At 51.4% G+C, this 71,479-nt stretch overlaps 1 non-coding gene across 1 annotated transcript; it reads left to right on the forward strand.

The window, feature by feature from the left end:
• Positions 1–26,946: 26,946 nt before the first annotated feature.
• Positions 26,947–27,053, forward strand: LOC113632206 (U6 spliceosomal RNA). Its single transcript, XR_003437726.1, has one exon. It is a non-coding gene; the product is annotated as a U6 spliceosomal RNA (small nuclear RNA).
• Positions 27,054–71,479: the final 44,426 nt, after the last annotated feature.

The raw sequence follows: 71,479 nt of genomic DNA on the forward strand, positions 1-71,479 counted from the left end.
CAGGCTGCCTGTCTGGAGGCATCTCCCAGAACCCGGAGCCGGGCCCTGAGTCATGAGGAGAGGCAGTCATGCGTCCTTTCTAAATAAAGACAAACTCTGCTGTGGGTGGGGAGAGAGCCTTCCAGGGAACTGAGCCCGCTTCCAACCTCTGCAAAAACAGTACATCCCTGGATTGAGAGAATATGCTCGGATGTTCACAGTACCCACGGAAAGGGGCACTCACTAGAGAGCGGTTCAGGAAGACAGCGCCCTCTGGGGTCCGGTCTGCCTGTGGCCAGCCAACAGCTTAAGGATAAAGAAGCTACACCTCAACTCCCGGCCATGATTCCTTCCCTAGATGAATTAGTTGGCCAGGCCTTTATGACAGTCCTAGCCACACAGGGACAGGATCCATCGACTTGATAGAAAGATGAAGAGGGAAGGGCAGGTCTTGGGTGGCCCAGGAATGAGGGGCCGGGTGTCAGGAAGGAAAGAAGCCGTGGCTAAGGAGGAGGAGATGCGACTGAAGACAAACTCCCAAGGTCCCTGTGCCACAGGTGACAGTGTTCCCTGTAACCTGGCACGGAGTGAAGGACTGCAGGGATTTAACGTCTACATAATTTGTTTGTTAATATTTCAATATTGTTGTTGGGACCTGGGAAATTCATGGCGTTTTAGGGTCGGCTTCCTGCCCCCGGTTTCAAGAAGAATCATCCACCTGCTTCTCACCTGCCTTCCAAGAGGTTCTTCCGAGGAAGCACAGCCCCAGGGGATGGATCTGGGAGGGCGTGGGTCACCTGGCCCAACCGTGATGATTTGCAGGAGTCGCACAGCTGCCAGTGGTAATAAGGCCAAGTAAAGGCATGATTAGAACAGCATCTGGGGACTTCCCTGGTGGTCCAGTGGTTGGGAATCCGTCTTGCAATGCAGGGGACACCGGTTCGGTCCCTGGTCGGGGACCTAGGATTTCCACGTGCCGTGGGGCAACTAGGCCCACGTGCCACAACTAGAGAGAGGCCCGCACACTGCAATGAAGGGTCCCTCGTGCCCCAACTGAGACCCAATGCAGCCAAAAAATAAACATTCAAAAAAAAAAAAAAAAAAGGACAGCAGCTGGCCATTCCCACCAGACCATCCTAGAAAATAGGATGGCACTGAACGAAATAGGTGTTCTGCCCTGAACCAGAGCGAGTCCGAGGAAAGGGGCCAGGAATCATGTGATGGCCTCTGCGCTCATGACCGCCAGGCCGGGCATTGCCGGGGCTGTGGCTGGGGGGACTCACACCTGAAACAAGAGATAACAGAGGGTGAAGACCCTGAAATAATGACAGCTTTGGGCGTGAGAACTTTCAAAGCAGCATTTTAGTTGAAAGGAAAGAATGTTAAAACATGATGGGCTGGTGTGGAAAATAACGTAACACCGCCACACCACCCCCAGACCGGGGCCGCAATTGCAGATATAATTGAAGTTCCTTTAGGCTGCCTGTTCTCCCTCCCCTCCTTCCCTCACTGGAGGTAAACAACTTAGGCACTGCTTTTCCTGACCATGTTTTCATATTTTTCCTATAGAAACTACCGTTTGGAGTAATTTTGAATGATTGATACTGATTTAAGTGATGTAATTTTGCAACTTGCCTTTTTCCATGAGCTTGGCGTTATATTTTTGGCACTCGCTCATGACGAAATATGTTCCATTAACTTTCCCTCCTGTAGAGAACACATCGTATTCCGCTATATAAATACACTACAGTCTACCCATTTCCTGTTGACAGAAGTTTAGATTTTTCCTTTCTTTTGCTGATACAGACACCATACGATGACCATCTTTACATACCTTCCGTCACGCATGGATGAGATTTTCTCCAGGTTAGAACTGTAACAGTAATGCTACTGGTTGGGAGAATACTCGTACATCTTCACCTGGACCGAATATCGCCCAGCTGCTCACCAAAATTGCTGAGCTGATTTATACTATACTTCTGCCAGGAGCTCAAGAATTCGCATTTCTCTGCATGGTCATCAATACTTGTTGACTATAAACTCATTCACTGTAATTTAATTATTTTCCTGATATTACTAGTGAATAACCATATATACTTATTAACTACTCAGCTTCCCTTGTCTGCGTTTTCCCCATTCATATCCTTTGCCTGTTTCTCTCTTGGTCTGTTGATATCTTATTGATTTGTAGAAATTTTGTTTCTATAGTAGATTCTAGTTTTTTTCTGGTTATATGGATTGCAAGTCTCTTTCTAACTTGTGGCTTGTCTTTTCACTTAGTTTATGTCTTTTCATGTAAAAATTTTCACTTACCTGTAGTGAAGTACATCAGTCTCTCGCTTTCAGTTTCGGGTGTATTTGGTCGCATTTTAAAATATCCTTTCCTGGGCTTCCCTGGTGGCGCAGTGGCTAAGAATCCACCTGCCGGTGCAGGGGACATGGGTTCGAGCCCTGGTCCGGGAAGATCTCACATGCCATGGAGCAACTAAGCTCGTGCACCACAAGTACTGAGCCTGCGCTCTAGAGCCCGTGAGCCACAACTACTGAGCCCGTGAGCCACAACTACTGAAGCCTGCGCACCTAGAGCCCGTGCTCTGCAACAAGAGAAGCCACCGCAATGAGAAGCCTGCACACTGCAACGAAGAGTAGCCCCTGCTCGCCGCAGCTAAAGTCCATGCACAGCAGTGAAGACCCAACACGGCCAAAAATAAAGTTAAATAAATTTATTTTTTTAAAAAAAGAATAGTCCATCCTTTATCCAGTGTGTAACGCTGTCTCTGTCATACCTCCAAGTTTCCATACGCTTGAGTCCTGGATTCTCTGTTCTATTCCATTGACCTTTTTGCGTAGACTTTGTAATATTTATTTTTTTTGTAGGGCAAGTCTCCCAACTTTTTTATCTTGAATTTTTATGTTCTTAGGTTTAGAAATGTTTACAAAATCTGGTCACATTTTTCTGTTTCCTTTAGGGCTATGGCAAAGCATCAGTTAGGGACCTTTCTCTTCTGTGGTACAAAAGGTGCCTCTATTTTAAGCAAAAAGAAGCAGGAAAAAGATTCTTTTGGAAAGATATGGGTCTCACAGAATTGGTAGGAAGGAAACTAAGACCCAGCTTAGAGGCAAGACAGTCCCAGGAGACCAAGCAGGAGGAAGCAGGGACCCAGAGTGGCCTGGAGGCTGGTGGGGGTGCCGCCTCCCTGCTCAGCGGCTGGGAAATGGACCCTCGGTGGGTATAGCTGAGTTGACCTCATAGGACCGGCCTTTTACACACAGGAGGTCGCCCTAAAACAGGGTGATTTTATTTGATATCGAAAGACTCCAATTTCCATTAGCCAATAGACAAAAAGACCCTGAGGGGCTTCCCTGGTGGCGCAGTGGTTGAGAGTCCGCCTGCCGATGCAGGAGACACGGGTTCGTGCCCCGGTCTGGGAGGATCCCACATGCCGCGGAGCGGCTGGGCCCGTGAGCCATGGCCGCTGAGCCTGCGCGTCCGGCGCCTGTGCTCCGCAACGGGAGAGGCCGCAGCAGTGAGAGGCCTGCGTACCGCAAAAAATAAATAAATAAAAAATTTAAAAAAAAAAAAAAAAGACCCAGAAATCATGTCATCGAAAAGGACAAGCATATTTGACTTGTCCCCCTATGTATCAGGTATAGACAAATAGCGAATTCACGTCAACCGGGTGAAATGATTTTTATATTGGTTCAAACGGGGGTTCTTAATCCTTGATGTGTATTAGAATCAGCTGGGAAGCTTTAAAAACTTATTCATCTCCACGGCTGTCCACAGGCCAATTAAATCAGAATCTCTGGGGATGTGGCCTCAACTTCGGGACTTCTTTAAGTGCCGCCCCCTTCAATCCAGGGATGCTGACAGGTAGCCCGGGCTGGGAGGACGCAGCTGTGCTAACAGCCAATTCCAGGTGAGAGCACCTCCGTCTTTGACCCGGGCAGGAGCCCCATCACACTAATTGAAGAGAGGCATTGGTAACTCGACTCTTTCATAACTGCATAGTCTATCAGTGGAAGCAAAGGCTGGTGAAAGACACATGCTTCAGACACACTTAAATAATCTTGAGGAGATGTACCAGGCTCTAATAGTGTTTGTAGTGAAATAATGGTGTCCGCAACCGGCTTCTCTCTCGAGGGCAATGTTAATTTTTATTGTCCTTCATATACTTGAGGGGGAAAAAATCATGTTTTGAAGAGAACTCATATTGAATAATAGACTTATAATTTAAGGGAGATAAAAGACTCCTTTCACAAAAGATGTAATATACCAATCTTTATTTTCATCGGGAGAAAACCATGCCGATAGACTTAATTACGGTAAACAGTTTGGCAATTAAATTCTCTCAGAACAAGATCTGAGTACTTCCGATGGCAAGAGAGCAGCTGCTCCTGAGGAATTTTTTTCTTCTTCAAATTTGAGTGATTTAGTTCTTTAGATTGGTTAGAGCTCCTGGCTTCCAGGAGGGAGTATCCTTGGAAACGTTTTATAGAGCTCTTTGGATGAATTTAAAGTGAATTACTTAGTTTAATCATATTCGTACAAAGATCTGGGTTTCCATAATCTTTTTCCAAAAGCCATACTTTGATGAACATCCTCAGATGTCTATGTGTTACTCATCCCAATACCTGAGCCCATACTGTACACGTTATGAGTGGTGTGCTGGAGACGTTTAATAACCAATTCTCCTGGGGAAGAAGTCCTGGTACATAGTGATTTCTGTTGTGTACGTACTCCCACCAGCCGATTTAATTTCAAGCTACCAAACTGAGGCCACTTATCACAGAGTTGGGAAGAGTGGCCTCCATCACATAATAATTCTACTGTACAGATACGATAGATGTGTCGATAGAGGTATGTATCTCAAGAGTAAAACTTGAGAACGTAGATAATAGCAAAATGTAATAAATAAGGAGAACGCGGTGAATTTTGAGTGTTTATTACCTCTGATTTTAATGCGCTTTATTAATTAAAATGGATACAGTTTCATTTTTAATAGATTTTATTTTTTAGAGCCCTTTTAGGTTCACAGCAAAATCGAGAGGAAGGTACAGGGATTTTCCCATATACCCTCTCCCCTGCCCCCACCCACCCCATTATCAGCATCTTCCGCCAGATGGTACATTTGTTACAACTGATGAACCTGCATGGACACATCATCACCCAGAGCCCATGGTTTACATTTGGGTTCACTCTTGGTGTTGTGTCATCTATAGGTTTGGACAAATACATGATGACATGTATCCACCACTGTAGTATCATACAGAGTAGCTCCACTGCCCTAAAAATCCTCTGCTCCGCCTCTTCATCCCTCCCTCCCCCCAGTCCCTGGCAATCCCTGACCTTTTTATTGTCTCCATAGTTTTGCCTTTTCCAGAATGTCACAGAGTTGGAATCATAGCGTGCGGACTTTTCAGATTGTCTTCTTTCATTTAATCAAATGCATTTAGGCCCCTCGTGTCTTTTCCTGGTTTGATGCCCATCTCATTTCGGCACTGAACGACATTCCATTGTCTGGTTGCTCCCCAGTTGATCTGATCACCACCTACTGGAGGACATCTTCGTGGCTTCCAAGTTTTGGCGATTATAAATAAAGCTGCTATAAACATCCGTGTGCAGGTTTTCAACTCATTCGGAGAAATACCAAGGGGTGTGATTGCTGGATACGTAGTTAATTTTTTTTAACATCTTTATTGGAGTATAATTGCTTTACAATATTGGTTAGTTTCTGCTGTATAACAAAGTGAATCGGCTATATGCATACATATGTCCCCATATCTCCTCCCTCTTGCGTCTCCCCCCTCCCCCCTCCCTATCCCACCCCTCTAGGTGGTCACAAAGCACCGAGCTGATCTCCCTGTGCTGTGCGGCTGCTTCCCACTGGCGTCTATTTTACGTTTGGTAGTGTATATATGTCCATGCCACTCTCTCACTTCGTCCCAGCTTACCCTTCCCCCTCCCCGTGTCCTCAAGTCCATGCTCTACGTCTGCGTCTTTATTCCTGTCCTGCCCCTAAGTTCATCAGAACCATTTGTTTTTAGGTTCCATATACATGTGTTAGCAGACGGTATTTGTTTTTCTCTTTCTGACTTATTGTCTTGGAAAGTTCCTGGAGGTTCAGCAGCTTCCGTTAGCCAGCGTAGGGCAGCCTTGGCACGTTGCTGCCCCGGCATCGAAGCCCCACCCTTCCTCCAAGTTGTACTTAATAAAAATTCAGACTTGAGCTCTCCAGTGCCTCTGAATGAAGTCCCTTTTGCAGTCTTTAAAATGTTGCTTTTGTTTCTGTGTATGTATGTTCTAGTGGGTTTCTTGCATCAAAAATAGACTGGTTTGTTCTCGGCTTTCCAGCTAAGAAGCGAATCAAGGTTGGTTGCCTTCTCTTTTGTTTCCCCCCAAAGCAGCATGGGTGGAATGTGTTAAGCTCCTCTGATCCCAGCATCCCAGGGCCTGCAGAAGTATCCCCAGGGGACCAGGGCACGAACCTTCTCCCACACCTGGCTGTTCTCCCCGAGGCTCCTTCAACCGGAGCTTCTCCACTTTTCTATCTGACGGACAAGCTTTCTGCATCAGATGGTGTTTGAAGAATTTTTCTGACTGAAAACATATTCAAGTCCCTGCCTTGGCCTTCACGATGTTACTGAAGGAATTGTATGCACCCACACCACTAGTCCCCGACTGGTCCACCACGCTGTTCAAACCGTGCTTGCCTTCCGGCTCAATGAGAATTGCTCTGAGGATCAGAATGTATTTAGAGAGGAGATGCCTCTGGCACTGTGGTCCAAGATGTCCATCTCCGTTGCGATGGTGAGAAACAGAGAACCATTTATTAAATAGTTACACTTAGGTGTGGAGCTATTTGTGATTCATCCCTGGGGCGACCAGTTAACACTGTAAAGTTGTGAAGAGAAATAAGTCTGTTCAGTTTTTATTTTCCTCTTTGACTCAACCGTTTCTTCCTGGAGGGGAGACCCATTAAGGCACAGCTCTGGTTATCAGGGCTTTGAAGAATCAAAGGCTTGGCACAAATATTTGCCAAACACATTAGGGCTCACGGGCCCAGCCGCTCTGCGGCACGTGGGATCTTCCCGGACCGGGGCACGAACCCTTGTCCCCTGCATCGGCAGGCGGACTCTCAACCACTGCGCCACCAGGGAAGCCCCGTAGTTACCTTTTATATGTAATTAATTGGTAAGTGCTGCATATCGTAAGTACACTCTGGAAGATGGAGAATGGCAGAAATGGATTTGTAAGGATTGGTACCCTGTCTGCTGGTTATGATCACACCGCCTGCCAACCTCTCTGTTCTCAGGACAGAGGCATAGGAGATGTGGGAAAACTTTTTACAGCTCTGCCTCGTGGGGGAAGAACCCACTGATTCAGGTCTGTTTTAGAGGTAAGTTAGAGGAAAATTCTCTCATGTACTTTTTTTTTTTCCCTTTGCAGGCAACCTTGTTAGAGAGGTTGACAAATTTCCTTGTTTAACTTTGTTCTCTTCCTTCATTTGTTCTCATGGAGGGGTTGCTGCCGGGTCTGCCCCTGGCAATGGCTTGATAACTACTGTATTCTTAGATTTCATATTGGACTGATTCAAAGAAGTGTAAAGATTACACAAATGGTATTCAGTGGAAGAAGAGATATCAGATGTCATCTCACAGATGGTGCGATCAGAACTGAAGGAGCGATACTGTTCCAAAAGTTCCTTTCAGTTCACTGGGAGACAGATCTAGTTGTGATCTGGAAGCGATCAGTGATCTGAAACTCTATTGTATTCCCCAAATCTTAGCATCAAAATTTTCAAAGCCTGAGACAAGTTTGGAGTACATCTGAGTGAGCCCTTTCATTTTACAAATGAGAAAACTGATACCCAGAGAGGCTTGGCCCGCTGGAAGGAGGCCACACAGCACAGAAGCGGCCCAGGCAGTCCCAGCCCGGCTAGTGTGGGCGGGATGGAGCTGGGCTCTGGCTGGGAAGCGGAAAGGGCCTTCGGGGAGAGCAATGTGGCCTCTTGTGTGCAGCCTGAGGTACTGACAGGATGCTTTATCCTATTCCCCCTTTAAGAAAAGATTAAATAAGAACGTAAGGCGATCAACTGGTAGAATTCCAATCGGTAAAGGGCTCTCTGAACCTATGCGAGTCCCGAGAGGTGGAAACTACGGCGGTCTCCATGTTTTCAGGAAAGTGCTGAATTGCTCAGATGGTCCAGATGATGGGACTGGGCAGAAATGGGCCTTCCTTGCCTTGAGCCAGAGGCTCTCAGCGCCCTGACAGTGGTTCCCACCGAAGCATGTTGCACCTGAGAGGGAGGGACTCTAGGGCCAGAGGTCAAGCCTCAACCACACCGGTGTTGGCAAAAACCCCAGCAAATGACAACCAGCCTGCCTGCTTGGCCAGCAGGATCATTTCAGGGAAAGCGAGACGCGGGGCTGGTCCAGGCGTCCTGTAAAGTCGGTGAGCCTGCTTCCCTCTTGGGCTGTCCCCCAGGGCAGCTGTGGCTCCAGGCCTGTCCTCCGCCCATCACCAGCGGTTTCCATCGCAGCCCTGTCGCCCTGGGCAGCCCTGTCCTCCCTGCCACGCCTGGCGAGCCTGCCACACAGCCTGGTGGCAGGCACTGGGGACCGCAGATGGATTGATTCTTCCCCTTCTTCCCAGGTAAGTGTTTTCACTGTAATGATGGCTGGCTGGGGACAATGTAATCGGATTATTCAGAGGGTAGAAATCTTCAGGGTGACAACACATCACAAAGTGGGGGAGCAGAGATGGGGAGAGGGGGAGGGCGTTGCCCGCCGAGGGACCCAAAAAAGGACAGACGACGTGGCATCTTGGAGGCTTTTCCCTGGCACCGGGTTCTAGGAAACACTCCACACAGATCTGCTTTTTTGACATTCCCCAAATCACAAAGTAAAGGCTGGCAATGACCTGGCCGTGTTGGGCCATTTTATAACAAGATGTGTACAGCACACGCGCTCTTTCAAGGGGTCGTTCTTACAGGCCCCGGGTGCTTTGGGGTGGTCCCGACTCTGGGGCACCCAGGTTAGGAATTAGACACTCTCCTTAACGCCCCCCTTCTCACACTTCCTTCTCGTCCTGGGGCAGACTTGCAGAGACTCAGAACTCTTTTTTGTACCATCACATTGCATGTTCAGTTCAAACAATCTTCACTGTGTTTCTGCGCTGTGGTTTAACATGAGCATGACGTCATGGGAAATGATTTTTAATTAACATCCTGGGAAGGAGGGACCTTGGTGCCGGTGTCCCCCGTCTGCCCATGTCCCTGCTCTGACAGCCCCTGAAGCATCAGCGTACAGTCATTTGCATCCTGGCACAGCCCAGAGGCCCTGGAAATGTGTTCCTTCCGATTTCCACTCCTACGTACCTGCTGACTTGAATCACCCACCCTCTCCCCTCCCAGGCGTTACCCCCTGGGACCAGTGGCCGCTCTGCCCGTGACCAGCTCCACCTGTCAGCTGACATCGGCGAGAAGTGACCTGAATAGGATGGGTCGTTACATCCTGCCTTTCCCTCCCCATTGGCTGAACCCGTGTGTGTCCCCTCAGGACAACACCAGCCGCAGCCCGGGAGGCTGATGACCGTGACCGGGGGCATAAGACGGCTCGGGAAGCACAGCAGTGATGCCAGGAGACAAGGCACCCACATCCCAGGGCTGGGGCGCTCTCTCCACTCCCGGGACGGTGACCTGGAGCCCGTGCCCCCAGGGGTCGGTGTGCAACGCGTGCACACCGCCCGAGACCGGCAGGCTCACGCGAGCACGGCCACTACCCCTCCTCCCCAAGGAGCCAGTGCACAGAGTGCTTGGCTTCTGTGGCGCTCCGTCACCTTCCTTAGGTAAACCAGCTCCGCAAGAAGAAGCTCGACATCCTTGCAGACCATCCCCACACGCCCCCACACACAAAATCGTCACAACGCTTCATTTTAGAAGCAGCAGCACCATAGCTGAGGCACCCAGGGACTGTCTGGAGGAGAGTCTGAGGACGGTCGCTAAGCATGAGCGCCTCCGCACCGACACAGCCTCCCCCGGCAGCGACAACTCAAAATGCAGCGTCCGCGACGCCACGGATGCCTTCCTCAACGCCAGCCAGGCCTGGGAACTCCTCAGAGCCTCGTGCCACGCACTTAACGGACTTTCCTCAAAGTGGTCATTTCTGCCAGGGCTGCTCACGGCTCAGGGAAGTGGTTTCCAGCGCCCAGGAAGAGGGAGCTTCTGCCACGCGCGGTGAGCGTGAGGTTCAGCGTTTCCAGCACGTCCAACCAACACATCACAATCTCTTTACGGGCTCCTTTCTGGAGGGCGTTGGTGCTGGACCTCAGTCTGCCTCCTAGTTCCCTTCACGACAACAAGCTGCTACGCTCCAGCGCGTGGCCAAGGGGGAGCGTGGCCCCTGTGGCTTCAGCCAGGGCCCCGGAGGCCGCTCCAGAGGCGTCCCGAGAACCTCCACGGCACGACCACCTACAGGCCGTCACTCCTCCCCTAGAGAGAGCCTTGGCTTCACCTCTGCTTCCTGCTGTTTCTCCAGCTCATCTGTCAGGCCCTGGACACACTGTGTGGTCCATCTAAGCCCTGCCCTTCCTTCGAGGCCAAGTCCAGATTCCACTTCCTCTATGCAATCCTTGTGGCCAGAGGTAGTAATTGCATCATGATGCCTTGCAGACACATAGGGTTTTATAGCTTCCGTGCACATCATCTCATTACAACTTCCTGGAACCTCGGAGCAGGAAAGCCTGAGCGCATCACGCTGTGGTTTTATGGATGAGGGAGCTGAGGTGTCGGGGGCTGAGCACACGGGGTGCCCCATGGTTGTCAGGGTGAGAAGGATCTGTGCTCGCTTGTCCACCGGGAAAGTAGTGCACCTATCGGGGGCTCCCTGTGGAGTCACCCCATCTGCCTATTGCAGAAGAAATAAGCCGAGACTCGCCCAGGACCACACGGCCAGTCCCACCGGCCTTTCTCGTGTGCAGGTGACGGCCCCCCATCCGGCGCTGTGCAGGAGGCCAAGCTGCCCTGGCACATCCGGGAGTTCTTAGGGCAGAGAGGCTCTGGGGACGAGGAGGGAGGTTCATTCCATCACTCAGGCGACCCTCTGCCTTGCTGCCTCGAGCTGCTACTGTTACATCTGTGACCCCTGTAAGGTCCCCAAGAGAGAACAGGGCGGGTGTTCAGTATTTCACATCCCACTAGACCCCCTGCTGCCCCATTTCACAGTTCCAGTCCCTTCTGCCAGGCCTTGCACGGGGTGGAGCTGGGTGGGTGGAGAGGGACGCTGGTCCAACCTCTGTTTTACCTGCTTCAGAAGCAAAGGTGGGCAGGAAGCAGTGAGAGCACAGCCCTCTGCCTTCGAAAAGTGTCGGCTTACTCCAGGGGGCAGGGCAGGGCAGGCAGGTGAGCACGGCCAAGGGGAGAGGCTGGCTGTCACCTCCTCCCAGACCTGCCTTCCCAGGAGGACTCTGTCCTGACAGACCAGCCAGCACTCGCCTGGCATCGCTCTACCGTCTCCACACACCAGGGCCGGAGCCATCACCTCCGGGGACCAGGCGCCTGACCTCCGACTCCTCCCGCTGGGCCGGCCTGCCCAGCAAAGCGGCCCAAGGCCTCGGGCCCTAAAGAATCCGGGGGTTGTGTTTCACCCAAGGTTCCCACAAGCAGCCTTTGTGTTCCCACAAGCAGCTTCCCGGTGCCCCCAGCTCCGGGCACTGCTCGGAGAGCAGGAGACCCCATGGGGACACTTCTGAGGTCTCCTTGCCCATCCTCTCACAAGGGCGCCAGACAGAGCCCTCGGCAGTGATGCCACCAAGGCCCAGCCAGAGCACCCCCTGCACAGGGGCACCAGGGGATTCTGGTCCCTCACCACAATCATTTCTCTTTCCCTATTATCTTTCCTGGAATTGATGACTTTGTTCAGATCCTAGGCTCCGGTTCCTTTCCGGGGTGCGTCACAGCAGGTGGACAGTGCGACCGCTCTGCTGGGGGAACCTGGGCGATCCCCAAGGTGTTGGGACTGCTGCTGCCCTCACAAAGCCAAGGAGCCCCTTGATGACCTGCTTGAGGTCCTGATGGGCTCCAGCTGTCTGCTGGGCTGGGACATTTCTCTAGAAGTTTCCCATTAAATGCATATTATATGGAAAACTTAAAACTCATTGGTTTGCGTAGTAAGTCATACTTATCCCTAAACAAGCACGATGTCCCACAGAAATGAGACTCAGCAGTTACTTTTGGCTTGTGGGTACAGGTTAGTTTTTTCACCTGAAACACAGAGGAGCTGGACTAATCTCTCAAGATGGCTTTTAACAACAGATATATGATTTTGGAGTCGAGAGAGGGATGTAGTGGAGGGTTTAAAGGGAAGAGCCCTGAGGGGCCCCATTTGTGGTACCAGATTTATGAAACCGTACAAGGAAGGCCCCGCCAGCTCTTCCGTTCCGGGAGCGTCTTCAGGATCCCACCAGTCAGCCAGGCTGCAGGGCTTCTCTCCTTTGGGATGCACCCAAACCCTGGGAAGGGTGCAGAGGAGCTTGACCTGGAGTGATAGTCCTGGTACTGTGGTGAGCACAGCCCGCGGGATCACTTGTCCCTGTGATTCCCCAGCTATGGGGGATGGGGGAGGAGAAGGGCCAGGTCTGCGCGTCTGCTCCGTCCTTGAATACAGGCAGGCAAGTGGTCCCCTCTCCTTTCTACACAAGGTCAGAAATCAGAGGCTCCAGCAACTGACACACTTGCCTGGAGTCACGCTACTTTCCCATGAGGCCGCCTTCTCCAGTCCAGGGGCCTCCACCAGCCGCTTGTCTGCTGTCTGCTGTGTCCCTCTGGGGACGTGGGATCTGCAGCAGGGCTGGACCTGGCCTGCGTCTGCCCTCGGCCTCCCAGCTGATGCCTCCGGGGAGTCTGCCCTTCCCCTCAGCCCATAACTGGCCACGTCAAGGATGGTGTGATACTGACCACCTGGAACTAAAGCAGCCTCTGCTGTTACACAGCATCCTACCATCCTTTCCGTTTTTCATGGAAATCGCCCCAAATTGAATAGACCAGAATCCCCGTGTCTGTCGAGCCCAGACCTGTCGCAGCAAGAGCGTCTGGGTGTGAGGCCACAGGCTTGAGGCATTTCAGTGCAACGATTGCTTCTTAGCGCGGCCGGGCTGATCGTGAGTTGTGAAAATGGAACTTCACTTGATTACCAACAGTGAAAGGCATTTTCAATCCACCACGCTGGGGGAAAGATGCATTCTCTTCTGTCCCCTTTATAGAAAATGCAATAGAGCCGGCGCCGTATCACAAGGCTCTCAAAGCGTAAGGCACAAAAGTTTGTCACATAGTTAATTAACAAAAGCATCATCTTGTTTTCCGGATATTCCAAGGCTTTTTAAATGTGTAACTTGTTTTAATTCTTAATTGCTGTAAATAAACATTCATGTTCATGTGGGATTTTTTCCATTAGAAGTTTTGTATTTATTTTCTTAAAGAAGCCCTCCCCTGCCCCAGTTGTGTAAGTTTCCAGCCCCATGAAAGCTGGATCTGCCCCTGCCTGATGGACCCCAAAGGTGGAGGAGACCATTTAGGATGGAGGTGTGGAAGGAGGGCTGGGAGGGCCAGAGGTGAGAGGTCCCGTGTGCCATGTGAGGAGGTTGAACCCTTGTTGGGAACCAAAGGGTTTTTTAAACAAGGAAATGACAGGATACGATTTGTGTCTTTGGATAACCCTGGTGGAAGGGGGTAGAAATGCAGCAGCATCAATTCCAGGTTAAGAAGACCCTCGTCTAGGGTGGAGGAAGGGTGTCAGAGGCGTTAGAAAGTGGGCTGGTCAGTCTCAGCGACAGAGAAGGAACGTGTATGGGCGTGCAGGGCTGGGGAGGGGAACCAGAGCAGAGAGAGGAAACTGGACGGCTGGGGTCGGGGGGAGGCCATTCACGAGGAGTCCAGGAGGGCAGCAGCTCAGCAGATAACGAATCCTGTCTCGGGCCAGAACAACCTCAAGTACTGACCCGCAAAGCAAAAAGAATGAAATGATTTGGGTCAACAAACTACATATCTAATGAGCCCAGTTCCATGCCAGGCGAGGATGAGGCACACGGTAGAAGATTGATCGGCGGCTCCGACACAGCCCGGATCCCCGGGAAGGGCTCCCAGAACGGACCCTCCCTGGGTTTCATTTGACCTGCACAGTATGTTAGTTAATTATTGAAAATAGGAAATGCATTCACGTGGTTCAAAAACCAAAGCATAACAAAAGGGTATTTGTCAAGAAGAATCTCTCTCAGGAGGCCATCAATGACCAGTTCCTTGCATATCCCATGAATATGCAGGCAAGTACGTACAGTTCTGCACAACTGCTTCCTTCACTTTGTTGTCTATCGTGGAGCTAGAGTCATATTAGTACATTTTAAAACTGTCATTTTCATTTAATTTAATTTTATTGTTTCATAATATTACAAAGTTACAGGTGTACAACATAGCGATTCCCAATTTATAAACATTATATTCCATTTACAGTTATCACAAAATATTGGCTATATTCCCAGTGCTGTGCAACATATTCTTAGAGCTTATTTATTTTATGCCTAATAGTTTGTATCTCTTAATCTCCTATTCCTATCTTGCCCTTCCCCCTTCCCTTTCCCAACTGGTAAACACTAGTTTGTTCTCTATGTCCTTGAGCCTGTTTCTTTTTTGTTGTATTTGCTAGTTTGTTTTATTTTTTAGATTCCACGTATAAGTGATATCATACAGTATTTGTATTTCTCTGGCTTATTTCACTAAGCATGATACCTTCCAAGTCCATCCATGTTGCTGCAAATGGCCTTATTTCGTTCTTTTTTAGGGCTGAGTAATATTCCATTGTGTATATGTACCACCTCTTCTTTATCTATTCCTCTGGCAATGGACACTAAGGCTGCCTCCCTGTCCTGGCTATTGTAAATAGTGCTGCTATGAACATAGGGGTGCATGTATCTTTTCAGATGTTTTCTCTGGATATAGGCCCAGGAATGGGATTGCTGGGTCATATGGTAGCTCTCTTTTTAGTTTGTTGAGGAACCTCCACTGTTCTCCATAGTGACTGTATCAATTTACATCCCACCAACAGTGTGTGAGGACTGTTTTCTCCACCTCCTTGCTAACATTTGTTATTTGTACTCTTTTTGATAATGTCTATTCTGACAGGTACGAGGTGATACCTCATTGTGGTTTTAATGTGCATTTCTCTAATAGTTAGTGATGTTGAGCATCTCTCCATGTGCCTGTTGGCCATCTGTATGTTTTCTTTGGAGAAATGTCTGTTTGGTTCTTCTGTCCATTTTTTAATCAGGTTGTTTTTATTTTAAAAAGAAAATCAACACTGTGTCTTTTTTTTGTTTGTTTGTTTTTTTGCGGTACATGGGCCTCTCACTGTTGTGGCCTCTCCCATTGTGGAGCACAGGCTCCGGACGCGCAGGCTCAGCAGCCATGGCTCACGGGCCCAGCCACTCCGCGGCATGTGGGATCCTCCCGGACCGGGGCACGAACCCGCATCCCCTGCATCGGCAGGCGGACTCCCAACCACTGCACCACCAGGGAAGCCCAACACTGATTCATTTTAAATAGCTGCATGCTAAGCCTTTATACACATATGCGAACATTTATTCAACCAGTCTCTGATTGATGACCACTGGGTGGTTTCCCCCATGTGCGAGCACATCCGTAGGACAAATTCCTACAAGTGGCATTGCTGAGTCAGAGGACACAAGCATTTATCATCTTAGCTACTTCCACAGAGCAGTTTTTAAAAGTCAGACTTGAGCCTGTATTTAATATCTGCGGTACCCGGTTCACCACATTCCCCGCGGTGCCCTGTTGTCCGAGGGTTATTTTGTACCTTTTCATTACCTGTCTGGCTGCAAAGACGTTGAGGAAAAAACCCCAAAGTTTTGGGAATGAGAGGATCTGTGTTCCATTCATTACTCTCTCTTTCCATCAGTAGGACACACACAGTGACACCACATCCAGGTATTTTAGAGAGAACTCCACGGGGTGATGCCCGAAGAGGGCGGTGTGACAGGTGAGGGGGCCATGGCTGCTCACAACGCTGACGATTGGCTCCCCGTGAGCCCGCGCGAGGGGTGAGGGTCCTTCGGGGACATCAGCTCCAGCCGCCTGCCCTGGGAGCCCCAGAGCGGGGAACAAAGCACAGAACAGGTAAGGAAGCGGGAGACAGGCCCCCTTCTGTGTGGTTCACTCTGTGTCCCAGGGCTCAGAGCCCCTGGCAGGTGCTCACCAGTGTCTGTTGAAAGAACGGGAAGCATGGACCCCCGTCCTTTGCCAGCTGCTCGCGCGCCAGCGGGCAGCTCCGGGCATGAAGTCGGACTCTTCCATCTGTCAGGGGCTCAGCCTCACCGCACCGGGTTGAACTGTGTCCCCCACATTCATGTCCACCCAGAACCTTAGAATGTGCTTTTGTTCAGAAACAGGGCCTTTGTAGATGTAATTAGTGTAGCTAAGATGGGTCACACAAGATTCGGGTGGGCCCTAAGTCTGGTGACTCGTGTCCTTCAAAGAGGTGAGGATGCTCAGAGAGGAGAAGGCCCTGTGAAGGTGGAGACCAGATTGCAGTGATGTGTCCACAAGCCAAGGGACCCCAAGGATGCTGGCAGTCACCCGATGCTGGGAAAAGGCCTGGAACAGATCCTTCCCTGGGAACCAACCCTGCCCAAGCCTGGATCCCAGACATCTGGTCTCCAGAACTAAGAGAGAACACATTTCTGCTGTTTACAACTCCAACTTCACGGTACTCTGTTACAGCAGCCGTAGCAAACTTACACATTCACCTTCTACCCTTCAACTCAGTTTTACAAGGGACTCAAAATTTCTTTGATGGGGCTTCCCTGGTGGCGCAGTGGTTAAGAATCTGCCTGCCAATGCAGGGGACACAGGTTCGAGCCCTGGTCCGGGAAGATGCCACATGGTGTGGAGCAACTAAGCCCGTGCACCACAACCAATGAGCCTGCGCTGTAGAGCCCACGAGCCACAACTGCTGAGCCCGCGTGCCACAAATACTGAAGCCTGCGTGCCTAGAGCCTGTGCTCCACAACAAGAGAAGCCACCGCAATGAGAAGCCCGCGCACCGCAACAAAGAGTAGTTGCTCGCTGCAGCTAGAGAAAGCCCACGAGAAGCAACAAAGACCCAGCACAGCCAAAAGTAAAATAAATTTATTTAAAAAAAAAAAGAAAATTTCTTTGATGAATGCCACACAGTCGTTGAACTGTCCACACTAGGGAGCAGAGGGAGGGGAGTGGTCAAAAACCGGGCATCAACTTGGTTTTGAATCTGGGCGCTACCACCAATGACCTGTGTAAGCTGTCCTGACTGTCGGCTCCCTCACTGCGCAAAGGCATTTTGTATCCTCCCACATACACACACCCCCTACCGCACACCCCCATGTACACACTCCCCACACCCCCCACACACACGCTACACACATACACACCCCACACACCCCACACACGGGGGTCATGATGTTACATGCAAAATAGGTAGCCTACAGAAGGAACTTGATAAATGTTTGTCCTCTCCTCCTCTCCTCTTTCAAACATGTTTTAACAAGTTTGTATCTTTCCATCGATTGAAAGAGAAACTAGAGCCTCACTTTTTATGAGATTCTACCCTAAGCTTTAACCCAGAGACACCTTTTATGGCTTAAGCAGCTCTTTGGCAAAAAAGGACCTACAGCAGAATTGCTGACAAATATTAACTCTTTTGGTGTGTCAGATGCCTTTATTATAAAATGCAAGTAAGTTCAACAAACCATGAGATACGACTGGGAACAAAGGGAGACGCGCGTCAGGTACCAAGGTGTGCGCGTGTGTTCAGTGCTCGTGACGGCTTCCATCTGTGCATCTCGCAAAGCCCTCAGAAACATCTACTTGTCACCTGTGCTTCTCTGAGAAGCAGCATCTCACGGAGGGACAGACTGAAGTCAGCCTGGTTTCTGCCCCCAGAGCTCCTCTGTTCAAAGACATCAACCCACGTGAAGAATGGACGTAGGTATGTCTATAAAATAATTTTCTCAGTGAAGTGTGTGTGGACCCCTCAGAGAACCTGGCCTCTGTTCTCTTCTGCCTCTTTCGTTTGCGTTACGGACACTCTTGGTTGTTCATCCAACAGCCTTTCCTCAGCCCCTTCCTCTTGCTGGTAGAGGTCGCTTCCCGTCGTGGAGGCTGAAAACCCCAGACATTCATTCCCCATCCTCTCCTGCAGCCAGGTCATGGGACTGAGAGCCCCAAGGCCAATGGACAGGAGGGCCCATCAGCTGAAGGCCTCCCTGAGAAGACTGCTGCCATGTTGTGGCCTCAGAAGGGGGCAGGAGGGTGGCAAGGACAACCGCCAACCTCATGAGGTGTCAGAGGAGGACCCTGAGCCTCCAGAAGTTTTATATGAGATAATAATGAGCTTTACTGTTTAAGCCCCTAGACATGGAACATCCTGTGAATGACCGGAAGCATCCAGAATGTGGACTTGCTGTCCAAACCCACCCCAGGTTCTGTGTGTCTCGGCTTCTGTTGCACACCTTTATCCAATATCTTCAGATGAAAGAGTCAGGTTTGGAGGCCCATAGTCATTTTATTTTGGCCGCACTGGGTCTTCTTTGTGGTGCATGGGCTTAGTTACCCCGCAGCATGTGGGATCTTGGCTCCCCGACCAGGGAGGGAACCCACGTCCCCTGCATTGGAAGGCGATTTCTTTACCACTGGACCACCGGGGAAGTCCCCTGGAGGCCTATAGTCTTGACATTTGCATCGGGTGTGGGAGGGGGCTTGACCTAAACAACTAGTGACTGTGAAACAGCGACAGTGGAATATGTTTCTTCCTGAATATGTTTCTTCCACTCTTGTCTCCTTGTCTGCATGTGTTAAATAACGTCAGTTTTTCTCTGAAATTCAGCACCACATACAGACACCGCCTAATGGGTGCATGTTTCATTCGTCAAGCATACATGGAATGCCCCTGGATACCAGGCCAAGTTCTAGATTCTGGGACACATAGAAGAGAGAGTCAGAGCCAGTGCTCTCGGGGACTCCTAAGTTGGTGGAAAGACCGGGAGACAGATGACAGCGCTAAAAACCAGACTCTTACCAGTCAGCGTCTCGGCGGAAAGTGGCTGACACGGTCAGAATGTCTAATTGAAGTGAGTTTAATTAAGCAGCTATTCGGAGGGCGTGGAAGGGGTTCATGCAAACAACAGCCATGGGGACTGATGTCAGCAGGAACTGATGGGTCGGAGGACGGAGCGTGGAGTGGGAACCGGAGAGAGCTTGGGGCCAGAGCAAGGGCTCCCACCAGAGCCCCGTGGCCACTGCCCACCCATCCTCCCCTGCTGACCCCAGCGCCTAATCATAGCCCAAGGGGCCGGGGGGCCAAACGAAGCAGCCCGGAATGCTTAGGTCCTGGGGTACAAAGGGCAGGGGAAGCAGAAAAATGAGGCCGCAGTGGGGCGCGTGGGAATGACCAGCAAATACTAGATCCTGGCTTTCTCCAGAGCGCTTGTTCCTGTTAACATTGACTATGATAGTCACCTATTTCCATTCTCCTACCCAGAGCGCTCTTTGTGCTTTCATCTCTCAGAGAGCTTTACCGCAGGCCTTGTTGGAAAAGGCCATCCAGAGAGGCGCAGAAAAACCATGTGGGTCTCAGGGAATATGGAACTGCGTGCACATCAACTCCAGCTTAATTAAAAATTCACGGCATTCAGAGCGCGCAGCCGGCCTGAGGGGGAGTGGTGAGGACTGAAGAGATTTCGTCCTGGAAACTGAGCTTGACTCTCAGGGCGGCCGGGAGCACAGGCAAGTGAGATGGTACCGAATCTGCTTTAGCTTCAGCCCAGGGATCCCGGGCAGCTCGGGAGACCCTCATTTCACTAACCGAGATCAGCATCCTGAGGAAGGAGAACACTTAACTTTTCATGAACTCGAATCTCTTTCATCAAATTTGCGATTGGGACTTCCCTCGTGGCACAGTGGTTAAGAATCCACCTGCCAACGAAGGGGACACGGGTTCGAGCCCTGGTACAGGAAGATCCCACATGCCGTGGAGCAACGCCTGTGCGCCACAACTACTGAGCCCGCGAGCCACAACTACTGAAGCCTGCACGCCTAGAGCCCGTGCTCTGCAACAAGAGAAGCCACCGCAATGAGAAGCCCGTGCACCGCAACCAAGAGTAGCCCCCGCTCGCCGCAACTAGAGAAAGCCTGCGTGCAGCAACGAAGACCCAAAGCAGCCAAAAATAAAATAAAATAAAACAAAATACTAATAAATAAATAATAAATAAATAAATAATTTTTTAAAAAAATTTGTGATTAATTCTCATGATGCCCAGGCTAACACTGGAATCTTTATTCATTAACTCAAATTATTATCCATATGTCCTACCCTAGGAACACGCCCCTACGCTTCTATTTATGTATTTATTGTTTTGGCAACGATAGAGCAGTCGTGTGATTAGAGAGCAGTTGTTTCCCACGGGAATGTCAAGTTCTGCAAAGTGAGGTCTACTCATCTTGGGAGGAGGGAGGCGCCCTGGAAGATTCGCTCGCCCCCAGCCCTGTAGCCGGGGCGCCCGCACCTGCGTCACCTGCGTCACCTGCCCTGTCTCAGTCCTCACCCTGGTTCCCGACTGGGCTTGGAGAGCAGTGTCTTCTTTCTTTCCTCATTTAGCCGCGTGGGGTTTTTCCATCCCAGTTACATATGCACGTATTTTAAAGTCACATCGTTCTACAGGCTTTTTATGAAAAGCAGCAGAGACTCCCGAGCATTTTCTGCTCCGGAAGGCAGCCCACCTGCAGCGGTTGAGCACATTCTCTGGTATCTCCTTTCCCGTCTCCGGACAACACGTTTCTGCTCCTCTTTCCGGAGTCTCCCATTTCAGGCGCTGCCTCCAGGCTTCCCTGCCCGAGAAGTAGAGTCTGTCCTCATACAGCAACCCCCCGTTGTGCCCCACTTCATTCACACACATTTCCCGGCTTTCCGTCCTCTCAGCATCAATAAGGTTTCCACATAGTTTGGCTACAGCACTCCAGTGTTTACAGAATGATGAGCATAAATGTGGTTCACAGCTGAGTCACAGTGTAAGATGATTGCTTTTTCTTTTTTTCCTTTTTTTTTTAAATGTTATTTATTTTGGGCTGTGTTGGGTCTTCGTTGCTGCGCGCGGGCTTTCTCTAGTTGTGGCGAGCGGGGGCTACTCTTTGTTGCTGTGCGCAGGCTTCTCATTGTGGTGGCTTCTCTTGCTGCGGAGCACGGGCTCTAGGCGTGAGGGCTTCAGTAGTTGTGGCTCCCGGGCTCGGTAGTTGTGGTGCACAGGGTCAGTTGCTACGCAGCACATGAGATCTTCCCAGACCAGGGCTCGAACCCATGTCCCCTGTATTGGCAGGCGGATTCCTAACCACTGCACCACCAGGGAAGTCCCTGCATTTTCTTTTTTGCACAACATTTTATTTTCTCTGGAGCTTATCCTTGTACCACAGTGCGGGGGAGGGAGGGGGTGTGTGTGCGTGTATGCACTTAACTCTCTATTTATTACCTCTGTACATTCAAACTCTACCCTATTAGTGTAAATCTCCCCTTTCCGTAGCCAAACGTGTCAGGGCATCTGTCTGTTCGTTCTTCCTGAAGAAACACCCTGTCCTGCCCTTGTTTTCTGAATCCCAGCTCTTCTTCTGTGGTTCCCTCCCCTGTTTTAGAGACCATAGCCTGCAGCAGCTTCCCCCACGGTTTCTTCTGGAGGTAAATTTCTGGAATCTTGCGCATCCTAACAAGTCTTTGTTCCATCTGCACACTTAGTAGATTTCCTGCCTGGAGACAGAATTCCAGGATCGAAATCATTTCTTCTCGGAATTTTGAAACCTCTGCTTCATTGTCTCCTGGCTTCTGGGATTGATACAAGGACGTGTAACTAGCGCCGTTCTGTCCTTGAGGCTCTAGGACGGACCGTGAACAGCTTGCTCATCCCTGCGGGTGCCTTGGGTCTTCTCCTTCCCGGGGTCTTAAAATTCCGCTGTGATGTCCTTGGAGTGGCTCATTTTCAGACTTCGGGCAGGGTGGGCCCTTTTAACCCAGAAAAAATTGTCCTTCGGTTCTAGGAAACCCTCCTCTGTTATTTCTTAGATAATTTCCTCCTCACAGCTTCCTGTTTTCACTCCCGTGATTTGCTGGTACCTAGATCAATTCTCTTTCTTATTTTTCTTTCCTCTCTCCAGTTTCTTAGTCGTTTTACTCTACTTTCTGGCAGATTTCTTCAGCATTATCTTTTAACTTTCTCACTGGGTTTTCCATCCCGGCTATCATACTTTTATTTCCTCAGTTTTTTTTGGTCCCTCCAATATTTCTTTCATACAAGAGCCTCTTGTTGGACAGATGCAGCATCTTCTCCTGTCTTTCGGAGGCTGTTCTTGTTCTCTTCTTCTGTCTGAGTGCTCTCTGCTTCGGTGAGGTGCTCTTTTTCTGACGCTCTGCTCTCCATCGTGGGGGGATGGAGGATACCTTTTCCCCCAAGAGTCCTGCCCGGTGGGGGCTGGTGTTCAGCACGTAAGAATGAGCTGCAGCTCCAGTCTGAGCTCAGCCTGGAGTGCATTGCCCTAAACCGCTGAGGCACGGCGTGGGTGCAACCTGCCACCTTTGACCACTCCTGATGGCCTCGGCCTTCTCCACGGCCATAGCAGGCTGTAAAGGAGCCTGCAAATTATATTCTCAGCAGTTTGTCACGCAAAGGTACCTGAATATCCAAGAAATAAGGGCTAAATCTAGTTTTGCCTGAGCCATTTTCAGACGAAATATCACCCTAGCGTATGGCAGGTGGACTGGTCCAGCACGGATAGGCATTCCCAAGTGCCCAACAAGTGGGATGTCTTTCATCACACTAAGCACTTCTTTGAAAGACTTTGGTGAGTTAAAAGGCACATGCGTGTGTCTGCAGGACAAAGAAGGGAGCCCTGAAACTGGTGTTTTTAGATCTCTGGAGCTGTCTGGATTGTGTTGGAGGCATTAGTCAACAGCCAGGCGGCCTCCACACCCAGATGAGAGACAGCCCACCTGCAGGTTTTCTGCGAGAGCTGACGGCAGGAATTTTCTCACAACGTCCCAGCCTTAGCGGTTTAGTGCAATCCACTCCAGGCTGAGCTCAGACACCTCAGCATTTGCTGGTAACATCTGTGCAAACCCGAGTCCTCCGCCTTCAGGCGCCCTTGAGGCCATTCGTCTGCACATTTCTGAGTCATGTTAAGCGCTGAGCTCAGGAAACTCTCACCATCTGATATCTGCCAGGAATTACTTGAATCTTATAGGGGGAAAATGACATTCTAATGGCCATGTTCCCAAGCACGCTTTGGTTAATGTCACTACAGATACTCTTTCAAAAGCCCTGCCCTCTGGGGGGGGACTTTTCCTCAGAGCATCCTACCTTACACTTAAACTAAATAGGTCTCATTCAAAAGCAGGGGTGCTGTTTCCCTGGGGAATATTGTAAACTCAAGTTTCCCCCTGTATTTTGAGACCCAAGAGTAAAGGAACTCTAAACTTCCACGGTCATATTATTGGCTTCTGTCAGAAACACTATGAAGTATACTCGCTATGAAGTGAGTTTCTTGAAAAGATATGGGCCCACTTGGCTGGCAGTTCTCTGTTTTCTGAAGAAGCTGGTAACCCACTTTGGCTCAGCTTTTGGAAGAGAGTGTGCGTGCCAGGTAAGAACAAGATATCATTATGAAGAGAAGCATGACCTCATCGCTCAGAGATTCGGAGGAGACGACACCTGGAGGACTCTGATCTGCTTCAGGGAACTTAGTTACAGAACGATGAGGTGAGGACTGAAGAGATGCCAGGAGAACAGAAAACAATACAGAGATTCAGGAAATTAAACCTGCCAGAACATGAAAAGACATCTCAAGAAAACAGCTATCGGACTTCCCTGGTGGCGCAGTGGTTAAGAATCCTCCTGCCAACGCGGGGGACACGAGTTCGAGCCCTGGTCTGGGAAGATCCCACAGGCCGTGGAGCAACTAAGCTCATGAGCCACAACTACTGAGCCCACGTGCCACAACTACTGAGCCCGTGCGCCACAAGTACTGAAGCCCGTGTGCCTAGAGCCCGTGCTCTGCAACAAGAGAAGCCACTGCAATGAGAAGCCGGCGCACCGCAACGAAGAGTAGCCCCCGCTCGCCGCAACTAGAGAAAGCCTGCACGCAGCAGTGAAGACCCAATGCAGCCAAAAAAAAGAAAGCAACTGTCCCCATAAGGATACTTTACCATTATTTAGCAAGAGTGTAACAGGTATAAGACTCCACACTTTAGAGAATGCGGGGCGAATAAGAGCACTTCTGATATAGAAAATAAGTGGCCAGAGCAGTGGTCATTTGCAAACAACTCAAACTTTCTTAGTCATTCCACACACAGAGGAGCAGCGCGTTGACTCATCAGAAATATTAATTCATCTCCTGAGCTCCTGTTATACAAACACGGCGGCTTCAAGCTAGATAAATAGATGCTCAACCAACAAGCAAGACTTCTATCTTCCACCAACAGAAGGTTTTAATTGAATAGCAAAGCAAAGCCTAATAGAAAGTGACATTGTGAAGTCAGTCCCCTGGAAGGGGTGCTGGGGAAATGCAGAAGTCTAAGTGGGGCAGAAAGAAGGCTGCACAGAGAAACTGGTTCTCTGAGCAAAAGCCCTTCTTTCCGGGATTCAGAAACAATCGTACACAGGCAGTCATGGGATTTAAAATGGCAAACAGTGACCATGGGAAATACCTTAACAAGACAATGAAGGAAATGTAGCCCCGGCAATGAAGTCGTGCTGTGTCCTACGTACCCGGCTTGGTGGCTCTGTTCCTGCCTCTCACTGCTTGGACACCTCACCACGCACATCGTGGCCTGAAACAACACAGATTTATTACGTCGCATTTCTGTAGGTTAGGAGTCCAACCTGGGTCTCACCGGACTAAAATCAAGGCGTCAACGGGTCTGTGTTCCTCTCTGGAGGCCTAAAGGGGCATCCACGTCCATGCCTTTTCCAGCATCTAGGAGGCATCCACATGCCCCGGCTCGCGGCCCCGTCTTCCTCTTCAAAGCCGGCGATGGGGGGTTGAGACCTTCTCACGTGGTCAGACCTTCTCTGACCTACTCGTTCCTTCCCTCCTCCACTTTTAAGAAGCCCTGGGCTCCTTAAGGAGTCACTGGGCTCGCTCAGATGACCCAGGATCACCTGCCTGTTCTATGGTCAGTGGGTTAGGCCCCTTTAAGTCCTTTTTGTCAGGTGTTATCAGGTGAATTGTGTCTCCCCCCCAAAGGAAATGGTACATTGAAGTTCTAGTCCCCAGGACCTCAGAATGTGACCTTGCTTGGAAACAGGGTCTGGGCAGATGAAATGAGTTGAGATGAAGTTGTAGCAGAGTAGACTGGGATCCTGATCCCAAATGACTGGCATCCTTATAAGAAGATGTCCGTGTGAACACACAGACACCGGGGAGAGCACCAGGTGGAGATGCAGGCAGAGACTGGAGCGATGAGGACAGGCCGGTGGCGCTTGGGGACCTGGCACCAATGCGGATGCTCAGCTGCTGCTCTGGCTGTGACGTGTGAACCAATCCCATGTTTCTGACCCGGCATCTCACTTCCGCCAGAATCTGTGAAGCTGGGGGCTAACAGGTTAGCTTGCAAGTAAGACAAATCTCAGATCCTTCGGTTATTGACAAAGGAAGATGCAGGTAGAAAGTCTGGAGAGCGGGAGAGCCCCAGCGAGTGTTGCCACCAACTGAACGATTCAACGTTCAGGTCAAACGTCCCCGCCCTTTAGCTCACCTTCTTTAGGCATCACTTGTCTCTCCCAGTCGTTCTCCAAGTGAGGTCCCTGGGCCTGCAGCATCCGTATCACCTGGGATCCTGTTAGCCGTGCAGATTCCTGGGCCACACCCCGGATTCTCCGACGAGCCTCCAGGGGACGCAGATATGCCCCTTGGGAAACACTGGCCCGCCCTGTGGTCAGCACTGTGGCTGCAAGAGCCTGGCGTGGGCACAGGGAGAGCTTTCGGGGCCACTGAGGCCTGGGCGGGAGCGAGGCCAGGAGACAGACTTCCCCTGTCGGCTCTCTGAGGCTCCCCTGCCTCTGCTTCTGTGGACGGGATGGAGTTTCTGCACTTTCCGTAAACTTGGCCCTCTCGGCCCTCACCCCTAAAGGAGATCAGGCCTTTCTCTAACAGCACACGCTGAAACACGTGGTGAAATCTGGCCACCCGTTCTCAAAGACGCAGCCTGGACCCACCCGCTTGACTCCTCCCACCTGCTTGACTCCTCCCCCCACCCCAGCTCTCCCCCACCCTGGAAAGAAGGGTCATGAAAAGAGGGATGGGGGCTGGGAAGGGGATTTCTGGGTCTCCAGGAGGGAAGCTTTGCCCACAGTGAGAAGTAACCTGAGGGGGACCCTGCAGACGTGCCTGGCGGGGTCCTTGCACGTGGAGGGGGCCTCACCTGGCTGGGAGGGGGCCTCAGTTCTCTCCGATGGAGGCAGGGAGGCTGCAAGAGAAGAAAGGACATGAACGAAGTCTTGGGAAAGAGAGGGAGGCGTTCCGTGTGCATCCGTGTGACCTCCAGGCCAGAGCAGAACACAAAGGCTGCAGGAATCCTCCAAAGGCTTTCGGGGGACCAGGGACACAAAACAGATTCCACAGTGCACAGGGGAAGTGCCCGCGTGGATCTCCAAGTGACTCACAAAGTGTTTATTCTTCTTCCCTCAGATGATAATTACCTTGAAAATCTTCCTCGGTCCTGGAGCTTCTGAACAGAGTAAATTAGGAGGAACAATATTCTTACCACAAAGAAATAGTGTAGAGGGAAGAAAACCAACCCTGACAGGGATCTTAGGGGAGTTTTTTCCTAACCACGATTTTGTCCTCTCCCACTGCCAGATAAATGACAGCATCAAAAATACCCCGTGCAGGGCTCGCTGCGGCAGCACATGCACTAAAGTTGGAACGATACAGACGAGATTAGCGTGGCCCCCGCGCAGGGACGACACGCAAATGCGTGAAGAGTTCCCTATTTTTAGGAGATGGGGGGCTATATGTGTATGTAGAGCTGATTCACTTTGTTATACAGCAGAAACTAGCACACCATTGCAAAGCAATTATGCTCCAATAAAGGTGTTTAAAAAAAATTCCATTCACTACACACGAAGAGCTTTACTTACTAGTTAATAAAATGCTCAGAGTGGCTGCAGAAAAGAATTTGATGCCAAAGCTTAATTTATCCAGACCCTTTTGTTAAATCCTAATAAAGGGTTCACAAGGAACAGATCTTGCGTGGAACGGGCTGGCCCCCCGGGGGGTGAGTGGTCACCTCTGTGCACATCGTCCTTCAGTCTTTCCGTTGGCACCTCCGGCCCTGGGAATGGATCCTGGGATTTATGGGATCCTGCATTTAATGCATTAATACCTTAGCTTTCTGTGAGCGACCACAGACGGCTGAAGATGCCCAGCGGGGCCCGCCTGTGGAGGCTGCGTGGTACATCTCACTAGTGAACTACCGAGGCACCTAGGGACGCTCCTTGCTGCGAACAAGCTTCTTCCGGGTGAGTTCTCTTGACTGGATTTGAGGCGTCCCCTACCCACACGTCCACCCTTAAAACTGTCTACTTTTGTGGGCTGAGATTTTTTTCACTTTGAAAGGGACAATCTAGGCCCATCCAGGCCAATGCATTAGCCACCACCTTAAGGGAACCTGCATTGCTGTCCCTGCGCGCAGCCACCATACGGGGTCACATGGATGAGGCCCAGTCGCCTCAGAGTGGGGACCTGGCCCCTGAGCTGGGGCAGAGAGGAGCATGGGCTCCGTCCGTCAGCATCGCACATGATGGATCCAGAAATGCGGTCCGTAAGGGCTGCTGGAAGGGGCAGCAGGAGGTTCGAACCAGGAAAGACCAGGCAGGTGGAGCCTTGGAGGAGAGAGGCAGCTCTTATCCGTGTTTGCAGTTGGGGTGCAGTGTCTGGTGCAAAGGCAGGCTTCAGACCTGCACGTCAGCGAGAAAGTGGCCCGAGGCCATAAGGAGAAGGGTGTAAGTTGGCGTCTGCTGAAACCCTGGGAAAAGGAGTTTAAAATCCGGCAGGAGAGCCAGGGGTCCGGAAGGGGTCTGGACCAGCTGGCCGTGGGAGCAGCCCTGGCTTCTGGTCTGTCCTTCCAGCCAGGGGACCAGATCTCGTGCCAGCTCTGCCCCTTGTGCTCTGCGGCCCTGGACGGCCACCTCACCTCGCTGGCCTCTGTGTCCCCACCTGGAAAGTCTGCACCCTGGGCTCGCTGGCGGCCTGGGCCCCTCTGGCTCTCATCTCTCTCCCTGGTGGCCGTCCCTCATCCCTGTCAGAACCGTGGTCCAGCAGACACAACCTCACCCCAGCTCAAGTATTTCCGGAACACTCTGGCAGGGACTGTGCCTGAGTGGTCCACAGCGCCCGAGATTAAGCCCCCAATCCTGACTGCTCTGTTGCCTCACCTCTCACGGGGCTCCCTCTCTCCTCTGCAGGAAACCTTGGCCCTGGACCACAAGGCCCGGCCGCTCTCCCCTCCCCATGCTGGGCTGGCAGGTGAGGAATTACTCATGTGGCTAAAAGCGGGAATGAGGGAACGCCCGCCCCACGGCCCTGTCTAGGGTCTCCCGACCTGTCTTTCTCCTCACTCTTTTCTTTCCTGCAGGGCTGATGCTGGGGACGAGAAGCCCCCCGGAACTGACAGACTGTGGCCTTACTGGGGCCCCAGGGGCCTCCCCACCTGATGAGGTGCCCCAGGGTGTGGGATGCTGGCCTGGAGGGGACCTGAGCCCAGAGACCCACAGGTATGTTCTCTCGCGTGTACATTCAGACAAGTATGGACTGAGGAGACCCGCAGGTAAATGCACGTATGTTCGGGGAGGTCTGGAGAGCTCACAGTTCTGTATCTGAGACGAATCACCAACGAGAAGCCCCGGCTCTGTGTCCCGGACAGCGTCCTGCGTGAACGCCCTGCAGACGCCTCAGCAGTCGTGAACTGGCTTACTCTCAATGCTTCATGACCTCTGGCGGCAGGAGATCCACTGGCTGTTTCTCCAGGTTCTCTGGCTTCACATCCGCCTCATTTTTCCCCGAGGCTCTCTTGTGTCCGCCGGCTCTCCAGTCTCACAGCCACTGTCCCCGCCCAGGCCTCCCCTACGCCCCCAGACACCTCGCAGTAGCCTCCCGACGACCCTCCAGGCTCCCGATCTCCTCCACCCGCAGAGCACGCCCCGCCCTCGGCTCCCACACCAGAGAGGAAGCCGCAGCTGCTCCCGACCCGATTGGCTGCGGACCTGCCTCGGCGGCGCGATGGCGGCTGTCTACCATCCTCATCCCTGGGCGGAGAGGATCCAGGCGCTTCTGCAGAACTGAGGACGTGGCCGAGCGCGGGGTACGGCCCAGAGCCCCCGGAGGGTGGACGGTGTTATGAGTCACAGGCTCTCTGTTACCTTTCTGAAACCAAAAGTTCTCAATTGCAAAGTACTGCAGCGCCCTCTGGGCTCCCCCCACCGCCCTGCGTGGTAGTTAAGGGATGGCGCGCCTGCGGTCGGGACACTGTTGGTTTCCCACCTCATGCTCCTTGGGAAGAAGGTCAAGTCTGCACCTGGAAGAGAATTTCTCTCTCTCCCCCTCCCCCTCCCTCCCCGGCTTCTCTTTCTCTCTCTGGCTGCCCCCCCACCCCCTTCCCTCTCTTGCCTCCTCTCTCTCCTGACGCCTCTCCCCTCATTCTCCTGACGCCCACCGCCTAGTGTGCGGGGGACGGTGTGGGGCCTGCTTGCCACGTGCAGCCCTTCTGTGACCATGAGGAGAGCCAGACTCTGGTTGACACGCACACTGAGGCTGGAGGAGCAGAGGAGCAGGAAGCAGGGTCAGGTCCACCCGTGGGGACATCTTTGAGCTGCTGATCTTGACAAACCTGGGCCCGCCCTCCCTCTGAACTTGCCTCCTGTGAAAGGATAAACTTCCTTATTGTTCAGACCAGTTTAAACCAGTCTCTCTAGTTTTCCTTTTAAAGCACAGATCTCATCGTTGCCTACCCAGCGTAGAACGTCCTCCGTCACCTTCAGGACACAGTGCTGCCTCCTCAGCTCAGCTGGGGGGTGGGGGGAGAGACCCTGCCCACCCCTCCACACTCACTGTCTTCCCGAAAACGTGCCCTCTCGTCCAACAACACGGAGCCTTTCAAAGTTCCCCAAGCTGTCCACCATGCCTCCATGCTGCCATGTGCTTCCCCTATCGTCAGTCCAACACATTCTGCCTTTAGAACTCATAGCTCTACCTTCTCCGAGCACCTCTTCCTGATTCCCTGGGTGCAGGACAGTGGGGGGATCGAAAGCACAGGCTGGGTTGGGAGAGTGGGGAGGACACTGCCAAGAACGGGGAGGGCGTAAGGAGACAGAGGAAAGACAGAAAGAAACTGCATCTGGTCGGTGTGTAGGAGGCCCTAGATCAGACCTCACCTGAAGGCAATGTGCCGCCAGGCTTTAATTCCTGGGAGTTTTACATGTCCTGTATTGTTTAGGTTAATTGAGTCCGATTTTTGTGTGTTTGTTCGCTTTGCCACCAAAAGAATTCCAAATGCTTTTCCGAAATTCAAGTTCTTATCACGCCTTGTCATTGCCTGACAGCTTTCAAGGGCAAGGGCCGAAGAGGATTTGGTTTTCCAGTCCCTGTATTAGAAGACACCCAGGACTAATTTGTTGAAGTTAAAGAAGCTTCTCGGTGTGGCAAGTTCCGATTTACATATATATATATTTCCAAAATTCTGCCTGTTAAAATTGGTGGTTCAAGGAAATGCTGAGTTCTAGTCAGGCACAAGATTGCTTCTTTCTTTTAAGAACAAAACTGAGTGTACGCTCAGCGTGTCATATTTAAGTTGCATTGAGGGCGCAGAATAAAAGTATTAAAATTATACTCACTTTATCAAAGCGCCAATATTGGGATGTAAAATACATCATTCCCCAATGATCTGATTTTCTCCAGCAGGATCAAGGGTTACACATCTGTTAGGATCACGTGCTTCCTTCTCTCAGCAGGACTAATCCCTCCCGGCCCACGAGCAAAGTCTTTCCAGACTAATTTGCAAACAGGGCTCTGTCCCCTCACCCGTGAGCGCCATGCCCAGTTTTCTGCACTCATGGTGGTGAAACCCTAGCCCAGGGAAAGAGTATGAAACTCTCTGGGAGGCAGGTTGAGACCTGGAGGGCGCTTGCAGGGCCCCAGCCGCTCTCCCCTTCCCTCTTCCTTCCCTGGTCCCGCTGAGTAAGTCACCAGCACAGACATGCCAACCTCGATCCCTGCTTGGAAACCACATGAAGAAAAAGACAGGAGCTGTTCCAAGAGGCTGTGATTTTGGCAACCTTACTAGACAGTTATTTAGCTGATGACTCCGCAGCACAAGCCTCCCGTGGCCGTCCCAGCGCTGAAGTGTCCCACCTGTGGGGCTGAGGGAAGAGGGCTGGCAGGTCAGGCTGCGGTGGACGATGGGGACCATCTGACACGATCACCCTCTGGTTACAAGGGGGGCAGCCCAACTCAAGAAAAAGAAAAGAGGACCTTTTGGCTTGTGTGGCTAAAAGGGCGATGGGTTCAGGCATGGCTGGATCCAGGTGCTCCAAGCCAACGCTGGCAGCTGAGGAATTGTCAGAAAAAGCACTTCTCCTTCTCTGCAGTTTTGGCAAGTGCTCTGGTGCCCCTCATCGGCCTGGCGTGGGTACCTTGCCCTCCCTTGGCTGTGATCATGGTGGGCTCTGTTGGTGGGGCCTGAGTCACTTGGTTGTCCCTGGTCGTCACGGGGGGTGTTCTTTTGGTCTTTCGCTGCAACCAAGGACCAAAAACCTTGAAGGTGGCTTCAAAGGACAGAAGTGTATGGTCTCACAGTCCGGAGGCTGGAGGTCTAGAATCAAGGTGTTGGCAGGGCCGCGCTCCCTGAAACCCATAGGGAGAACCCTCCCTGCCTCTTTCCAGCTTCTGGAGGGTGGTTGCCACCACCATGGGCGTGACATGGTTTACAGATGCATCAGTCAGTCCTACGTCTCCACGTGGCCTTCTCCCTGTGTTTCTTCACGCAGCCTCCCCTGCCCGTCTGTGTCCACATTTCCCCTTCCTGTAAGGACACCGTCATATTGGATAAGGCTGCCCTAACGACGTCCTCGCAACTCGATTACATCTGCAACGGCCCTATTTCCAGATAAGGTCACAGTTGGAGATACTGAGGGTTAGGACCTCAGCACGGCATTTGTGTGTGTTTGCGGGGGACAGGGTGTTTGGGGAACACCTCAACTTATAACGGGTGGGGGGGGAGCTAAAACAACTCTTGCCAATTTTTCCAAGTGTGAATTCGATATAATAACAGCATCTTCTTCCTCAATCAACGTGAGGAGCCCGTGAGGAGAGAAAATCCATGGAAAGTCAGGACCCCAGGGCCTGGTGCTCGGCGGACACACAGTTCTTGCTTTTATGATACTTTCTACCCTGGTGTCAAATCCTACATGCATTTAACTTGTGCAGTTTCAACTCTGCGTGCTGAGAGAGAGGACAACTTATGTAAATGATAGGAACCAAGTAATAGGGGCTCTTCCACTCAAAGAGCAGACGACCTTGAGAGAGAGGGAACTTGGAGTTGAGATTTTCTGCTTCCTCAGACAGCCTGGGGCCCCAGCGTGGCTCACAGGACGTGTCCTCCCGCCCCGCGCTGAGTCCACAGTGGGAAGGCGTCCTGTGTCCCCAAGTGCAGCTGAGCTGCGTCAGGCCCGGAGACCCACTCTGAGGGGCAGAACATCCTCTTGGGTTGATGTAGGGTGTTCCAAGGGATCTGGGCTGGAGAAACACTCACCTTTCCTTACTGCAAACCCTTGCCTGACACTCACTAGAAAAAACCTACATCCCTCCATGTGGTTATTCTAACTTTTCTTTATCCAACCTCCTCTTCCCCAAGTCCCCAGCAAGTGTTTCCACCCTGGTACCCGCCTTCCCACCATCCCTCCTGCACCCTTGACTCATCCTTGCAGGCACGACCATGCATTTATCCGTCTGCATCCCAACCAAATGTGACCCAGCTTTGCTGTCTGCTTGCGGGGCCTTGAGTTCTAGGGAAATAAGAGCACAGCCAGCTTGCTGCTTCCTTCCCATCCGTGCTTGGATCCTTATGTGCAGGACCAGGGAGGGTGAGATGTGAGGAGGGAACCTCCTTCCTCTAGCGGGAGGGCAGGGCTGGGGAGGGGAAGCCAGGGGCACTGGCCGCAGGGGAACAGCCAGGACGGTGCTCAGAGCCGCCAGGAGCCGTCGTCAGCCCAGCTCCCGGAGGACGGGCGTTGCCCTTTCACGTCAAGTCCGCCTCTTCTCGGCGTTCTGCGGTGGTCGTTAGAAGAGGCGAGGGGTTAGCAACTACTAAATGCAATGCTGTTACCGCAGGAAAGTGCTCTGTGCGTCCAGGCCACCCAGAGCGGCCACTGCTGCTGCCCCAAGGGCTGCTCGGGGGCCCCAGGTGCGTCCTGCTTCCCTGGCTCCCATCTCAATCAGGGGCCTCCTCCGCCCTCACCAGTGTTCCTCTCCAGCCTCGTAGCCACGATAACTGCCCGAAATTATGCTTACTTTTGTTTGTTTCCCTCCTCTGTGTCCTCCCCCGGGAAGGAAGGGCCTGGAGGACAGACTCCGCTGGCGGGCGAGTCTTCATTACCCGCGGCTGACGTCACACCACCGTGTACTTGCTCGGATTTCTAAAAATTGTGAAACGTCCCTAAACTAAAATTGACCGGCGCTGACATTAAGTACATTCTCACTGCTGCGCAACCATCCCCACCTTCCGTCTCCAGAACTTTCTCATCTTCCCGCCTGGAGCTCTGTCCTCATTAAACACTCAGTCCCCACCATCTCCTTGCTGTCTCTATGGATGTGACTCCTCCGGGGACCCCATGGGAGTGGAATCACACAGGATTTGTCCTTCTGTGCCTGACTTACGATGCTTAGTGATTGCAGCAGATTCCAGAACGTTCCTCCTTTCTAAGGCTGGATCACACTCCACTGCACGTACACACCCCATTTCGTCTCTCCATTAGTCGGGTGACGGACACGTGGGTTGTGCTCATTCAACTTTTTAATGGAATTTTGCTTCAAGAGTGCTCGCATAATGTGAGGTGTGAAGATCCGAAGTGTACTGCCTGCCCCAGTGCGATCGATGGCCCAACACGTCCAAGAGCGGGTGCCGTTTGAGCAGAAACCTGGATGCACTCAGTGAGGTGAGTGTGATTTGGGGCAAAGGCTCGCGGGGTTGCACCATTCCAGAACAGAAAGAAGACCGCGTGAGGGGTCCCACGAGGAAGGCGGTGCTGGTACCAGGGGACGGGTCTGGAGGGCAGCGGGAGGACCGTGGCCACTGTCCATTGGTGGATGTCGTCCTGGGGACATGGAAGCCGCTGGAGGGCTTTGGGCTGGAGTTATGGAAACAGGGCTGTGTGGACGCGCCTCTCCCTGCTGCTGTCTGGAGCCCCCACGGCGGGAGGAGGTGTGAGAGCAGGGGCCCCGTCTGGAGGCTGGAACAGTGTTCAGAGAGCGAGACAGAGACTTGGACCAGAGACACCTCGTACGGGGAGCGCGGCAGGACCTGAGGATGGAGTGGACGTGCAGTGCGAGGAGAGGGAAGCATCAGCTGCACCCCGACCGGCTCCTGGCTGGGCAGCTGGTGACTGTGGAGCGATTTCCTGAAACTGGGAGCCTGCAGGGAAGATGGGGGCTCAACAATGGACGTGCTTCCATTGAGGCCGATTAGACACCCGGGTAGGGAGGACGGATCTGGAGTCAGGGATGGAGGCTGAAGGTTCCCAGGCACCTGCTAGAGGCGACATGAGTGACGGGAAGCCAGAGACGGGAGAAACTCCCCACTAGAGCCTGAAACCCAGCCCCGGGCGCTCGGGGTTCAGACCCCACGGTCCCCTCCATGAGGCACCAGGCTGAGCAGCGCTGCTCCCGTGTCCTCTGCTCGCTCTGCCGGTTGAGGGGCCGATGGGCCTTCCCGTGTGGCCACCACCCAGCTTTGCTGCCCCTGTGCTGGGCGTTCCTCTACTGGCCACCTCCAGCCCCGATGGCCCCAGCCCTGGCTGCTCAATAAATCGCCCAGGCAGCTTTAGAAAATACCACTGGCCTGGGCCCATCCCAGACCAATTGAAATCTAATCTTTGGGGTGGAACTCTGGCATCTGAATGTTTTAAAAGGCGATTCTGACCCACAGTCGAGGTCGAGAATAGATATTCCGTGTTCCTTCGTGCACACGGATGTGTGTGTGCATTTGTGCATTTTCACGTGTCACCCTGCCCGTGACCAAGGCCCTGGACTCGTCAGAAAGAGCATCTTGCAGCCCACCGACCTGTCCTCGGGCTTCTCTGGTCTTAGGTACTAGACTCAGGTAGGTTTACTGTGGTTACTAGACAGAAAGAAAAAATAACTCCAAATATATTAGGCAAGAGAACATTTTAAAAATGTTCTTTCTATAGTGCATTATATATTCATAACACACAAATAAATTTTCATTTTAAAAAATTCAAACAAAGCTAATAAAACAACAGACCTACTTGATCTCTCTTTCCTTCTCCTGGGAGGTAATTATTCTATTGTTCTGTTGGGTATAATTTCAGCCAACTTTCCTGTGCATTTGAAAGCACTTAAATGCACGAAAGTAAGTGTATTGGTTTGTTTGGGGTGAGGTGTTTTCATAAAGGGATTTACACTAAGTGCACGACACTGCAGTTTATTTTCTTTTTTTTCATTTTGACAATATGACCAGGAACTCTTTTGTTACGGAGTGTACTGGTCTGGTCTGTTGCCCCCAGCTCTGTGTGGCTAAGCTTAATTAAAATTAAATTTAAAAGTCTGGTTCCTCCGTCATGTGAGCAGCCACATGTGTCCAAATGTTCAGCAAGTCCATGGGCTTGCGGCCAAGGCCCTGGGCCGCCCGGTGTACTCACCCCATTGTCACAGGATGTTCTATAGCCCAGCCCTGGCGGAGCTCTCTCTCCCTATGTCAGAGCTAGAAAAGGAAGGCTTTAAAATAACATTTAGCTAAGGGGCGAGAACACTTCAGCAAGCATATCTTTCAAGTGAAAAAGTAGGTCAGTCACCACAAGCAGCATCTCCAAGGGGCGGGAATCAACTCCGGGAGAGTCGTAGGTGGCAGCGAGGTGTCCAGGGCTCAAGGGCTCCTTCAAGAATGGTTGTTCTGCCTTTGCTTTTAGGTGTGCAGATTCCCCTGCCACTTTTCTCATCTCCAAACTGCAAAAACGCCTCTCAAACCCTGGCGTTTCTTCCCCGCTCTGCACCACACCCACGGGCCCTGCGTATGCGCTGCAGTCTCCGTGGTTCGGGGACACAGACCACAGGGGTGTCATTTATTCTAAGGCTGGAGAATTCATATTCAGGAGCGCAGCTCATCGAAGAGAGTGGAAGGGCACACTCTCCTGTAGCCAAGGCCAGGCTGCGATCGCGTTTCACGCTCCCTGGGAAGGAGGCTGTGTTTTTAAAATATTCCACACCACCCCTGATACTGTTGCTTGAGTCCCTCGGATCAGAACTGGCAGGTTCTTGTCGACATTGAACTCTCTGACCCCCACTTCATACAGAGAAACAAAAGACAACGGCGGCGGGGGGGGACTTCCCTGGTGGCACAATGGTTAAGAATCCACCTGCCAATGCAGGGGACACGGGTTCAAGCCCTGGTCTGGGAAGATCCCACATGCCGTGGAGCAACTAAGTCCGTGAGCCACAACTACTGAGCCCACGTGCCACAACTACGGAAGCCCGCACGCTCTACGGCCCGTGCTCCACAACTGAAAGAAGCCACTGCAAAGAGAAGCCCGTGCACCGCAACAAAGAGTAGCCCCCGCTCGCCACAACTAGAGAAAGCTGGCGTGCAGCAACGAAGACCCAACGCAACCAAAAATAAATAAATAAATAATTTTATTAAAAAAAGACTCCGGGGAAGTGGGCAAAGAGAGGCACCCATGAGGCCGACTTATATCTAATTGTTTAAATATTTCCAATAAAAATCCAGAATTTGCACGGATGCTGTGCTGAATGCTTAGTTAAATTAATCCTGCTTATGTATTTTAACTGCCCTTGTGGGCTTGGTTTACAGTTATTCATTTATTCATTCGTTCACTGCCTAACCTGGGCCAGGTACTGGGGACACCATGGTGAATAGGACTGATGTGACCTGGTCCTCAGGGGGCTTCCTAGGTTTGGAGACAGACAAGCAACCAGCAAATGCCCCAGGGAAGTGAGCTACTCCTGCAGGGAAGGCCAGCGCCCTCTGGGAACATCTGGGCAGGGCAATTAGCCAGATTTGGGGGTCTTCCCAATGAGCATTTTTCCTGTACCTCTAGTTCATGATTTATAGGATTAAGTACAATGCGCTCTAAACTCTCTCTCTCTCTCTCTTTTTTATTTCCTTCCTTTTTGTCCTTTTTGAAGGGCGAGGTAAGATGAGTCCTCGGTACGTGTGGAGCAGGGTAGGGAACCTGAACCTTCTTCCTGGCTCCACCACCGCCTTGTGTCTGACCAGGACTACGTCTTCTTGACTTAAGAACTGCATTGGGTTCCTTCAGAGCTGGCGCTCTCAGTGTGGGGTTAGCGATGTGCTCAGTGGCTCAATACACCCTTGAGGCTGTATTCCAATGTTTTGATGTGCATTTTCTTGGGGAGATCATCAGATTACTGAAGGTCCATGATCCCGAAGAGATGAAGAACCGGAGATCTAGGGACTTGAGGTGTTTGGAAAGAGCAAACTCAATTTTTCAAAATATTCTATCTTCCTCCAGCCTGTGGTGCGGGTGGTGCAGAACGCATGGCTCAACCTGAGCTGGGGGAAGACCAGTGAAGACGGGGGCGTGGCACAGGACACAGCCCACCTGTGGGCTCCAATCCAAATACGGTGAGGGCTCTCCTCAGGTCACACATCCCCCAGAGGACCTGTCACCCACCCTAACTTCGCAGCACACCTGTCCTCTCAGGCACCGCAAGCACTTCATATACCCTATCTTATTCTATCCTCAAGACAAGGCTCTGGGGTCAATGTTACATCCATCCTTTTACAGATGAGGAAACTGAGATTCAGAGAAGTGTAGTGATTTCACCAATCCCCTTGCCAATAACCGGGGATTTCAGCTCAGGTCCATCTAATGCACGGGTCTCACCTTGGTCTTCACGTTCGAAATGCTGGGTCAAGTTCCCAGACCTGAAGCCAATCTCAATGGGTTAAGTCAGAATCTCAGGGCTGGGCCCCAGGCGCCAAGTGATCGCTCTGTGCACCGTTTTCCGTTTTACTCACTACAACAGAGGTAACGTTCTTAGGAGCCACTAAAGAGAATGAGACACCTCCAGCAAGTTAGTTCTCCAGGCAGAGACCCAAAGGCAGGGCTGTCAGCAACTTTGTGACGGCAGCAGCCCGATGTGCACGGCTAACCTCAGACAGAGTGGGCAGTGGGCAGTGTGGTGCACAGACGCCCTTTCCTGAGGTCCAGCCAGCGTGCCAGGTGCTACCGTGTCCACGGGCAACAGCCCTTGTCTCGTACTCACGGCCTGAGCCTCCCAGGGAGTCCAAACCCGCCCAGGCAAGAGGGGTGCTCAGTTGGTGCTACGTGGAGGAAGCCTTCCTCCTTGAGACAAAGGCTGCTTCCCTGAAGTCGGCTGGTTCACGACCAAGAATAGGTGCTGACCTGGGGTTTCGGGAGGGGAGAAAGGAGCCTTTCCTGCCGGGCTTAGTCTCAGTGTAGCCGGCTAACAGCGGTTGGCTGGGGGCGACAGGGATTGCATCAAAAAGCCATTTCAAGGCAATTCCCGGCCCAGATGCGCTAGAAATTGGTGGACTGAATTCCAGTTCCATTTGTATCATCCCAGGGCACCCTCAGATGCCGTGCCTGTCCCCAGCGGGGGTGTTGACTGTCAGGCAGGCCGGATAAAGGGGCAGACACAAGGGATGGGGAAGAGCATTGGCACATCAGAACGGGCTGCGTGGACCAAGCAGGGGTCACAGTGCAGAGCCACAAGGCCTGGGTGGCCACGGTGCGCCAGGTGCCAACCTAGGCACCCAAGTCCTTATCCCACTGCAGGCAACCACCCCCGAGGCAGGAATTCTCCTCACTTGATAGGTGAGCCCACCCACATCCAGAAAAGTCGTTACTGAGCCTAAAGTCTCAGTAATGGGGGGCAGAGGAGCTGGGCTTTCCCTGGATCTCTGTGCTTTGAGTTACGCTCTATGTTTCTGAGCTAATGGCCTCAGGAAACAGCCCCACCCCTGCAGACCGGGAGCTGTCCAGAACTCAAATAAGCCCTTGTGGTGCTGTCACCACGGCGCACCCGCGAGTCACGTGCAGCTGTGTCAGCCCCCATCCCAGTTTCTCCCGCTGGGTCATCTTCTCACAGTTGGCTTCGTCTCATCTCAAATTGCTCAACATAAGGGCGGAGCTATCCGGCGGGGAAACTAAGATGAATCGTCCATTGCAGATTACCGTCTCGATGCTACCAAGAGCTGCTCTGCAGGGACAGGCAATGAAGCCATCCATTTATGGTCACGAGGAGGACAATGCCCAACACTGATTTTCAACGGAGCGACTCAGGGCTTCTTGCCATGTTCTCCAGAATGATCTGCCAGCCTGCCATGCACCAGGTGTGACCTGCGATGACCGTACAGACTGTCTGGGCTCAACGTACATGAGAGGAGACGCAGGACACGGCGAGGGTAGGCGCACATCAGGCAGCCCGTGCAGAGGGTATGTGGCTGCAGTTTGGGGATTTGCTGTGCGCTCTGCACACCCCCAGCCCAGGGAGGTGGAGCGCCCCGAGGCTTACGCAGAGAGGTGTTTGCCAAAGGTCACCCAGCAGGTGGCAGCCCCTCAATTTCCCAAGGCAGGCCCCTCGATGCCTTGTAACTGCCCTGCCCGGACGGAAGGGCCCGAGCTGGGGTGAGCTGAGGCTTCTCAGAGCATATGGCTGGGTGCTTTGGGAACGGGAGGGGCAGCAGGGCTCAAGGAGTCCCCGCCTGCGGCAGGGAGCAGCTCCCAGGGTCCTTCGGTGCTGCCGCAGGCCTTCGGGAGGGACCAGACCTCGAGGCTGCTGCTGTTTGCAGATCCCACTGTCAGCCCCGTAAGCCCACGTCCTACCTGATGACAGAGAAGAGTCGGTTCCTTTATTCTCCTGCTTCTGCGACAGCACAGGTGGAGAAAGGGGCGAGGCTCTGGGTCACCCCAGCTGCCCGACTCCCAGCCTCCAGCTCCAGCAAGCCGCCTTCTCATCTGTCAACGGCGACTGGTATGTGTCTCACTCGCGGGTGGTGATGACTGAAGGTGTTGAGATTTCAAGGGCAAAACTTTCAGGTCTGTACTTCCCAGGACGGTTAGCTCTGATCTCTGAGGGTGGATGCGGGGGAAGGCAGAAACCAGCAGACCCCTTGGAGTTAGACAGACAGGAGTTGGTGTCGGATGGGACGTGAAGGGTGAGGGAAGAGGGGCGCTCTCCAGCCTGCACTCCTGCGTGGATGGCGAGGCGGGAGATCAACGACACAAGTGGAGGCAAACCCCGGGTCCAGGATAGCTGTCAGTACACAGCGCTTCTTCCCTCAAAGCTTCAGCCACAGACACACTCGCTGCGCAACATCCTCTGGGGCTTGTAAAATGTGCCACAGGTGATTCTCATTTCCAAAGGATGCTTCTTACCTGCTTTCTGCAACGTGGGGTGAGAAGTTTCCTGACCGAAATGGCATCCCTCAACACGCCCTGACAGATGTCTTCCCTGACCGTGATGGCAGAGATGCAGCTTCAAGACGATGTGTGGAAAAAAGAAAAGAAAAGATAATAGAAAAAATAGCAGTGGTGGGCCCAGGACAGAGCAAGGCTCTGGGAGCAAAAGGACGTGCTCCCTGCTACGCAGGCTCCTCCCAGCCCCAGGTTTCCCAGGCGGGAATTCAGACACGACTTCTCCCCCACACCCGCGCTCACTGCACTGTGAGAAATGTGTCAGCGGCACAGTCTCAGTGAGGCCGAGCCAGGGCAGTCACCTGGACCCCCGCAGGCGGCCGAGGCACCAGCCGCTCCAAAGGCGGCCCCTTCTGCTCTCCTCTGGCTACCGTCAGGGCCCTGGTATCTGGGTTGGTTTATTGGCCCACTTATTCCTTCATTACTAATCAAATATTAACGGGGGCCACTCGAGCCAGGGGACAGTGGACCCTGCAGTAAGGTGCCAGTCAAAGGCTCTTTTTTTTTTTTTATGGTGGTTCCTTTTTTTTTTTTTTTACATCTTTATTGGAGTATAATTGCTTTACAATGGTGTGTTAGTTTCCGCTTTATAATAAAGTGAATCAGCTATACATATACATATGTTCCCATATCCCTTCCCTCTTGCGTCTCCCTCCCACCCTCCCTATACCACCCCTCTAGGTGGATACAAAGCACTGAACTGATCTCCCTGTGCGATGTGGCTGCTTCCCACTAGCTATTTTACGTTTGGTGGTGTATATATGTCCATGCCAATCTCTTACTTTGTCCCAGCTTACCCTTCCCCCTCCCCGTGTCCTCAAGTCCATTCTCTAGTAGGTCTGTGTCTTTATTCCTGTCCTGCCCCTAGGTTCTTCAGAACCACTTTTTTTTTTAGATTCCATGTATATGTGTTAGCATACGGTATTTGTTTTTCTCTTTCTGACTTACTTCACTCTGTATGACAGACTCTAGGTCCATCCACCTCAGTACAAATAACTCAATTTCGTTTGTTTTCATGGCTGAGTAATACTCCATTGTATATATGTGCCACATCTTCTTTATCCATTCGTCTGTTGATGGACACTGAGGTTGCTTCCATGTCCGGGCTATTGTAAAAGGCTCTTTACAAGGAGAAAATGTCATCAAAAGTAGACTTGGGACTTCCCTGGTGGCACGGTGGTTGAGAGTCCGCCTGCCGATGCAGGGGACACGGGTAAGTGCCCCGGTCCGGGAAGCTCCCACATGCCGCGGAGCGGCTGGGCCCGTGAGCCATGGCCGCTGAGCCTGCGCGTCCGGAGCCTGTGCTCCGCAACGGGAGAGGCCACAACAGTGAGAGGCCCGCGTACCGCAAAAAAAAAAAAAAAAAGTAGACTTAATCATTGCAGGAAAGCGAAATTGAATTGTTAACACTTAAGGTGGAAACAGGAAAAGCTTAGGAGTTATTCCACTCCCTCAGCCTGTGTCATGAAGCATTATGATGCTGGAAGGCCCAGCACTTCCTTGGGCTCCCTGGTCAGCAGAAGATGGAGAATCTGTAGAAAGTTGTGGGCCGTCACCTGGTCATTGGGTCATTAGGCCAAGTTCTGCACGGGCTCACTTCCTATGATGACGCTGTTGTTATTGTCATTTGAAATCATTATATCTATGCCCAGAAAGGAAAAATTATATAACCAGAGAAATAAATCGAATATTCTAAGGTAATATTTTCTCTTAATTTTCTGGACACTTTATGAAAGAGAGTCATGTGTTAAACTGAAGCATCATTAGAAAGTGGATTCCATTCTCCCCGTCATGCACTGTGCTTAGATCCTGTGCACAGAATCCCTACCAGGCAGAGGCTACAAGTGCCCGGATCTGGAGACTAAGACGCAGACAACACAGAACCCAGGAGCCCAAGCGTTTGTGTTCGGCACCTTTTATCACATACCCTGAGACCTCGTCCTCTCAGCTAGAGTTTTTGGGGGGAGGTATTAGGGATTTTTAAGGCTCCCCTGCACCCTGGGTTTATACCCCCCGCCTACGTCAAGGACATATGAATCTACTCCACCAGCTGTAAGCTCATTGCTGAATCTGGGCTCTAGCCTCCCTGGGCGGAGACAGGAGAGGAGGGGCCGGCGCCTGAAGGAGCCCACCTGCGCCGGCCACCCCCGTTCTCTTCCTCCACGGGCAGAAATGCCTCTTCCGCAGCCCCTGAGCTTTGGAGCTGCTCCGGAGAGAGCTGTGTTTGAAACTGTCAAGCTGAGCACGTTGTGTGTGATCTCTCCTTGGTGAAGTGAGTTTACAGTCTCACTGGAGAGGCCAAGGTGGCATCTCAGAGCCACAGGGACCCTGCCGGTCCCAGGCTCTGAGCCCTGGCAGGTGAGAGTGTGCCTTCGTCTGGCCTTGGCTCTGCCCCCTAGAAAGCCAGCCCTCCACCATCACCTGCCCCTTCCCGGCCACCGTGTCCAGCTGCCACGCATGGATAAGCTCACAGCAACCAGCAACCCTTCTGCAACGTTCAGAGCTTTCACCAATCCTTGCACGGTCCCCTTTGAGTCAAGGATCCATTATTTTTTAATTAAAATGTTTTATTGTTTATTTGATTTTTCCTTTGAATTTTCGTGTGTCGAAATGAAAACGTCTAAGACTTTCTATGTGTGTGTATGTGGGTTGTCTGTTTATTGCTTGTCTGTGCCGTCGCACTGTGGATCTGTGACGTGGCGTGTTGATTATAATCCTACCAGAAACACTAAGTGCTTTGTGGTGGTTTCAAAGCAGCAGTCGGCAAGCTTTTGTCTACAAGGGACCAGGTACTAAATATTTATGCCTTGTGTGCTGTGTGGTCTCTGTCACAGTCATGGGCTTTGTCCTGCAGCCAAAGAGGAACCACAGACAATACACAGGGAGGGCGTGGCCGTGTCCCGATAACCTTTATTTATGAACTGAAATGTAAACTTTGTAGGTTGATCATGGGTCGCAAAGTTTCCTCCTTTGATCTTTTTTCTCCAACTCCTTAAAAATGTAGGGACTTCCCGGGCGGGCCAGTGGTTAAGACTTCACCTTCCATTGCAGGGGGTGTGGGTTCAATCCCTAGTCGGGGAAATAAGATCCCACATGCCTTGTGGCCAAAAAGACCAAAACATAAAACAGAAGCAATACTGTAACGAATTCAATAAAGACTTTAAAAATGGTCCACATCAAAAAAAAAAATCTTAAAAAATAATGTAAAAATGCTTCTTGCAGGACATACAAAAACAAGGGGATGTCAGATGTGGCCCGCGGGTCATAGTTTGCTGACCTCTGGTTTCAAGTGTTGGCACAAGCTGGTAAATATAATTTCTCCAAAGCTTTAGAGCTGCTGAGGCAAACGCTTCTCAGCCTGTACCGGGACGCAGGGCTTAGTCACACCTGTCGTGGCTCAAAGCCCCGCTCGGGAACCCAGGGATGTATTTTTATTCACTGGCCCCTTGCATCCCTCTATCCAGAGACAAAGATGACACTGTGGTCCCCGGGTTCACAGAGGATCCCCATCCCCTCAGAGCCCTGAAGTCTCTCCAGTCTGGGGTCTGCAGAGCCCCCCAGGATGGGCTGCTCTGGGTGTGCTAGGCTGCTGAGCCACTCTGTCCTCTGCCCCTGGACACACACGCCTCCTCACCCATCCACCCCCCAGACTCTCTAGGCGATTCTACTAAGTGACCCGGAATCTTCCTCCACATCTGGGCCACCCCAGGGTTTCAGGGACGGAGCCACTCCCATTCCTAGAAACGGCAGGTCCTCGGTCCCTCCCCCCGGGGCTCCTGATCGTCTCTTGGATGGTCACTGCCCGCTGTGTCAGGCGGGGGTCTCCAGAGAAACAGAACCTGTAGGAGACACACAGAAAGAGACTCATTTTAGGGAACTGGCTCAGGCAATGGTGGGTTGGCAAGTCTGGCTGCAGGCTGGACCCTCAGGCAGGACTGCTTTGCTGGTCTGGACGCAGAACACCTTCCTCTCCAGGAAACCTCAGGTTTTGCTCTCAAGGCCTTCGGCTGCATGCGAGCTGCCCCCACGTTATCGAGGGTCGCCTCCCTGACTCACAGCCCCCTGACCTGGGAGGCTGACCACGCCTGCAAAAAGCTAGATTAGTGTTTGGCCGGGCTCTGCAGGGCTCAGTCCAGCACCCTACGAGCCACCGTGGGGGAAAGCTTGGGTCCAGAAATGACCAGAGCTGTGTGGCTTTCACCGCATCTGCTGGTTTCTGGATCTCAGTTTTCTCCCCTGAAAACGTGCGTAAGCCATACCTGCTTTCCTGGGCGAATCAGTCTGGGTCCAATCAGGAGACAGGACCACACAGTGATGTAAACAGGGGATGTTTAATTGGAAGAATTATTCAGCTATGATTTTAGAAAGTAAATATAAGATGTGAAGCAGCGGTCCTCAACCTTTTTGCCCCCAGGCACTGGCTTCGTGGAAGACAATTTTTCCACGGACTGGGGTGGGATGGGCGATGGTTCAGGCGGTGATGCCAGTGATGGGGAGCGGTGGGGGGGGAGCGGTGGGGAGCGGTGGGGAGCAGTGGGGAGCGATGGGGGGCGGTGGGGAGCGATGGGGAGCGGTGGGGGGCGGTGGGGAGCGGTGGGGAGCGGTGGGGAGCGATGGGGAGCGGCAGATGAAGCTTTGCTCGCTCACCTGCTGCTCATCTCCTGCCGTGCAGCCTGGCTCTTAGCAGGCTGTGGACTGGTACCAGGACGTGGCCCGGGGTTTGAGGACCCCTGATGTAAAGAGATCTCTCTGCGGTTCCCAGGGCCGAGGGAGAACGTCCAAGGAAGGAGAAGCTCGGGAGGGGGCCCCATCCCAAGGCCGGATACAGACCCCCATGGGGAAGTGTGGTTGCAGCCTCTGGATGGAGGAGCAGGTGGCGGGATGCCCAGGTGGAAGCCGGTCCACAGGCCCCGGGCAAGCAGGGACTACCCGGGGTGCAGGTGTGCCACTGCCAGCGTGCAGGTGTGCAGACCTGCAGGTGGGAGGGGCTGCTACAGGCAGGAGGCCTGGAGCTCGTGTCGAGGGGCTGCAGGGAGGCAATCGGCAGGCCCCTACCTCGTGTCTGGCCCCCCAGAGCCCCAACCAGGAGAGCTGAGCATGATGCTCTCTGGGAGCTCTGCCCCTGCCGCAGGGCAGGCGCTAACGGGGAGCCGGGAGCTGAGAGGCGCATCACGACCACTAGCACGCGGGATGCTTGGAGGCTGAGGGAGATGACGGGAGTGACACTCCTGCACGCCCAGTTTCCACCAACGGGCCGCAGCGGCCCTAAGAGCAGGCCCTTCTCTCTAACCTGAGTTTGCAGTTGTCAAACCTAAACCTCTCAGTTACGGCGCCAGGCAGCCCGTTTCCGGAGGTTGGGAGATCTGCCTCCTGGAGACCAACGTGTGGACAAAAAAAACAGGGAAGAAGCCCATGGCCAGGTCCCGGGGCCACACAGCTGCTTGCGGCCCAGGCACACTTTCCTTGCTGCCTCCGCCTGCCCCGACACGGCTCGTGTTTGAAATGCGTTCAAGCAGAGATGGGCGAGGAGAAGAAGCCATTTCCTCTGTCATTACCCTCCCCGTCTGTATTCCTTTCCTAGGACTTCAGCCAGGTGACACACGACACAGGTGTATTGTCTCCGGTCCTGGAGGCCGGACGTCTGGGGTGTCCCAGGCTTGGTTCCTCTGGCGGGCTCTGATTGGGACTCTGTTCCAGGCCCCTCCCCCGGCGTCTGCTGGTTTGCTGACAACTGACTTGCCTCGATCTCCGCCTTCAGGCTCACCTGGAGTTCTCCCTGTGTGCTTCTCCTTTTTATAAGGAAACGAGTCATATTAATTAGAGCCCCACCTTACTCCAATATGATGCCATCTTAACTAATTACATCGTAACTACCCTAGTTCCGAATAGGGTAGCATTTTGAGGAACTGGTGGTTAGGTCTTTAAGCTCTGAATTTGGCTGGAGGGACACCCTTGAACCCACAGCCCCATCCTCTTGCCCTTTGAGGGCTGAGGATGAAGCAGGCGCAGGGTTGGGGTGAGCGCAGTGGAGGAGAGCTGGTGCCACGGCAGGACGAGGCAATGCCCCTTCTGGGCTACAGGACTCAGTACTAAGTGTTCTTATGTGTTCCTTCACTTCTTCCCTCCGTCGTCATCTTTTTGGTGTCTCATCTGCTCCTGACCTGAGGATCCCATGCTGAGCTGACCTGTTGACTTTCTATCCTCCTTTTCGGGTTTGCCTCGCCATCTGGAGGTCACCTGTTTCCAGCCAAACCCATCCCTGCCTCATGGCTTCAGGTTTCTGGTTTCCCAGCTCCAGCGGCCTGGCCAGCTCCCAGCTGGGCTGCACTTCAGACAAGTGCAGCCCACGGGGCCACTGAGGGCAAGGCCAAATGTCACTGAAGCCTGGGGTTATCCCTGAGCTGTAGGGGCAGTGCTGCAACTGATGTTCATATGAGCATCTGAGTCACCAAAGAAAGGTGCCATTGGGTTCACCATGCACAGAAAATGAGTCCTTGTCTTAGAAACGTTCCCATCAACAATTTTTTAAATTAATTAATTAATTTATTTATTTTGGCTGTGTTGGGTCTTCGTTGCTGCACGTGGGCTTTCTCCAGTTGCAGTGAGCAGGGGCTACTCTTCATTGTGGTGCACAGGCTTCTCATTGCGGTGGCTTCTCTTGTTGCGAAGCACAGGCTCTAGGCACATGGGCTTCAGAAGCTGTGGCACGTGAGCTCAATAGTTGTGGCGCACGGGCTTAGTCGCTCCGTGGCATGTGGGATCTTCCCGGACCAGGGCTCGAACCCGTGTCCCCTGCATTAGCAGGCGGGTTCTTAACCACTGCTCCACCAGAGAAGTCCCGCCATCAATAATTTTTTTAAATCTGTAACAGGCTTCAGTTACCCAGGAAAAACCACTAGGCTGGTATATCACTGTGTCATGATGATTCTTCATAAATGAAGAATAGCTGGGTTAGGTGTTATTTTTTTTAAGAAAGAAGAAGTTGCAATGACCTGTTTTTACACCAGATGGCAGAGTTGATTTTCCTTTGGCTTTTTAAAAACAGACTGCAAAATAACGAATTGGTCCATATCAAGTTGATATAGTTTGGGTTACACCTTTCCATGCAAGGACACCGCACACTAGAATTCCTTTACCCTAAACCCTTTCTTGGAGAAGTAGAATTCCAGGCAATCTAAAGAATGTGATTTTGGTTACTTCATACCTATTTTGTCAAAGGAATGTGTGTTTGAACGATACCCGTGGTTACTTTCAAATTGACGCAGTTTCGCATGTGGTTTTTAAAATTTTTATATGCAATTATACAACCTATTGGCCGATCATTCCAATAGTTTATAGAACCTCGACTACACAGTTTCCCAAATGCATTTTTAAGAAATATGTCTGGGCTTCCCTGGTGGCGCAGTGGTTGAGAGTCCGCCTGCCGATGCAGGGGATGCGGGTTTGTGCCCCGGTCCGGGAAGATCCCACACGCCGCGGAGCGGCTGGGCCTGTGAGCCATGGCCGCTGAGCCTGCGCGTCCGGAGCCTGTGCTCCGCAGCGGGAGAGGCCACAACAGTGAGAGGCCCGCGTACCGCAAAAAAAAAAAAAAAAAAAAAATGTCTGCTACTCTTAACAATTATAAGGAACTAATTTGCACTCTTGCTCCTCCTTTTGTGTTATTTATCATCTTCATTTTATTTTTTTCCCTATTAAACTCGAAGAGCAAAAACTAAAATATGAAGAAATTCTTTTTTAACCACTAGTGTAATTAACATTCAACATGCCTACGATCATAAAACAGAACGCTCTAGTTCCAGCAACAAATGACTATTATCAGACACGAATATCCACGCAGGCTGTACTACCACACACATTTCAGAATTTCGCCCTAGATTTTAAGAGCGTAATTATAACCAAACTTTGGGACTATGAAATATCTTCGTTTATTTGTCGTACGTTGGCATTTATACTGTTTATATATATATCATCTTAGCGCTGCTCTGTGCTACGAGCACGGAGGTTAATTTGCCATCTCACTCTCCCTGGAGAGCTGGGCTGTATCACCACGTAGACGCCCAATGGCGCTGCGGCGTGGATGGACGCACAGACACGGTGAGAGGAGGGGGCCGCATCTGCTGCATATAGATTCCCAAAATGCTTACATTTCATCCCAAATATTCAACAGTTCCGTTCCTATTTATCTCACATCCTGGATGAGATCATCTAAACCCAGAGCTCTGTGCTTGGCCCGCGATCAGAACTAATAATATTAATGTCTTTCTGGTCTCTACTTTTCCTCGGTCTATGACGAGAGCCCTTGGGAGCGCTGAAACCCTGGGTTTATTTTATATGAAATAAACGCTATCGTGCTGTGTGTCTCTGCATTACTGAAAAACAGCTGAAAATCTGATCTCACCAAAAACTAAAGTTAATTTGGCTAAAACAAGCCCCAATATACTCAAGGGACAGCTTTCTCTGACTCTGCACCAGCATCAAACTTGCTAATTTTTCCAATGCCAAGTTCTTTACTGTCAGTCGAGAAATGAAGATTTTTTTACTTAAAGACAAACTAAAGGACAGTGGTGGTGTATGGTTTGAATGCTGGATGTCTTCCGAGAAGTAATATGGTGGGGACTGAGCACACTAATTTTTTCTGTGACATTTAAACTAACTCATTCTTCACATTTTATAAACCTTGAAAGCCACATTGGGCTGCACGTTTTTTAATAGATATGAAAGAAAGGAAACCAAAAGTCTATGACAGGCAAAGGTTAAATCAGACTTCTTCTCATTCCATTCTCATGTATTATTTTAACATCTACCAAGAGTGTAATATTAGTAAGAGCCAACCTTATTAGCTCTTACTGTGAACCAAGCATTATTCTAAGTACTTTACCTGTGTTAACTCATTTAATCTTTATAAAATAAAAACCTTATAAAATACTCCTTTTAGAAGATGTGGCACATGTATAGAATGGAATATTACTCAGCCATAAAAAGAAATGAAACTGAGTTATTTGTAGTGAGGTAGATGGACCTAGAGTCTGTCATACAGAGTGAAGTAAGTCAGAAAGAGAAAAACAAATACCATATGCTAACACATATATATGGCATCTAAAATTAAAAGCAAAAAGAAGGTTCTGAAGGACCTAGGGGCAGGACAGGAATAAAGACGCAGATGTAGAGCATGGGCTTGAGGACACGGGGAGGGGGAGGGTAAGCTGGGACAAAGTGAGACAGTGGCATGGGCATATATACACAACCAAACGTAAAATAGCTAGCTAGTGGGAAGCAGCTGCATAGCACAGGGAGATCAGCTCAGTGCTTTGTGGCCACCTAGAGGGGTGGGATAGGGAGGGTGGGAGAGAGACGCAAGAGGGAAGAGATATGGGAACATATGTATACGTAAAGCTGATTCACTTTGTTATAAAGCAGAAACTAACACACCATTGTAAAGCAATTATACTCCAATAAAAACATTAAAAAAAAAATACTCCTTGTAGCCCCATTGTGCAAAGGAGGACAATAAATGCTGGTTTTCTTGATTAGCTCATGGGGTACCATGCACACCCGTCAGCTACCCCATGGTGGGGCGAGTGACCGCAGAGAAGTACCAGCCTGTGCCTGGTGAGGGGGGCGGAGCTTCCCCATGGAGCTGACTCTTAACCCCGGGCGTTACAGGGGGAGGAGGAGGGCCCCTCAGGCCCAGCAGCTTCAGGTGCAGCCACAGAACCAGGGCGCTGGGGAGGCCAGGTGCTGAGCGGGGCTGGGGGTCCCTCTCCCGGGCCGGATTGAGGACTCGGAATTAATCTTGCAGAGTAAATGGTGGTTTCGAGCAGAAATAACTCAGTCTGTGGATGCAGAGATCAAAGCATAGCTAAGTGGAAAATGAGCAAAGGTGGGGGACCTGGGGCTTTGGGACCCCGGGGAAACAGATGGGAGCACAGCTTTGGACAGGGGTCTGTCCCCGGGCGGGGTGACCTCGGAGGATTTGCTCCCTCAGGCTTGCCCTGGGGACGAGCCTAAGTTGGTTGGGAGGACTGAACGAGAACAGTGCTCGTTCGGGGCCACATATGAAGGATTCATCATGTCAGATCCTGTCCCCCCTGGTACAGACCCTTACCCCGCCCCCTCCAGGCCCTCCCCACCACCGGGCAGTAATAATAACCTAACGAGGTCAGGCACCACTGAAGGCGCAGACCAGCCAGTGCCTTGCCGGCCTTCTCTCCGTCGGCTCCCGTTCACCGGGGGAGTCACCAGGTCACACGATGTCGTCCGGGGCAGCCAGGGTTCCAACCCAGGTCCGTCTGGCTAATGCGAACTTCACGCTCGCACTCTCTACGCAAGCACGTGTCTGCTTCCTGAGAGCCCGTGGCTGCCGGAGGGATTCCCCTTCCCCCGACCCGCCTGCTTGGAGCGGGTGGCCTTGCTCTACTTGGAGCTGCCTTGCTGCGTTACTGTCGCGGAATCAAAGTTAGGGGAGCCCAGGCTGACACGGCAGGAGAGCTGCCGTGGGTGGTGTGTGAGGGCGCAGCGGCGGCTGTTACCGCGGCCACGCAGCAATCCTGCAGCCAGGGCCCGGTGACAGTGCCCTTTCTCTCACAGGTGCCAAGTTTCCTCGCAGATCCTTTCTCCTCACTCCCTACCGGCCCACAGAGCAATGGACACGGGCCCCTGTTGGCGAGCGAGGACGGAGGGAGGGGGGCAAAGGGGCTTGGCAGGTGCTCAGAGTCGTGTTGGGAGCAGGGCTAGGGGGACAGGGCACGGCCGGTAGGGAGGTAGAAGAGGAGGCTGGACTGGCAGGTGAGGGGCTTGGCCTCCTGGCTAAGGAGCATGGCTGTCACCCTGAGGGAGTGGAGCCACCTGTGGGGCCTGGACTGGCCTGGCCCGGGCTCCCGCCTCCCAGCTGCTGTCCTGCCCCGGGGCACACAGGACGGTGCGGAGGCACAGTGGAAACTGCCACCTGCTGCCAGGGACAGAGCAGAGAGTCGGGGACCGGCCGGGCTTGTGGCCAGCATCACCCTGGCTCTGCCTGTATCAACACACGCAGCCCTCGACAGCCAGGCCGGCCGAGCACCACGGGGGGCTCCGGAGCATCTGGGCAACTCAACTACAAAAGCACAAGACATGCTGCAAAAATACACGGTTAGAAAGGAACCGAGGGAAAGAACCTGAAATCCTTAGATTCAAACCCAGTGTCCCTGGTTACGAATGGACTGCCGAATCTGAGGCTCAGCTTCCACGTCTAGAAAATGCTTCTGTTAATTCCCAGAATTTGTGAGACTCGAATGAAGTAATATGTGCAAAAACTCTAAATCATTCCCAAATGCAAGCTACTCTGTCCCCAAGGCAGCTGAAGCAAAGAGAATAGCAACACATCCCGTGAGTCAGGCACTTGTGTCTGGGAGGACCCAGGTGCCGGCAGGGATACGGGTGGAACGAGGGAAAAGGCGTTGCTCCTTCGATGTTACTGGAGCTGGAGAGAGACGTGGCCGTGCTGGGCTCCTTAACGGGGCGCGTGCCGGGCAAGTGGCACCAACGAAAGGTCCGTGGACTGACCTGGAGCCCGAGAAATGATGTGCTGGGAAACCCACCCCCACGGCTTCTGCTGCTGTCAGGTCCTTTCAAGGGACAGGAGAGGCAGGAACTTCCCTAGCGGTCCAGTGATTAGAACTCCGTGCTTCCTCTGCTGGGGGCCCAGGTTCCATCCCTGGTCGCGGAACTAAGATTACACAAGGCACACAGTGCCGCCAAAACAACAACAACAACAACAAAAAACAAGGGACAGGAGACACTGCTCTGAGCCACCCCTCCCTGTGGCCTCTTTGGGACCAGACAAAACATAGTGCTTTACTCCACGTGCACTTGAGAGAGGCGTGAGAGGAGGCACCTGAAACTGCTTTGGCAGCGAATCCAGAAACGGCGAAACGGACGAAGATAAATGGATGCTTTAGAAACCTGGAAGAGTGGGGAAGGTGCTGATTTCAACTAAAAATAATCCTTGGAAACAAGATCCCCTGCTGTGGAATTTGTTTGTATATCGCGTACCTGACAACGGCCAGCCCCCCGGGTGCAGGCAGGACAGACGCAGCTGGAGAAGATTTGATCCTGGATTTACTGGTGTGAGGAGGACTCAGAGCGGCTTCATCCTGAGGCCGGATGCAGGCCGGAAGCCGACTTTGTAAAGGGAAGCCCGTAAAAGTCAGCTGGATTTCATTTCGGGGCGCCGTGCCCCGTGCACGAGGCCTGCCCCACCCCCAAGGGCGGCAGGAGGAGGGTTGGCTTACAAATAGCGTCTTTGGAAGATCCAACCATCATCTCCGGCGCGGGGGAGAGGGGACCAGCCTTGAAGAAGTCCTGCCGTGCTCTCGTGAGATACAGGTGGCTGGGATTATCCTCATGGAAGTGTGAAAATGGATTTCCAGTTTTTGTATTTTGATGACATTAAGCCTTTTGAGTCCCATTAAGGGACTCCCGTTAGCTGGGCAAAAATGCTCTAAAGAAGGTCGACACCCAGTCTTCCCTGCATTCTCAGCACAGTGGGAAGTGTGCTGAGCATTACAGCTCCTTGCAGTCTGCACTGTACGAAATGACCGTTCCTACTGGGCCTGCTTTCGAGAAGCCCCAAAGGAAGAGATACTCATCTTTATCTGACTATCGCCCACAAAGACTACCTGACATAAGAAGTAAATTATATATTCACATTGGATAACGTGAGATGTGTGTAAACAGTAAGGAAATGGGGGAAAGTTGGAAAGGTTTTCATTTGGTTCAGACACAGTCCCTCCAGATCCAGATTCTCTAGTGTTTAGGTCAAATTTCGCATGTCATTCTCATGTGTCATAGCCCAAGCCACAGCGGTTCAACAGACAATGACCTAGCAGGACCAGCTGTGGCTCTGGAGCAGAGATCACATCGCTGAGATGCTGAAACATGTCCAGGAAACCACAGCCTCGTTTGCCCTGCGGGGAAGATCTCTCGGGACAAGGTATCGTATGCGTTTGCATCCCAGAAAGTACGCCTCTTGGAAAGTACCCCATGACCAGGGTTGTATGAAAAGGAGGGAGGTAGTATGTACCACAGGACGAAGATAAATAAAGGAGTGCGTGTGTCAGGAAGCAAGAATTTAAAGATGCAGAAACCAGTAAGTAACCTTGGAGGCTCTCAGCCAGAAGAGAGTGACTTGGGGGGTTAAAGATGCAGAAACCAGTAAGTAACCTTGGAAGCTCTCAACCAGAAGAGAGTGGCTTGCGGGGTAGGGTCCTGGAAGAAGGAGGGTCTCAGCGACCATTCGCTTCTTCCTCTCAGCTCCCTTCTCCCTCCCACGTCACTCGTTTTGTCCTGGTGCTCTGCTTCTCAGTATGTGGTTTCTTCTGGTACCAAATGTATTCTAATTATACAAAGAGCTTACAGTGCTGTCATCTTCTTATAAAATGACATATGACAAAATTACTAAAACAGACCTAGTGATATTTGACTTCTCGTACCTACACTACAAAGCAAAGAAAATTTCCTTCTCACCTCTTCCACAGAAGCCTGAAAGGTCCACCAAGTCCTACAATATCTGGAAACACCCCTCCACACACAGATATGGGAGGACTGACATTGTACTTGTAACCTTCTCAGACATGTTTCCTTAATTATTGCTTAAGATGCTCCCACACAATGACCTCCCTGGTCTCCCCCATCGCTGTGGTCCACCCCAAGGCTCCAGCTGTGAATAATGGGAGGGGGCTCACGGGGCTCTACTCCAGGAGGGTGAGGCTGGCTGGGGGAGGATAAGGGCAGCCCCTTTAGAAACATGTGGACCCTCCACACTTGAGCTGGGAAATGGTGCCTCTAACAGAGGAAACAGGACGTGGATATTGACATGAGCAAGAGGACCTATTTCCATTTTCACTGTTTCAAAGTATTGAGATTAAAGATGATCAAGCAGGGCTTCCCTGGTGGCGCAGTGGTTGAGAGTCCACCTGCCGATGCAGGGGACACGGGTTCGTGCCCCGGTCTGGGAAGATCCCACATGCCGCGGAGCGGCTGGGCCCGTGAGCCATGACCGCTGAGCCTGCGCGTCTGGAGCCTGTGCTCCGCAGCGGGAGAGGCCACAGCAGTGAGAGGCCCGCGTACCGCAAAAAAAAAAAATAAATAAATAAATAAATAAAGCTGATGCCTGAGCGTTCTGGTGTCTATTTCAGGCTGCTGGTGCTCATGGGAACATGGTAGGTTTTACTCCAGATCACGGACGAGGCTGTCACTGCCCGAACTTGAGCTTGCTGACCCTGCCACTGAGGTCAGTAGGTACGAAGGGATTCAGACTGGGGCGCTGCAGTTAAGAGGTTCTGAGCAGGGCTGGAACTCTGAGCCCAGATCAGAAAGGATCTCATTAACAGGACAGGGTTGACGCATGTAGCATCAGCAAAGAATATAAGGCAATAATGTAAATTGGTACAGCATGCATTCCTGACTACGAGTAAAATGGTTTCAAAGGAGAGGGCGGGAACCTCTAGGGTCTCTCTCTATTGCCTCGGCTCCCTGCTAGACAGGGATGTTCTGTGAAGGTGTAGGCACCCCCCTGGGCACACGGACAGCCATTATACGCTTTTCAAACGATCGAGTCAGGTGTGAAAAAATAGCCCGGATGAAGATGCCAATGTTCTAATACCTGTCCAGCCCTCTGGTCTTCTTTTGCTCTAGACTCGCAGTTCTCAAACTGTGATCCACAGGCCCCTGAGGCTCCCCAAGGCCCTTTCAAGGGATCCTCGAGGTCAAAACCATTTCTATGATACCGCTACAATGTTATTATTGCCAAAGAAAGAGTTGCTAAAACTGGCTCAGATGACATTTTTTAGCAAAAAAGCGTGTGTTAATTGAGGTGTGTACATTGTTTTTTAGACATAATGGTATTGCACACTTAATAGACTACAGTATAGTGTTGACATAACTTTTATGTGCACTGGGAGAACAAAGAATTTATGTGACTCACTTTATTGTGATATCGCTTTATTGCAGGGGTCTGGAACCAAACTGGCAATATCTGTGAACCAGTATTTTTTCTAATGGCCAACACATGAAGTTAGAAATTATGCATGGCTAAAAGATTTATTCAAAGCACAAGATAGACCTGTGGATTTTAATGTAATAGAATACAAAAAGTTCATTAACGTGGTTTCCACTTCGACACTGCAACAATCTCAAACAGCTGACACTCATCAGTTTTCCACGCGGGATCAAAGCATATTATCTACAATTATCTGAAAAGGCTGATAAAAATCCTCCTCCTTTTTCCAGCTAAATATCTGTGGAAGCCCAGATTTTCTTCACTCATTTTAGCCAAAACAACATAACACAACAGGCTAAACGCAGAAGCCCTAAATGGACAAACCCCAGGTCACCCAGCCAGAGTGTGGACATCTCACACATCCAGGCCTCCAAACTCTCTTACTTGGACAATTCAGAAAAGACTTTCCCTGTGTCCGCAGACACCCGGTCATCCCTTTCTTTTTAAAAATTGTTTAATTTTTTTTTTATTTTTTAAATTTTTATTGGAGTAGAGTTGCTTTACAATGTTGTTTTCGTTTCTGCTGTGCAGCAAAGTGAATCAGTTATACATATACATATACCCACTCTTTTTTAGATCCTTTTTCCATATAGGCCATTACAGAGTATTGAGTAAAGTTCCCTGTGCTATATAGGAGGTCCTTATGAGTTATCTATTTTATATATAGTAGTGTGTGTATGTCAGTCCCAATCTTCCAATGTATCCCTCCCCACCCCCATTGCCTGGTCACCTTAAGTTTGTTTTCTACATCCATGACTCTATTTCTGCTTTGCAAATAAGTTTTTCTGTACCGTTTTTCTAAATTCCACATGTAAGCCATATCATATGATATTTGTCTTTCTCTGTCTGACTTACTTCACTTAGTATGATAATCTCTAGGTCCATTCATGTTGCTGCAAATGGCGATATTTCGTTATTTTTATGGCTGAGTAATATTCCATTGTATATATGTACCACATCTTCTTTATCCGTCCCTCTGTCGATGGACATTTAGGTTGCTTCCATGTCTTGGCTATTGTAAACAGCGCTGCAGTAAACACCAGGGTGCATGCATCCTTTCAAATTATGGTTTTCTCAGGATATATGCCCAGGACTGGGATTGCTGGATCAGGTCCTCCCTTTCTGTTTCCATATCAGAACCCTCTAGAGTACAGAATTGACAAGAAAAGTGCCTCCCTAGGACAGGAGCCAGTAGTTATTCTCAGCGCTGTTCTTTTGACCAGGCAGACTTTGGCAAGACTGTTCACACTCCTTGCTTCCTGTCTGCTGCAACAGTAGAGACCACCGCCTCTGAGATGCTGCCTTTTGGGTCCCCGATTACCCCCCTTAAATCAGTTATTTCCTATGTGTTCTTCATGTGATACTTTCTCATCTTTTTTCCTACATAAAACATTATTTTTCTATGAAAAACTATGTTCTATTAAAAATGTATTCAGAATGTAAGAGCTGGGCTTCCCTGGTGGCGCAGTGGTTGAGAGTCCGCCTGCCGATGCAGGGGACGCGGGTTCATGTCCCGGTCCAGGAAGATCCCACATGCCGCGGAGCGGCTGGGCCCGTGAGCCATGGCCGCTGAGCCTGTGTGTCCGAAGCCTGCGCTCTGCAACGGGAGAGGCCACAACAGTGAGAGGCCCACGTACAGCAAAAAAAAAAAAAAAAAAAAATGTAAGAGCTGATGTTGAATTCTTTCATTTGTTTGACCATCTCATTGTCGACCTTGATTTATTACGAATGTGCCTGCTTTTCCCTTTCATGTGTATCTGAATCTATAAATGGAGAAATTGAATCATTCACACTGTGATCTCTGAGATCACAATGGGGCATTAAAATAGCCTATTTGGATTTGAGGGCGTTTATCACTTAGCTGCGGGGGGTGGGCAGAAGTCAACCATAATTAAGTTACCATGATGTTAGCATTATTCTGATGTTTGTTTGAGATAACTTCTCAGAAATGTTATTCCCCAGGAAGAGAGTTTGATGTGTGTGTGTGTGTGTGTGTGTGTGTGTGTGTGTGAGAGAGAGAGAGAGAGAGAGAGAGAGAAGGAAGATCTAAAACAGAAGATTGGGAAGGAATTCTAGAGACTGTTCTACCATTTGACAGAAATACTGGGTTGAACTACATGAAATTCCCAATATTATACAATTTTGAACTTCAGAACTGGCCATTTTATTTGATTCAATATAATTGCATTAAAAGTGAAACAGGTGGGAAGTGGGCAGAGGGAGGAGGGGGCCTGGAGTGAGGGAGGACAGGGTTACAAAGTGGAAAGTATTGGTGGTCACCCCTGCAGATAGCTCTTGGCCCGAGCAGGGGATCATCTATTCACAATAATGGTCAAGTCAGTCCAGAAATTTTCTGGGGACTTATTGAGGAAATTCCCGGTATAAGAAAGTTCCAGGAGGGCTGCCCTCATGGCGCAGTGGTTAAGAATTTGCCTGCCAATGCAGGGGACACGGGTTCGAGCCCTGGTCCAGGAAGATCCCACATGCCATGGAGCAACTAAGCCCGTGCGCCACAACTACTGAGCCTGCGCTCTAGAGCCTGCAAGCCACAACTACTGAGCCAGCGAGCCACAACTACTGAAGCCTGAGAGCCACAGCTAGTGAAGCCCCTGCACCTAGAGCCCGTGCTCTGCAGCAAGAGAAGCCACCGCAATGAGAAGCCCGCACACCACAACAGAGTAGCCCCCGCTCGCCGCAACTAGAGAAAGCCCGCGCGCAGCAATGAAGACCCAACGCAGCCAAGAATAAATAAATTTATAAAAAAGAAAGTTCCAGGAGACTCATTTACTCCTGAAATTGAAGGGTGGATTTAAGGCTCAGGTGGAAAACTTCCCTGTGAATCCAGTGATTTGGGGCTGAGAGAAATACCTGAACCTCAAGGGTGGGGCTGTGATGAGGGAGGAAAAGCAGCCTCAGAGGGTCAGGTGGACGATGAGGGCTAACAGTGCCTCTGAGACTACACACACACACACACACACACACACACACTCACACACACACACACAGCCCTGAAATGCCCCGGAGAGCATGTACCTGGGACCCATCACATAACCGATTCTCACACGTCCCCCGGTGAAAGGCCTGACCGTGTGTGTGCTGGATGTCAACAAATAAGATAGTTCAGATAAACGGACAGCTGAAAGGTGACAGCAGAGATCAGGGCTGTGGGCTTTGAAAGAGATCCCCTTACCCCTCTCCTCACATCCCTGTAGCTGTAGGATGATGGTAGCCCGGAACATCCAGGCTGAGAAAAGGCCATGGAAAGTCCCACGTCCCGGTGAAACAAAGCAGGACCCTATGGTCCTCGCCCTTCCCAAGTTCTCTGCCTGTCTTTTATCTGTGGAAAAACTTTCACCGAAGAATAAGTTTAATCAGAGAAGTGAGAAAATGCAGAAGCAAAGAAAAGCAGTCAACAGGACAACAGTTTATTGTTAAATAATGATAGTTTAGTCCGTAAGCAAAGCCAAGGACCTTTAGCTCCTCCTCAAGGGCTCTAGATAATATTCTGAGCCCTGTCCTGTGAGCTGTCCTGTAGATACTGAAACCTCCACCCGGTGGAAGAAGTGAACTACATGATGACCAGACTGTAGCCGTGACATAAGCTGCCACAATTCTGAAAACTGGCCCCAAAGAAATGGGAACAAACCGACCCCGGAACTGAAGATGAACGGAACCTGAAATGATCAAGAGGATGCAGGTCAGACCACCGAGAACCAAGTTCAGGATGCCTGTCAGAGCCGCCTGTGCTGTTTCTGCACGGAGCCCCCTCCCTCCGCCTATAAAAGCTCTTGCTCCCTGATTGTCAGAGGGCCTCCAGAAAAGCAAACTTTCCTTTCCACCAACCTGGCCTCTCTACTGGCTTTTGAGCAGTAAGCAGCCGGACCCCACTTCCGGTTATACCGGGGTCCAGCTCCCCACCTGACCCCAAATTAAATGGCTGTGCAGATGCTGATAAAAACTGCTGGTTGGACCCTAACTCATCGCTTTTGAGGACTGAACTAGAGTCCTTCAAACGGTGGGCACAAGGAGTACAGACAGCCAGCCTCAGAGCTGCTCAAAATATCTTCCCCAGGGTCCCTCGTTAGGTAGCAGGCTGCCCTTTCCAAGAATGTGTTTATCAAAAAGCCAACTGGAAACTGTGCTCTCTCTAGAAGTCTGCTAACATGCGACGTGAGATAGCCGAACAGGCCTCTATTTGGAGAGCAGGACTGACTATTTATAATAATGACGGCTCAGGCCGTCAGCTCCCCTCTGGGGCCTGCCTGCCAGCAAGATCAGGACATTCATTCGCCCCCCAGATAGGCGAAGAGTGCTTTGCTACAAACCGCAGAGGCCACAGATTCTATCCACAAGCTCTTTCCTGCAAGGGTGGGCCTGGATTTTGAAGCAAAAATTGAATTTCCAGGAAGAAACAGTCAAACGAGTCCCTGACAGGCAGCCACTCTACCCTCCTGGGGATCCAGCCGTGGTGCTTCCATGAGCTCTCCACCCCTGTGGAGGCAACGTGAGGGAACCAGGCTGGCTCCAACTTCGGGAGCTTCAGGCAGAACACAAGGAAATAAAGATGGTCCTGTCCTGGAATTTTAAAATTTCGAAGTCAGGCTTCCGTTGTGTGTTTAAATTTTCTAGTCCAAGGAAGGGACTCTCCCATTCACCGGAGGGGGGGATATTGTGCTCTCCTTTGCCATCTGGTCACTCACCATTTACGGTTCAGGAATTCAGATCCCAGTTCTGTGTGCAATGAATGATCAAACCCAAGTTTGTGAAAGTGTACAAGAGAAAATAGTATATCCCGGTAATTCAAACTTACAAACCATCTCACAACAGGACAGGTTTGCCCTTCTGCTTCTAGATTTGCCCAAAGTGCAAGCACTGGACCTAAACTGCGTTTTCATGTTCATACTTTCCTTCTCTGAGAGTGAAATCCTTGAGAAGTTTCTAATCTCCGTACACACACCCAGGCGGGTAACGCGCTCACGGGACCACGGTCTGAAGGGAGCCTTCGTGCACAGTTTATCACCTTGGAAGGACCATCAGCAAAGCAACCGGCTGACAACGCCCAGAATCCAGCTGCCTCTGAAGGGCCCAAGTGGTGTGGATTTGTGAAAGCAACACCCTAGATAACAGGCAATAAAAGGCTGCTGCTTGTTTTAGAGGAGAGTTCAAGCATAATCACAGTGAAACCTGCATCATAAATAGGAAGATCCTGGGGTTTCAGCAACTCTTTGAAAAGCTGGTATCGCCTGATTGGGACCAGAAATCCCAAAGTGGAATGTACGGGGACTTCCCTGGTGACGCAGTGGCTAAGAATCCGCCTGCCAATGCAGGGGACACGGGTTTGATCCCTGGTCCGGGAAGATCCCACGTGCTGAGGAGCAACTAAGCCCGTGCGCCACAACTAATGAGCCTGTGTGCCACAACTACCAAAGCCTGTGCGCCTAGAGCCTGTGCTCCGCAACAAGAGAAGCCACCGCAACGAGCAGCCCATGCACCGCAACGAGGAATAGCCCCCGCTCGCGGCAACTAGAGAAAGCCCGCGCGCAGCAACGAAGACCCAATGCAGCCAAAAATAAAATTAATTAATTAATTAGTTTTTTCTTAATCTGTTTTTAAAAAGTGAAATGTACAAAAACACACATCTCTGAATAAGGCATCGGAGAGGAGATCAAGGAAGTTACGGGTGGGAGGGTGGTCCCACCACAGCACTCCAGGAGACACCGTTAACCTCATAGTCACGGGAATCATGCCCTCTGGTCTTGAGCAGTGCACAACACACACAGCCGGTCATGGTGGTCCTGGGGTGGCCAGAACACTGGCCAGGTGAAGGTTTCTTTATACCTGCTCAGAAATAAGGAGGGAGAGATTAGCATCAAAGTCCCAGAAAAACAACAGCAGTAACAACAACCAGCTACCTCAAAACATGTTCAAACTTAAGATGTCCCTACTTTGCTAGACTGTTCTAAGTTACATTGTACTATCCTAATCTTGGGGTCAATTGTACACGGAGACCCAGACTAACTATGCACCTGTATCATGTTTCTAATGAGTGAATATCTGACCACGTGCCTGAGTCTCCAAACGCCAGGCTTGGGAAACCTGGTGGCTGGGTTTTATTTATGGTGCCCTGTCCAGACCTCGTTCGGGGGTTCTGCTATGAGGAAAAGAGCAAGTGGAGTCAAGAGGGACGTGGGTAGCAGGGAGGAGGTGGGAGGCCAGAGGCGCTGACAGCCGAGAAGGGGCGGTGAGCATGTGTCAGGGCCAGCACAGACCCCGCACACCTGTCTATTTTTACACAGCACTTAGCTGCCGTGTCACTGAGTCCCCAAAGCCTATTTTAAGAGATTCCACTTCAATGACTGATACGAAAAAAACATGCGAATTCTGCCAAATGACTTCACGGAAAGGAGGTCTGGGGCGGCTTCCATCGCTGGAAAAGCAGAAATATGGCCTCCCTGCAAGTGTGTGGACATCAAGGGACCTAGTGAGGCCATCATCAGAGGGAAAGAGGCCCTGGAAAGCAGGCCCCCTGGGTCCTGCGACACGCTTTTGTAATTTTGTCATTACAGGTGTCCTGTAATACACCTCCTCACCCTTCCCCAGCAGAGGTGAAGCATCTGTCGCTTTTATTTTCCTGTTACTCTTTAGCCTTTCTTTGTAAGTGGTCCATCTTTGGGGGCAAAGATTTTATATTTATAAGAAAAAAATAAAAGTGGGCGGAAGATCCTGCCTCTCCCTCTCCTGACTTTCTCGGAAGGATGGCAGGGGCGGCGGCTGGTGCGTTCCGGGGACTTGGGGGTGGTTTCGTCAGCATGATGAGGACGCTGGATTCTCTTCCTGGAAGAGGCCACGCACCAACATGTCCCTCTCTCACTGACAGTTTCTCGTGTTCCACGCACTTCTAATCGCAAAGCTCAGTCTGCCAGGTTCCTCCAGCCCTGGAAGCAGGATGCGCTTCTTATCAAAGCACAAACGAGGCACAAGGGCGCCCTTTCGCTATCTTTATGGCAGGTGCTAACTTTTAAGCTTGCTGCCCAGGCAAGTTCTCCCAGATACCGATGACGTCTGAGGCTCAGTAGACACTGCGGGCTCGGGGAGGGTTCCTGATCAGGTCACGCCCTGGTCTCTGCGTGACCGGGGCGACTCTGAGCAGCCCGGCTCCCCTCCCTGGCCCTCTACACAACACCAGGCAGATCCTGGCGCTCAGCTGAGGGATGAGGCGGTGCTAGCAGTTGACCTCGAAGGTGCTGAACGTTGAAGCTACGGAGCAGCCTCTTACCCCAGCCGATGGCCCTCAGACCCCAGCCCGGGAAAGGGCTCCCGACCTGAAGGGCTTTGCTGCCCCACCAAACCTAAGCGACTCGAGCTGATTGCTTGGAAAGGAAACGGAAAACAAAACACGATCTGGATCGTTGTGGTTAGAAAAATAGCCTCAGGATCCTTTGGCCTGAGTGTTCGGAAGACCCAGGGGGCCTGAAGAATGCAGTGGGTTCCGCGAAGGCGGAGAGGAACACTCATTCCTCTAAAACACCCAATGACCAAGTTTTCGTTTGTTTTCTTGGAACCAAAAATGTCTGAAGAGAGGTCGTCCTCTTTGAGGCTGGGGTACAGAGACGTGTCTAAACTGCAGTCAGAGAACACAAACAAGGCAATGGCAGAACATCTAATACTCATTAAACTACCATTTCAAACAAATTCTAATTCTAAGCCAGCAAGAGGCAGGCAGTGAAGAGTCAGCTGAAGGAGTCAACGTTGGAAGCCTTGTGCTTTGCTGGTGGGAGCACAAAACGGTGCAGCACCTGGGGAACACTTCCTCAAAGCAGTACACACTGGGGCTTCCCTGGGGGCGCAGTGGTGAGGAATCCGCCTGCCAGCACAGGGGACATGGGTTCCAGCCCTGGTCCAGGAAGATCCCACGTGTCGCAGAGCAACTGATCCCGTGCACCACAACTACTGAGCTTATGCTCTAGAGCCTGCAAGCCACAGCTACTGAGCCCGTCTGCCACAAGTACTGAGCCCATGTGCCACAACTACAGAAGCCCACACGCCTAGAGCCCATGCTCCAAAACAAGAGAAGCCACCGCAATGAGAAGCCTGTGCACCACAATGAAGAGTAGCCCCCCGCTCGCCGCTACTAGAGAAAGCCCGCAGCAACGAAGACCCAACACAGCCAAAAATAAATAAAAATAAAACAAATAAATTTAAAAACAAATTAAACATAGAGTTACCACATGATCCAGCAATTCCACTTTAGGGAATAAACCCAAAAGAATCAAAAGCAGGAATTCAAACAGATGTTTGTACCCCGTATTTATAGCAGCATCGTTCAATGGCCCTAAGGTGGAAGCAACGAAGTCTCTATCTACAGATGAATGAATAAACAAAATGTTGTCTATGCCTACAGTGGAATATTATTCAGCCTTAAAAAGGAAGGAAATTCTGATACCTGCTATGACATGGATAAACTTTTTAAGACTTTATGCTGAGTGAAGTAAGCCTGTCACAAAAGGACAAATACTGTGTTATTCCATTTATATGAGGTCCCTAGAACAGGTAGATTCAGAAAGACAGAAGGCAGAACGGTGGAGGCCAGGCACTCGGGGCAGGGCAGGGGTGAGTTAGCGTTTAGTAGGTACAGAATTTCTGTACTTGCTTTTGGGAACACGAACGAGTGCTGGAGGTGGATGGTGGTTGCACAATATTGTGGATGTACTTAGCACCACTGAACTGCACACTCAGAAATGGTTCAGATGGTAAGTTTTGTGCCACGTGTATCTTAGCACAGTGTGAAAGAGGCTTAAATGGGAAACGCACCCGGTGGTTGTCTGACGGATTAGACTCTCGGTTCCATTGGTACAGACGTTTATGGGTCTCACGGGCCAGGGATGGACCCCCAGATACACATCCACAGATGTCTCTCGTGGAAAGTGTGTATTCCTCTAAAAGTCTCTATGTCAGCCAAGCAAAGTGAAAAGCGAACTGTATTTTGCCTTCCAGTGACTTAAAAATAGAGACGTGAATGTAGGCTGATGTCCTTAATAGTTCTGTTTAGTTTCCATCTCAAAGAATTCCTTCCTGTTCTGACAAAAACTCATGAACATTCTGCATGCATTTCCATGATTTCTGAGTCTGAGGTGTGTGATTGATGACGGCCAGAACTTAAGCTGTCAAGTGCTCAGAAAAGGTATGCTTTTAAAACCTGAACAACGAAACCCAAAGTCCTTTCCTCAGACTTTCTCTGATCCTCCAACGTAACTGAATTGACCACCTATTGAGAAACCATCAAGGGCATCACACGCTTGGCTTCACGGGTCTCCACTCACCCCGACCCCAGGTCAGGACCCTCACCCCGGGTCAGGACGCCCCTCAGAAATTCAAAGATTAGAATCTCAGGACCACTTCCACAAACGTCAAGTCAAACTTTCCACGCCAGGGCTTCGGAAAAAGTGTTTGGTGACCAACTAATTCATGTGGTCTCACGGGCCCAATCTTAGCCCCGCACCCGCCGAGCTGCTTCCATCTCCCATCGCGGACCCACGTGTGAACGTGGGCAGGCCCGGGAACGAGCTGCTTCTGTACCTCGGAGAAGCCCCGGGCTGCTTGGCCGAAATGCACCGCGAACAGAACTCTTCACTCATCATTTTTCTGTTCAGTTCTAAGACCGGGAGCTTCTAACGTGCGCTGAAGAGAGGGCCAGGCCCGAGGAAGGAGGCCGCTCCGGGGCCGGCGGCAGCTCAGGCAGGGCCCTGGGGAAGCCGCAAAGGATGCTGTGCTTCACGCAGGCCAGCCGGGGCAGAGCAGGCCAGGTGGGCGGCCTCACTGCAAGGAGCCTGCATGCGGCAGGACTGTTGAACAACACTGTTGGTCCCCTAGCAGGTGTGGACGCGGGTGAACTGAGATTCTCCTGTCAAATCACCCAGGTGATGGGACAGTCCCCTGAACTGTCACCATTATTACTGGGGAGTGGGGATGGTCACCAAAAGAGAAGGCAGAATGGCCGGGCAGGGAGGGACCCGAGGGTCAGTCTCGGGTTTCCAGCTGTGTGGCTATTAGCAGGCACTGGACTTTTCCAAGCCAAGTCTCAGGGTCTATAAAGGGGGAGTTGAGACGCCACCCAGCTCCTGAGCCCTGTGTCAGGACATTGAGGTAACGCAGGAAACACAGCACAGGCCTGGGGTCTGGGCTGCTGGTGGCGATGTCCAGGCGTTATTTTGGCTGCAAGGGCCACAGCAAACCACCCACCTGTTACTCAGCTGGGCTTAGGCCGCCCCCGTCGGGCACCCGGTGCACGCAGTGCCTGAGGGGCTGCTGCTGGGCATCCCGTAAGACAGGTAACCCGGACTTCACAGACTAGGGGAAGGAAAAGCGTGTCATGGGGACCTGTATCCAAATTCAGAGATGAGCTGGTCCTCAAGGAAGCAGCAGCTGTTGAGCTTTGTGAGCTCACTGGACGTCAGCACAAACAGGGCCGCCTTTAAGGTGAAGACCCCAGGTGAGGACACGAGGACAGTGCGGGCCTGACGCGTTCTTGCCCTGACATGGGGCCACCCTGGCGTGCACTTAGGAAGGTAGGCAGTGTGGTGGCCACTCATCTCTTAAATTTGTCGTCAAAGAAACACTGGGAAAATGTGGTCTTAACCCCTCTGTTCCTTGTGTTTTCCTGGCTCAGCACGTCTCTGAACTTGGGTTGAGTTAAAATCGTTGCCTCCAATTTGTCCAGTTTTCCACACGGTGGAACCGTTTTTCCCCTCTGTGGAACGTGTGTGTCGCCAGGCTTGATCAGGGGAGAGGGAAAATCCAGCACAGGGAGCTTTGACGGCTTCTTCATCCCGTGAACATGGCCCGGGTTTTCACTTTTTATTTATATTTAAAACTTGATGCAGGGACTTCCCGGGTGGCATAGTGGTCAGGAATCCGCCTGCCAATGCAGGGGACATGGGTTCGGGCCCTGCTCTGGGAAGATCCCACATGCCGTGGAGCAACTAAGCCCGTGCGCCACAACTACTAAACCCTACGCTCTAGAGCCCACGAGCCACAACTATTGAGCCCGTGTGCCACAACTACTGAGGCCTGCATGCCTAGAGCCCGTGCTCCTCAATGAGAGAAGCCACGGCAATGAGAAGCCCACGTACCGCAATGAAGAGTAGCCCCCGCTCCACACAGCTAGAGAAAGCCTGTGTGCAGCAACGAAGCCCCAACACAGCCAAAGATAAATAACTAAATAAATAAACATTTTACAATTAAATAAAAAATAAAACCTGATCCAGGTAGTATTTATAGTGGAATAAAAGTCAGTGTATAAATGGGCCTGTCTTTTACTTCCAGTCAAGAACAAAGGCTGAGATGGTCTTGAAGTTCTTTCATCATTCCTGCTGATTGACTTTCATGCAATGTGCCTAATATGAATGCAGATGCATATGTTGAAATGTTTTTATTATAGAAATAACAAAGATTTGTTAAAGAAAGGAAACCAGAAAAAAATATTAACAACATAATAAAAATTAAACTAACACAACATTGTAAAGCAACTATACTCCAATAAAAATTAATTAAAAAACAAAATAATAATAATCATTATTATAAACATTACCTGCAATTTGATCATCTAAAGATGACGTCTTAGATGTTTGGATGTATATCCTTTCAGTCTGCTTTCTGTGCACATGGGTAGGTGTTTTTACATGACATCAGTGGAATTGTGTTACATATGCATTTTTATATCTGTCTTTTTTCACTTAATATGACCGGGGAGCATATTCTCGTGTTGCTACCTACCTGGTCCCTGTCTCGTGGGTAAATCATAATTTATTGAGACATCTTATTGCACATCTAAACTGTTTACAATTTTTTACTATTATAATTACACCACCATGAGAGTACGTGTAGCTTTGCAAAAGATGCATCTGGTCTCCTGCAGTTGCTGTCCAAGCTCTGTGAAGTCGAGAGAGGCCACCGGGTTTTGCTTCTTCCCAGCGAGCAAAGCCGTCCAGCGTCTGCCGCTTGTTCGTGGAGTGAGGCCAAGCGGCCAGGCTGTTTTCACACCCAGATTAAAAGCAGACACCAGCCAAACACTCCTGGACTCTCTGTTCTCAGTGGGCTTCGGACATTCAGCAGGAGAGGTGACCCTGGAAGGCCATGTCCCCCTGCAGGCCCTGGGGGCGGCGTGGGTGGTGTGTCACTGGGTCCCGCTGCACCCAGGTCCGGTGAGCAGACGTGGGTCCAGGACAGAGCGACAGGCAGGCGGGTCCTTGGCCTGAAACTTGCCTTCCCTGTTGCGCTAGGTCGTCACCGTCCCTTTGAGAAGCAGGGCTGCTGGCGCAGGGCCTCCTGCCTGCGATCCCCACCCACCCCCCTCTATCCCCCCATCTCCCCCATCCCAGCCATCTGCCCAGCAACTGAACCTTCCCCTCCGTCCACCCTGCAGGCTCCTTGCTGTGGCCACTGCTCGTCTGTCTCTGCTTCTGTTTAACGAGGTCGTCCTCCTGGCAAAGATTTAGGTACGATTTATGTTTGCTCGGGGTGGGGAGAGAGGAAGAGAACTCACAACCAAAATAGAACAGTTAGCGCAACATTTTTTCCTGTTGAATGTTGTCTGGCACCGGATTATCTGGAATCCATCTGTTCCCAAAAGAATTGTAGAAATGTTCGGAAAGTTAAAAAAAAAAAAACACTTCGATAGGGGTCGTCTTGCAAATCCAACCTGAAGGAAGAGAACCAGCCCAGGGCCTGCAGAGGGGCTGCAAGAGAAAAGCAAGAAGAAATGAACAGCGGGTCCCAGGCGGCATTCAGAAGGCAGTGCTGGGCCGCAGACAGGCCCTGGGGTCACATTCAGTCCTCCAGCAAACACGGGTCCACTCATGCCACGGCCGGGCTGCCCTCGGGGACTCACCGACCACAGGCCTGCTTTCTGGGCCTGGCTGTCTGGTCGGCCTGTGGCCACCACTCGCACATCGACGGGCAGCTGACCACACAACCCGCCTGTCTCGCGTTGAGTGGGACCCAGACGAAGGAGCGAAAGGTCATGTCCAGGAAGAACGGGGGGGACGACCCCGTGAGAGACACTGACGGCTGCTCCCGGTCACATACAGGTGCGGCCACGTGCTCACCCGCCAGGTGGCCCCCCGGCCTGGCCCAGGAACTCCAGCATTAGTCCCAGCTTCTCTGCCTCGGGACCACGTGTTCGCCAGACGTCCCGGGGAGCGGGCAGCTCCCAGCGCTGGGAGGAAGGGCTCAGGGCCAACAGAGGCAGCACACCCGGGGCTCGTAGCTCAGGTCCAGATGGCGGATGGCTTTGCTGCAGCATGTGGAACATTGTGAGAAAGCTAGGCCGCTCTCGCAAGATGAGTTTTTACAGAATGCTCTGGATTTCCAGATTCTCTGAGGAAATGGCAGGAGCTGGCACTGCCGGGCCTGAGTGTCCCCAGGGCAGGATGGCCCCTCGCGCACCCCCAGGGCTGCCCGACGGCTGCAGCCAGCGTGTCACCACCTTTCCAGCCGGGCCCCAGCAAGGGTCCTCCTGCACAGTGTCACTCGGGCCAATAGAAGGAACAGAGTTGGGATCAGAAGCAAAAGAAAGGGTTAGTTTTTGAGCAGAGAGGTGCTGTGATACCTTCATCCTTAAATGGAAAAACAAAGAAATTAACCCGAAAGGCCCCCTCCAGTTCCTTCTCTATTTTTCTGCTCCCCTCACAGCACGAGTCCTCGAAAGGGCTGCTCTCGCACTTGTTGTCACTTCCTCACCCGCAAGTCCAGTGGGACTTTCATGGTCCGTTTCCACTGGGACCCCTTGGTCAAGGTCGCCATGTCCTCCACTCGGCATATTCCAGCCCCTCAGCACTGGAGCCCCGATCAGGCCCTCCACTGGAAAGACGTCCTTCTCTTAGCTTTGGGCCACCACCTCCCCTGGTTTCCCTCCTTCCTGCCCTGTCACTCACCTCCACACCCATCCACCCTTTCAGTGATATGATTTGGTTACTCGGGACTTTGGTCTCTAACGAAGCTCAGAGCTCCGTGCAGGTAGGGACTGATCTGGGCCACTTTCTTCTCTGTCCTGAGCTTCCAGACTTGCCTGGCACTCGAGATGGGTGTGCTGAACAGAGAATGTGGAAACGGGCCATTGTTTTTGCAACGCCCTGCAGGGCACGGAACTGTGTATGACTAACAGTAAGTACCTTAGTCTCTGCTGTAACAAGTCACCCAGATTTGCTTAAAACAACAGAATTTTTTTTCTGGGGAAATCAAAAGTCCAAAATCAAGATGCCAGCAGGGCCGTGCTTTCTCCCAACATCTGGGAAGAACCCCGGGCTTCCCTCGGCTGATGGAAGCACAGCTCCAATCTTTGCCTCTGTGACGTTCTCCCTCATGTCTCTCTGTGTCCAAATCTCCCTCTCCTTCCTGTTATAGAGACACCAGTACGGGATTTAGGGCCTGTCGTAAATAAAGGATCTCAAAATCCTTAACTACTTACACGTGCCAACAGCCTGTTTGCAAACCATTCCACCTTCTAAGGTTCTTAATAGACATGAATGGGGGCGGGGGGGACACTAACCCCCTACAGTCAGTTTGGATCTCCATTGATATTCAGACTTTCTAAATACCCAAAACAGCTTCTACCGATTCAGCTATTGTGTCTCAAAGTTTTTGGTTCTTCAAGTCTTATAAAGAAAAAGTTTGTAAACTCGTGGAGCTGATAGAGGTGGGACACTTTCTATCTAAAAACTCCAACATGTAAAAACGTAGCTTACTTTCTCTTATGTGACTTTTTTTTTTTCTTTGCCGTACACAGGCCTCTCACTGTTGTGACCTCTCCCGTTGCGGGGCATAGGCTCTGGACGCGCAGGCTCAGCGGCCATGGCTCATGGGCCCAGCCGCTCTGCAGCATGTGGGATCTTCCCGGACTGGAGCACGAACCTGCGTCCCCTGCATCGGCAGGCGGACCCTCAACCACTGTGCCACCAGGGAAGTCCCGCTTATGTGACTTTTATTTTTACCTTGAGCTCCACTCCACCCAATGGAGAAGATCGAGTGGTCATTTCCACGTGATATCAGTCTGTTCTCAGTCAGTCCAGGCTGGAGTACGCTGAGTTCCACTTCCCACCCGCCACCAGCTCTCCCGTTTCTCCGTCATCTACAGTCCTGGCTGCTGTGTGAGCAGGGTCTCCGGGGTCCTGCTTGCCCTCCGGGGACGTCCCTCAGGACTGAAAGCAGGGACCCCCAGACCCGCCGGTGAGGACAGACGTGGCGAGGACCCCACTCCAGCCCCCGCCTCCTGTCTGCCCTTCCTTCACTTTATCCAGGCTTGTGGGGCGGTGCAGGGGTTGGAGCAGGTGAATAGCAGACAGGTCAGTTCTGCCCAATTGTGCTGCGCACAGATTTTTCCTTTTCTGAAACTGGATGGAGGTGTTTGGGGTTTGGCTTGGTCTTCATTTTTTAACTTAAAAGTCAAGAATTGTCTTTGATCTCGGTTTCTGCCACGCTCACTTTTGTCTGAGTTGGTGACTCATGTCAGCAGCCTTCATAAACCAGAGCCCCTCTGGGCACTAAAGCAAGGGCGGGGACCGAGTCTGGGTGCCAGGACACACCCCTACCTCACGCTATCCACACCTGCAAGAGAGGATCCTCCAGCAGACTAGACCCAAATGCTCCATTCACAGCACCCCAGGGTCTCAGACATTGTTCCA

Source organism: Aethalodelphis obliquidens, unplaced genomic scaffold, assembly GCF_003676395.1.
Source record: "Aethalodelphis obliquidens isolate GAN/ISIS:26980383/991018 unplaced genomic scaffold, ASM367639v1 scaffold35, whole genome shotgun sequence".
NCBI lineage: Eukaryota > Metazoa > Chordata > Mammalia > Artiodactyla > Delphinidae > Aethalodelphis > Aethalodelphis obliquidens.